We start from the raw sequence: 72,089 nt of genomic DNA, 5'->3' as shown, positions 1-72,089 counted from the left end.
GCAATCAGGTATTCAAGCAAGACAAAAAACAAAGTTACAGCAATCAGATGTTCAAGCAAGCAAGATTAGGACATGGGTACAAATCTGATTGCCTCAGGGCTCAAGGCACAAGGCTGGGGGCATTCTGGGGGCAGTTAGAGTTAAGCATTCCCAGCAATTAAGAGTTCTAGACCGGCTGGGCCCTAATAAGCTTGTCCTGGGTTTGCTCACAGGACCTGCTTATCTCAAGTTCACGTGGTAAAGTGGGGCCTGACTTCAAAGTCTGGCACTTCATTTTCCCCTTTTCTCTTTGGTAACTTGGGAGCCAATCATGGCTCCATTCTGTCTATTTCAATGGCTTGCATGTCTAGGGGATGATATAGAGATTAGGCATGGGCCAACAGGGCCCAAAGTAGTAACCAAAAACAACTCTGGTCCCTTGGTTTTAAAGGGGGGCTAATGGGTGAAGATCATCCATCTTCTGTAGCTTCTTCAGGCTGACAAAGGGATGTTGACCTTACCTAGCCAGGAACCTATAACCTTAGTCTACTTTACCAAGGGACTACAGGATTACTTCAAACTTGAAATTAACTTTCAGCTATACAGACTTACCATTAGCTGTATAGTGTTTAGTATCCAAATGTCAGCAACAAAATAATACATAGAATGGTAAACTTCTCAGCTGTGCTCTAAGGGTCGGGTGGCTGAGCCCTGTCCCTGGCTTCTTTTTGCTCAAGGCTAGCACTCTGCCACTTGAGCCACAGCACCACTTCTGGCTGTTTTCTATATATGTGGTATTGGGGAATCAAACCTAGGGCTTCCTGTATTAGAGGCAAGCACACTTGCCACTAGGCCATATCCCCAGCCCCACCAATGCCTTCTTGCATGGGACTTTATAGGACTCCTGTTAGTTGCCAAAATAAGGGGGTCACTCCACTTTGGAGTGAGCTGCCAAAATAGCATCAACATTAGCCTGGGTAGCAAGGAAAGAAGGCAAAAAAGAAAATTATAACAATATTCAGTCTAACTTTCTAACTTTCTTTTCTTGAGGCGAAGGCGAAGTGGCTGAGTAGGGTGCTTGGAGACCTCCCATGTTCCACCACGGTAGTCGTCGTCCAGGGCAAAGGGGTTAGCTGGCCTGGCGTGGGAGCAATGGACCCAAGTGGCGATGCCGTCTACCTTGAGGGCAGTGGGAGTAGTCAGTAGCACCACGTAGGGTCCCTTCCACCGTGGTTGTAAGGATTTGGGGTTATGCCTCCAGACAAACATCCAGTCCCCTGGTCTGAATAAATGGGGGATAGGGACAGAAGCGGAATCATATAATGCCTTAAGTTGGGGCCACATATTGTGCACGAGCTGCCAATAATCGAGTTTACACAAAAATTCAGCATCATCCAAATCAGCAAGCAATTCAGTCTGAAGGCTAGGGATAATGGGCAGGGGGTACCTGTACATTATTCCAAAAGGAGTAAAGTCAAGTTGATAGGGAGACTTTCTTACTTTAAGCAGAGCAAAAGAAGGAGTGACACCCAGTCTGTGCCAGTCTCTAAGGCCAATTTAGTTAAGGTCTCTTTTAGAGTCTGATTCATTCTCTCTACCTGTCTTGAACTCTGGGGTCTATAAGCACAATGCAATTTCTAATCCGTCCCCAGTGCAGCAGCTATTCCCTGACTTACTTTTGAGATGAAGGCCAGTCCGTTGTCTGACCCAATGGTGGATGGGAAGCCATACCTGGGTAGGATTTCTTCCAGGATCTTCTTAGCCACTACATTCGTGGTCTCATGCTTTTTTATTTTTTGGCCAGTCCTGGGCCTTGAACTCAGGGCCTGAGCACTGTCCCTGGCTTCTTTTTGCTCAAGGCTAGCACTCTGCCACTTGAGCCACAGCACCACTTCTGGCCGTTTTCTGTATATGTGGTGCTGGGGAATCAAACCCAGGGCCTCATGTATACAAGGCAAGCCCTCTTGCCACTAGGCCATATCCCCAGCCCCGCGGTCTCATGCTTTGTTGGATAGGCTTCAACCCATCCTGAAAAGGTGTCTACAAAAACTAGCAAATATTTGTATCCAAATTTTCCAAGTTTTAATTTCTGTGAAATCTATTTCCCAATACACGCCTGGACTATCCTATCCCCACGGAGGCGAGCTCCTTTAATAACTTGTTGATTGGGGGCATTGGTGAGATGACAGGCCTTGCAATTTTTTAACAATATTTTCAGTAAGTTGATCTTGTCTAATTTTCACTTTGGAGTGTCAGAGCAAGTCCTGCATTCTTCGGGTTCCCATGCGAGAAGCTCGGTGGATTCTCTTAAGGGTTCCCTTACCCAGCCCTTGTGGCAAGATAAGTTTCCCTTCACCAGTTTTCCACCAGTCATTGTTTCCTTCTCTGTCCGGGGGTTTGTGGGCCATGGGAATTTTCTTTATCCACTCCAAGTCTTCTTGGGAATACTGGGGCACAGGAGGCAAAGCTCGTGGCCCTGGGTCTACTAGAGTCAATACTTCTGCTCTGGGCTGGATGGCTGCTTCCTTGGCTGCCTGGTTGGCCAGGTTATTCCCTCTAGTCACCGAATCAACTCCCTTTTGCTGACCCGGACAGTGCATAATGGCAATCTTTGCTGGTTCCCATAGGGCCCGGATGAGGCTTAAAATCTCCTGCTTGTTTCTAATGGCCTTTCCTTCGGCTGTCAGTAGCCCCCTCTCTTGGTATTCATGTCAGGTAGGCCTAAGGCAGGGGCTTCCAGAAGGCTTTTCTTGATTGTCTCAAAGGCTTTTTTCAACTGCTCAGTCCAATGAAACTCTGGGAGGTTTTTGGTGGCTTCATATAGAGGCTTGGCCATCTCAGCGAACCCAGGTATCCACAGCCAGCAAAAGCCTGCTGTTCCCAGCAACTCTGACTTGTCTGGCTGACTTAGGCACAGGGATTTTCAGCACAGTCTCTTTTCGTGCATCTGACAGTTAACGCTTGCCCTCTTTTAATATGAAGCCCAGATAGGTGACTTCAGGCTTACAAATTTGTGCCTTTTAACATTCTAGTTTGTAAAAGCTTTTTCCTGACTGGCTGGGGAACTGATCTCTGATGACCTAAAAAAATGCCTACATTACCTTTGCAGGCCTTTACCAGATCTCAATAAGGACACAGTCTCAGGTCTACAAGCTTTCTTTCCTGAACAGATGTATCAGCTTAAAATTCTCACTGCCAGTCAAGAGCTTTGAGTAGATGCGGGGGTTGGGTTTTTAAACTCTCCTCTCATTTGACAAACTTACCCTTACTACCCACTATCACAGATGACTGGCAAGTTCCTGCCCAATAGACAGACATGGGCATTGGAAAGGCATGCTTACAAACTATTCTTCTAGGACTTCCCTGCTTTGATTAACTGTTGACAGGCCAAACAGGAGTGACTCTAGGATCTGACACCATCTCTGCCATCCAAGCAGTGGCTTTCTGCCTCTGGATGCTCCATCACTTTTGTCCCAGGAGGAGTGACTTTTCACTGGACTTGGACTCAGGGCCTGAATGCTGTCCCTCAGCTCTCCAGCTCAAGACTAGCACCCTACCACTTTGAGTCTCAAAGGACTCACGACTCTGTTCCCAGCACTTCTGCTGGCCAACTAGAGATGAAGACTCTCACAGGGACCTTTCTCTGCCTGGGCTGGCTTCGAACTGCAGATTTCAGATCAGTGAGTCTTACAAGAGGCCGCTTTACTCCAATTAAAAGCAACAAGGTGGTCCACACAGAAGTTTTTAAGCATGCTCTTACCTGGAACTTATTAAGGGCCAGTATTAGATCTTGACAAACTTGTAGGACTCACCTGTGCTTCTCTGTGGGCCTGCTGGAAACTGTTACAAAAAGCCTACAAAGAAACTGGAATGGCAATTAAATATTTTGGTAGCCATAATTCTCCTTTTCTCACTTTACAATAATCATTTAGGACCTCCGCTGCGTCAGTGGGTAGGACGAGGCCCGAGTTGCAGCTCGCTTGAATAAAGTCTTGCCTTGCTTTTGCATTTCGGAACGTCTGAGTCTCGGTGGCCTTCTTGGTGGTCATTTTGCGACTTGGCATAACACTTTTCTGCTGGAGAAAGCTGGACCGGGGTTCCCTGGAGTAATACTCAGCCCACCCACAGTACTTGACTCGGGTCTTTAGCCCAATCTACTAGAGCATTTTACATGTTAATTGACCCTTAAAGTACCTTCAGTTGGGAGAAGGGTGGTTACCTAAGGCTGATCTCTTCACCCACCAGGTGGCCTGATATCTTCGGCCAATTTTAGCCAGGAGCACCTCAATTTCAATTTGTTAATTTTAGTTGTCAGTACAATGTCCTCAGCTGCCTGCACACTCCCAACTGCCTCATTGCAGAAGGGGACACAGCACAAAGCAGGCTCTGATTTCCCCTCTAGAGACACAAGACTGAGCACAGAGACTCAAGACTAAGACAAACACAAAATTCAGAAAAACATGTAACACAAAACAGGACAGACACACAGAGACTTACTTCCAGAAGATTTCTAAGTAACTGCAAAAAAAGATTTTCTTTCTTTCTCACCTCTTTCTCGCTTTCTCACTCTCTTGCTCTTGCTTGCTCTCTTTCGCTCTCTCACCCTCTTTTTCTCTCTTTTTCTTTCTTTCCTTTTGGATGGCATGTCGAGCATTGACAAACTGGCTGTCAAAGCGGTGGAAAGACTACAGGGCCCTGCAAATTCCCAGGGGGTGCGCTTTTTCCTACCCCAGCCTTTTTGTCCACAAACAAGTGGAAAGGCTTGTGGATATTCTCCTGGCCCTTCGGTAACGTCCACATCCCTTTTCTGTTACTTCCTCTTTCATTCTTTGGCCTCCTCTCACAGAGCTCAAGGAGAACGGGACATCATAGTAGGATATCCTCCTCCTCTGGTGGGCGAGGCAGAATGGCCTATTTAGGAAGCAGTGGCTGTGATTTCAAGGCCAAAACTGTGGTTGAAGTATTTTTCGTTTTCGGGACCGAGGACCACCTGTACCCAGTGCCCGAGGGTGGGCCATGTAAGCCGGCAGAAAGTAGTCAGCTTTCCTGGGAAGACACAATCACCAGATAATGTAGCTCTTTTTCTTTTTGAAGTCTTTAAAGTCTTTTTAGACCAGGCCTAGGGGAAGTTCCTCAGCGGATACCTCTTGTCCCATCTCTTCCTGTAAAATACATCCAATCACAATAATAGCAAGCAAAAGCAGAATTGAGAACAGAGACAGACAACCCTAGACAGAACGAGCAACAAGATCAACATACATGTCCTCCACTATGAGGACCTTCAGAAGGGGGTCAGGTGTCCTTGACCACCCCTGCCTTAGGAGAGCTCCTGTGTCCAGCTTCTCTGTCTCAGGCTCATAGACAGTGCACTTTTCCACTACAGAAACAGAAACAGAGACAAACTCAAATTGGTCCACCAAGCTTAGACACACACAGCCACACCTCCAAGGTTTCTTTTCTTCACCTCAGCATCTTCTCTCCTCCCCCCCCCCCCCAATAAAAGAAGGTGGTTGGGGCTGGGGATATAGCCTAGTGGCAAGAGTGCCTGCCTCGGATACAGGAGGCCCTAGGTTCGATTCCCCAGCACCACATATACAGAAAACGGCCAGAAGCGGCGCTGTGGCTCAAGTGGCAGAGTGCTAGCCTTGAGCGGGAAGAAGCCAGGGACAGTGCTCAGGCCCTGAGTCCAAGGCCCAGGACTGGCAAAAAAAAAAAAAAAAAAAGAAGGTGGTTAAGGACTCTTCCTGGTCAGGGAACCAATGTTATGGGGTCCGAGGGAGGGGATTCCCCGTCCTTCCAAGAGTCCACCACTTAGAGACATTATCAAGCAAAAAGCTGGATTTATTGGGGAAGCAAAAAGCAAACTGACCGGCCAGGGACTCAGCACAGACTCGGGAGCTGAAACTGCAACAGCGAAAAGTGGGCTGACCAGCCAGGGACACAGTGTCAGCTACCGAGTCTGCAGTGACACTGTGACCCCGAGCAGCCCTCAAATTGGGGTTTATAAAGGTAAAAGTGTAGCACAGATGTAGGGGGTTGATGCAGGGGGTAGAGCAAGCAACAAACAAGTTAAGCAAGCCAATTACAGAAGCAGAATTTGGGGTCAGGTTGACCTAATCTATTCCCCACCCCCAACATTTCCTACCATGTTTCCCTAATCAAGATGGCATCAGGGGCTGGGAATATGGCCTAGTGGCAAGAGTGCTTGCCTTGTATACATGAAGCCCTGGCACCACATATATAGAAAATGGCCAGAAGTGGCGCTGTGGCTCAAGTGGCAGAGTGCTAGCCTTGAGCAAAAAGAAGCCAGGGACAGTGCTCAGGCCCTGAGTCCAAGCCCAGGACTGGCAAAAAAACAAAAACAAAACAAAACAAAATAAAAAAAAAAAACCAAAAAAAGATGGCATCAGCTCTGCTCCCTACAACAGCAGGAAAGAGGTCCTGAGTTCAATCAAACTGCTAATCAGTAAGAAGAAGCCAGGAACAGTGCTCAGGCCCTGAGTTCAAGCCCCAGAACTGGAAAAAAAAAAGGAGATGAATTTAATATGGCTAAAATTTAATTTTATTTCATAAATTAGATCAGTGTGTATTAATATTTTGTTAAAAGCAACATTTTAAGATCGTTGGCATTGTTATTCTGAACTTAAACATGTATTTTATATATCAAATAATATAAATCTTTTACTATGAAAAATAATTTTACTTTGAAAAATAGCACCCATTGGAATATTAACACAATTAAGACAAGTCTTCCTAGAGTATACCTTAGTACAGAAAACATTGATGACATATTTGTTGAAGGTTAGTTCATCGAAAAAGTGAGTGAAGGGGGAAAATAAGAGGAAAACCTATTTTTTATTTTATTACTAAATAGTTGTACAAAGAAATTGTAATTCCCTAAATCAGGTTAGGGATACAATCCTTTTTGATCAATGTCACCTCTTCCATCTTTCCCACCCATTTGCTTCCTCCCAACTCTACCCTCAAGTTACATAGTTCAAGTTTTACATTCCTCCTTCCATTCCTGTGCCTCATATTTTAAGCATGTTTTATGTATCCATTCACTAAATGCACAATAGGGTCAAGCTTATTCCTTTTAGTGTGTAGGTGCTGGTCCTGGGGCTTGAACTTGGGGCTGAACTCAAGGCTTGGGTGCTGTCTCTGAGCTTTATTGGTTAAGGCTAGCACTCTACAACTTGAGCCATACCTCCACTTCTGACTTTCTGGTGATTAACCGGAGGAAAGAATCTCTTGAATATGTCTGCCTGGACTGCCTTTGGATCATGATCCTCAAATCTGAGCCTCTTGGGTAGCTAAAATTATAGACATTAGTCACTTGTGCCTGGTCCAAGTTCCTTTGAGTTTTGATTACTCACTGAAGTTTTAAACTTTTTTTCCACATGGATTATAATTTTATCTATATTACTATTTCTACTCCATTAATATGGAGATAGCATGGAAGATATTGCAGAGTATTCTGAGTGCAGAATCCTCCTGGATTTTAAAACAGGAGAAGCAAATGGGGAAGGCTACTGAGAATGAAAGTTGAATATATGATCAAAGTACATTATATACATGTATGAAAATGTCACAAGAAGCTACAAAATGTCACTGCTTGGTACAATTAATAGACACTAATAAATTTTTATAAGAATGAATTTAGATATCCCAGTGTTAGTGGCTCACACCTGAAATTCTAGCTACTGAGGAAGCTGAGATCTGAGGATTAAGATTCAAAGCCAGGACTGGAAGAAAAATTTCTGAGACTCGTATCTCCAATTAACCATCTAAAAACTGGAAGTGGCACTGGCTCAAAGTGATAGAGGTATAGCCTTGAGCAAAAAAGCTCAGGGGTAGTGCCTAGGCCCTGAGTTCAAGCTCCATGACCAAAATTAGGCTCTATAGATTTGAATCCAAGCTCTTCTACCCTTCCATCCTCCCTCCCTCCCTTCCTCCCTTCCTTCCTCCCTTTGTCCCTCCGTCCCTCCCTGTCTTCTTCCTTCTGTTCCTCCCTCCCTCCCTTTCTTTTTCTTTCTTTTGAACCCTAGCCCATTTTGCCTTGGTACTTTTGAAGTAGGGTCTTGGTTTTTGCTAGGACTGGCCTGGACTGAATATTCTATTTATACTTCCCTTGTATCTGGTATGACAAGAGTATATTACCTTGCCTACCCTTGGTGTTTCATGGAGATTTTGCCTTGATTATAGGTGTGGGCCACTATACCTAGCTGAAAGAAGGAAGTTACTTTTTTCTTTGTCAATATTGAGGTTTTGAACTCAGGACCTCATATGTGTTAAGCAAGCACTTTATCACTCAAGCTCTGCCCCGAATCCTTTGTTTGTTTGTTTGTTTTGTTTTGTTTTTTGTTTTTTTGAGACAAGGTCTTACTAATTTTTTCCCAGGCTGGTCTCAAATTGTGATTTTTCCCATCTCTGCCTTCCAAGTAACTGGGTTTACAGGTGTGTACTACCACACCCAATGTAATATAATTTACTTGTAAACTAGTAAGACTTCACTTGAAATATTTTATGTAGAAAACTTAAAAGAGAAGGTAGTTTAATGACAGAAAAATACAGACTGGCAGTAAGTAAATTTTGCTCAGAATGCTAAGACAAAGAAAAATGCTAAATGGAATGACTTGTCTGAATATTAATTGAATACGAAATAAGTATTACTTGAATGAACTATTAACTGCTTCAGTATATTAAAATAGCCCATGTGATCCCAGGAGAAATAACAATCAATAATGCAGATCCGATAGCTCTAACCTAATTCAGAAACAACAACTTCCATGTACTGCAGAAGCAATGATTATGCCACTGTGAATATTCAGTTAAGTAATAAAACAAAGACATATTTTAATATTGTTTACCAACTCTCCCAGTTTTATCTACTTATAGATATTTTTCACCAATTTATGAGTACATTGTTTTTCTATAGTAGAGATTACATTGCAGTTTTATCTTTGAAATTTCTTTTGGAATTGTAAGCAAAACAGCAGATTTTGCCATAATACCTGACATCATTTTTGTGAACGTCTGAGGGGATTTCCAGGAAATACACATTTAGTTAGACTGAAAATTCATTATATTGCCTATGAGTACAGAAGAAATTAACTACATAGAAATTTCTTGGTAGAGTTTCCACATCTTGAGAGGTACAAAGCTGAAAAGATATATATTTATCTGGCATATATAATTTCAATAGCTGGATTAACAAGTAATATTATAATATAATAAGTAATAATATACACTGACTGTGCATTATATTGCTATCAATATGTGTACATTGTTTATTCTAATAGTATGGAATGTGTTCTTATAAAGAAATAAAGCAAGTAAATAAAAATCTTTTACTCATATCTACCCAATGTTTTAGATGATTAGGCCATTTAAATTTGAAAAACATTATAAAATGAGAAAATTTCTCTCTCTGAATATATATATATATACATATACATATATATGTATATACATATATATACATTTCCCTTTGAGTGGTACTAGAATTTGAACTTAGGACCTTATGCTTACTGGGCAAACATAAACCAATGCCACTATCTTCTTTTTAACTTTAGCTACTTTTTTTTAGAGTCTTGTATTTTTGTCTAGGTCTGGCCTCAGCTTATAGTTGTTTTACCCATGCCTCCTATGGAACTGTGGTTACATATATGCACCATCATATCCACTTTTTTGTTGTTTGGGTTTTTTTTGTTTTGTTTTGTTTTGTCTGGCCAGTCCTGGGCCTTGGACTCAGGGCCTGAGCACTGCCCCTGGCTTCTTTTTGCTCAAGGCTAGCACTCTGCCACTTTAGCCACAGTGCCACTTCTGGCCATTTTCTACATATGTGGTGCTGGGGAATTGAACTCAAGACTTCATGTATATGAGGCAAGCACTCTTGCCACTAGGCCATATCCCCAGCCCATGTCTAGTTTTTTGAGATGGGTCCTTGACAACTTTTGCCTAGGGATAGGCTCAAGCCATGATCCTTCAGACCTTCACCACCTAAGTAGCTGAAATTATAGGCATGAGCCATCATGTTTGGCTGACCTAATATTCTGAATTTATATTTGACAACAACTAGATAAAAATTCAGTATAGCTGAGTCCTCATGGCTTAGGACTGTATTTCTCAGGAGGCTGAGATCTGAAGATCATGGTCCCAAGCTAACCAGGGCAGGAAACTCCATGAGACACTGATCTCCAATTAAGCACTAAAAAAGCTAGGAGTGGAACTGTGGCTTGAGTGACTGAGTGCTAGATTAGAGCAAATCAGCTCAAGAACAGTACCCAGGCCCTGAGTTCAAGCTCCAGGACTGGCATAAAATAAATAATCAGTGTAGTAAAATTTTTATACTTTGGGTGCATTACTTTAAAAATATTTTGCATTTCATTATTAAAAAGTAAAAATCTATTTTAACCATTTTAAGTGCACAATTCAGTAGCATTCAGTCATGCAATAGTCACCAGTATCCATTTTCAAATCTTTTCATTATGTCTAATAGAAATATTGTGCCCATTAAACCAACTTCCCCTTCTCTCCTGTCTCTAGCTCCACAGCCTCTATCATACTCCCTCTGGCTTTGCCTTTATAGTTATTTCATGTAAGTAGAATCATATAATACTTGTGTCTTTTGTGTCTGGCATATTTCATTTAACATCATGCTTACTAGGTTCATGGAAGTAACCTGTATCAGAATTTCTGTGTTTTTAAGGCTGAATAATATTCCTGTTACGGGGTTAGAAATGTTACGGGGTTCGAGGGAGGGGATTCCCCATTCTTCCAAGAGTCCACCACTCAGAGACAGTCTCAAGCAAAAAGATGGATTTACTGGGGAAGCATAAAGCGAACTGACCAGCCAGGGACACAGTGCAGACTTGGGAGCTGACACCGTGACCCTGAGCAGTCCTCAAATTGGGTAAATTTATAAAGGTAAAAGCGTGGCACAGATGTAGGGGCTTGACACAGGGGGTAGAGCACACAATAAGTTCACAAATGTAGGAGGTTGACACAGGGGGTAGAGAAAGTAACAAAGAAGTTAAGCAAGCCATTTACAGAAGCAGAATTTTGGGGTCATGTTGACCTTAATAATCAAGATGGAGTCAGCTCTATTCTCCCCAACATTTCCTACCATGTTTCCCTAATCAAGATGGAGTCAGCTCTACAACAATTTCACTGTAAGAATATACTGTATTTTACCAATCAAGATGAGGGACATTTGAGTTTTTTCTACTCAAACACTTGAGGCCTTTTTGTACTGTCACAAATAATGTATTTGTGAACATAGATGTACATCTATCTACCGGTGTCTCTGCTTCCTCTTCTATGTGAAATTAAACCATCTGGCAATTTTATATTGAGATAGGGCCTTGTAAACTTGTTTTTATCTGGGCTGCCCTGGAACCATGGTCCTCCTGATCTCAGCTTTGTAAATAGCTGGGGTATTGGATACATACCACTAAGACAAGCTATTGGTTGAGGTGGGATCTTACCAGCTTCCCCCCTTCCCTCCACCAGGTATGTCTGAAATCATTATCCTCATAATCTCAGCCTCTCATGCAGATGGAATAATAAGTACATTCCATTGTTCTGAGCTATTGGTTGAGATGGGTTCTGGTGAATTTTTCTGCCTGGGATCATTTTAAACCAAAACCTAATCTCTACCTCCCAGGTAGCGAGGAATACAGGTGTGAGCCACTACTGCTGATATTTTTTTTTTTTTTTTTTTTTTGGCCAGTCCTGGGCCTTGGACTCAGGGCCTGAGCACTGTCCCTGGCTTCTTCCCGCTCAAGGCTAGCACTCTGCCTCTTGAGCCACAGCGCCGCTTCTGGCCGTTTTCTGTATTATGTGGTGCTGGGGAATCGAACCTAGAGCCTCGTGTATCTGAGGCAGGCACTCTTGCCACTAGGCTATATCCCCAGCCCTACTGCTGATATTTTTAATGTGCATATTGGCCATTTAGATAGAGTTTTCAGTGAAATGTTTAAGTCCTTTACCAGTTTTTGGATTTTTATTGTTGTTGAGTTGTAGGAGTATTTCACATATTCTGGATAGTTAATCCCTCACTGGACATATGAACTGCAGATGTTGTTTCCCATTTTGAGAACTGTATTTTCTCTCTCCACAGTGTCCAGGTATATTACTTTTTATCCAAATAGCATATATGTTATAATTTATGTCTAAAATTATTTTGTGTGTTAAATCTTCAGTATAAGATGCCTCCATAGAATTAGGAAACAACATTTTAGAAAGTAATGTGATTCTTTTAGGCCATAGGAATTGATTACACTAAAGAGGTACTGAAGGAGACAGTGAGTGTATGAATTGAAAGAGTTAATACAGCTTTCTCAAGTACCCTCCACAGTCTGGGGGGGGGGGTTATCCAGATTAAATCTCACCTGATGTGTAGATGTTTTTGTTTTTCTATAGTTGATTTCTTTTCCTTTCAACTAAGAAACAAAGTAGAAGGGCAAACTGCTAATAGTGAAGGATCACAAAATCTAGGTAACATCCTGGATCCTAGTGTTAACAAAAGCAGCTCCCTGGCAGACTTCTGGCTCAGCCATTTTCCAGGTTGACTTTTGCTTTAGTGTGGTTCCTGGGAGTTCAAAGTCTCCTCAGAGAACTCAAAGAACTCTCCTCAAAGAACTCCTCAGAGCTGCCAAGCACTGGTGGCTCAAGCCTGTAATCTAAGTTACTCAGGATGCTGAGATCTGAGGATTGTGGTTCAAAGCCAACCTGGACAGGAAAGTCCATGACTTTTATCTCTAATGAACCACCAGAAAACTGGAAGTGGAGTGGTTCAAAGTGGTAGAGTGCTAATACTGGCCAAAATAGCTCAGGAACAGTGTCCAGAACCTAAGTTCAAGCACCACCACCACCAAAAATCCTCAGAACTAAGACAAAAGACCCAACACTTTATGATGGTGGGAATGTAATTATAGTGTATGTAAGAATCACCAGGATAGCCTAAAAGCAGGTTTGATGCCTTGTTCCTACACGATGAAGGATAAAGTCTGGTGAGAGTGCCAAGAATTTGACTTTGTATCAAGAATTCTTTACACTAGTGATCCATGCAACACAGTTTAAGAACTATTGCTCAATCCTTGGCCTGTCATCTACCCAAGCATGCTTTCACTTTATAAGATTTTCTCCCCACAATATATTAAGACCATATAGCATTATACCTACGTGATGAGAATAAGCATACTTTTCAATAGTATGACAGACATATAATCAACTGTGTAAATTGATCAACATAGTCATTTTCTGTTTGTTGTGTGGGTGACAGTGTAAAATTACTACTTCTTAGCCAAAATAGAAACAAAGATGAGTCAAGAGTAACCACCTCTACACTGAACATCTCAGATTGTTACCCACAGTAGGCAGATTTTTGCCCTTTGTTCCCTCCCACCCCCACCTTACTGGAAGCTTCTGAGCTTGTGAAGAAAAATTTAGGACAAGTACTATATCCAGCTCCCACTTCTTCTAGCTCATTTTCCTACTTGATAGCCTTCTGGCATCCCAACTTGGATGCTTTTGCAACAGTGAAATAGCTTGATGATAATTTCTCAATTTTAGTGTGAAAGCTGGTAAATTCAGAATTTTAAGTGTTTTCCACATCACTTTATCTATGGAAAAGCATAAATCAGAAATTGAAGTTCTAGAGAAGAGAAAGTGCTTCATTGCATTTAATTAAATACACAAAGGCATTTAAAAATACTGTCTAAGTGCCACTTTCATCTTAACAGAAGGATTAATATCTAACCCTATTTGGTATTTTACACACACACACACACACACACACACAACACACACACACGATTATTATTCAGCCGTAAAGAAGAATAAAATCTTGTTACTTTCAGGGAGATAGGTGGAATTGTAGGTCATTGTTCTAAAGGGATAAACTAGACTAAGAGGGAGACAAATATCAAATATTTTCTATCATATGTGGAAAAACAAGGCATGAAAGTAGAAAGGGTACTATTAAGGGACACCAGGGGAAAATAACTTGTTTCTTTTTTTAAAAAAAGAAATCTAGTCTGGGTGCTGGTGGCTCACACCTATAATCCTAGCTACTAAGGAGGGTGAGCTCTGAGGATCATGGTTCAAAGCCAGCCCAGGCAAGGAAAGTCTGTGAGACTCTTATTTCCAATTAACCACCTGAGAAGTGGAAGTGGAGCTGTTGCTCAAAGTGGTAGAGTGTTAGCCTTGAGCAGAAGAGCTCAGGCCTGAGTTCAAGCTTCATGACCAGAAAAAATTTCTGGGCACAATATTTGTATAGTATAGTGTTTTTTTTTTAACTGATTACACAAATCTATTTGTTTTCAAAAGGGCAACATAGATCTTAATAAACTTTAAAATCACATAGTCATGTATTTTTAATATCTTCTGCTATTAATTTAAGTTGGCATTGATCTCATACAGCCTGTGTGAGAAAGCATAAGAGATTTTGCCTCTTCTAAATATTGGATTATTTTAGCTGAGGATATGGCCTAGTGGCAAGAGTGCCTGTCTCATATACATGAGGCCCTGGGTTTGATTCCCCAGCACCACATATACAGAAAATGGCCAGAAGTGGTGCTGTGGCTCAAGTGGTAGAGTGCTAGCCTTGAGCAAAAAGAAGCCACGGACAGTGCTCAGGCCCTGAGTCCAAGACCCAGGACTGGCCAAAAAAAAAAAAAATCTAAATATTAGATTATTTTAATGATATTAAATCATTTATATGTTAAGCATATTTGGCTGTTATTGTGAAATGTTGAATATTGAAATTGAGGTATAGAGGGTTCTCTTTTATGTATTACCAGAAACAACTGATAGTCCTTATTAGAGATAAGACTGATGGCAGATTCCTAGACTTGTTTCTTTGTGTCTTTCGCAGAATCCTGTTTCTATAAGAAGTCATTTCTAGAAGCAATTTTTACAAAACCTAATTTTGATAAATGAATTCATTAATAATTTAGCTTTCTATAAAGTGTTTAGGTAAAATATTAAAAATTAACAGCAGAAAATGTTTCTAAGACTTTTGTGTATTTTGTAGTCAGTTGTGTTTTGAAAATAAGATGAAATAAATTTTTAAAAATGGATCGTCTTAGACCCTGTCTCCATAATAAGAGTTGTGTTGATATTAATTGCCTTGCATTGATTGTGGCCTGATCTGTCTTTCAAGTTCTGCCCCTTTGGCACGGTTTCTTTCAATGTACTGGGTCCCCTGAGCATTCTGTATTTTAGGAGCTGGCTTTTCTTTCAAGTTAGAAGTCTGTGAGTCTTTGTAGCAGCTGCTGGATTCTGAAGACCTCTGGCCAACTGTGCTTTATTTCTGTATGCTGGCTGCCTGGCACCTTGGGCTTGCCTTCACCTACTGTGCCCTTGTCTCACTCCAGTCCTGATAAACTCTTCATTGCATTCTGTCTCTACCTTGGAGGAAGTGAAGGCAGCAAGGCAATCTATTCTTTCCCATCCTCCTCCCATGTCCACCCCACTTTCTTGTGTGTTTGGTTTGGCTCATACGTTAGTTCTTTACATCACCGGTTCCCATTCCTGTAATATAGCCCTCCTTGCTTTTCCTAATACCAATTTGGTTCACAGTAAATTTGTGTCATCATGAAGTCAATCTTAGCAACTTGAACATGAGTCTTTAACAAAGTATGACTTTATTTTTTTCATAAACAACAGATGGCGGATTTCCCCCCCCCCCCTTGACTGTGGGCTTGGCTTTCTCTCCAGGGCAAAGCCTTTCTTGCTGTGTTCAACTCTCTTCTTAATTTACTCTTGATTGCTCTTCAGTCAGGGGTGTAGAATTTCCAGAATCCTCCCATCTCCACTGTGACTGTTGGCTTTCTGCTCTGTTTCTTTGCCAACCAGAATCACCTCCTGGCCCTTGCTCCTCCTTGGCTACTCTTTGAGCCCCTCAATTACCAAAAGTAACAGTGGGAGTCTGACAGCTTCTGACTACATGTCCAGTTGCTGATTACAGCTATCTCCAGATCTTTATGCTCCATAAAGAAGAGTCAGAGATAAGGTCATCAATACCCAGCAAGGACTTCAGCAATAAACATAAAGAACAACATTGAAGCCAGGCACTGATGGCTCATGCCTGTAATCCTAGCTACTCAGGAGACTAGGATCTGAGGATCACAGTTCAAAGCCAGGCAAGAAAGTCTGTGAGACTCTGATCTTCAATTAACTCCTCCTAAAGCTGGAAGTGGACCTGTGGCTCAAGTGGTAGAGTGTTAGCCTGGAGCAAAAAAAACCTCAGGGTCAGTGCCCAGGCCCTGTGTTCAAGCCCCAGGACTGGTATAAATAAAATGACATTTGTATAAATTGCCAAGTGATTTTTTTCAAAGACTCAACACTGTTTTAGGAAGCTGGTAACAATCTATATGAATAAGCATGTAGTTTATTTTATCTTAAACCTCATGTAAGTTTAAAACACAAAAGTTATCTGCTTTCTCCTGTAACATTTAAAATTCAAAACTAAAATTTGAGAGGATTGGGCTGGGAATATGGCCTAGTGGCAAGAGTGCTTGCCTCATATATATGAAGCCCTGAGTTCGATTCCCCAGCACCACATATGTAGAAAATGGCCAGAAGTGGCGCTGTGGCTCAAGTGGCAGAGTGCTAGCCTTGAGCAAAAAGAAGCCAGGGGCAGTGCTCAGGCCCTGAGTCCAAGGACCAGGACTGGCAAAAATAAAAAAATAAAATTGAGAGGATTGCTTTTCCAAGTTCACAGTTAGTAAAGATCACATTTATAAGTGATCCTGTGCAGGAGGTGTCCAGCATAATGGCAGTCTTGATGTGGAGTGACTCCTCAAATCTTGCTCTAAAAGAAGTCTGGGTAGCCAGGTAATGAAATTCCCTCAGTAGTGTTTATTAAATCAAGTTTATTTATTATCTTGTTTATTAGAAACCATGAGAGCCAGTAAAAATGCAACGAAGCCTTCTATCCAAGAGACCTCAGTGTTAGGAGTGTGCAGCCGCGTATGCTGAATGTGGCCAGCGATCATGTGACCTTAGTTGCTACGTCCTCATGTGATGTTTTGTGCTGCAGATGCTAAAAGTCAAAAAGGTTGTTTTTCAGCTAAGGTTCGCAGCTAAGGTTTTTTTTTTTTTTTTTTTTTTTTTTTGGCCAGTTCTGGGCCTTGGACTCAGGGCCTGAGCTCTGTCCCTGGCTTCCTTTTGCTCAAGGCTAGCACTCTGCCACCTGAGCCACAGCGCCACTTCTGGCCGTTTTCTGTATATGTGGTGCTGGGGAATCGAACCCAGGGCCTCATGTATACGAGGCAAGCTCTCTTGCCACTAGGCCATATCCCCAGCCCCGCAGCTAAGGTTTTTGATATTCATTAAGAGTTGCTAATGAGATGCATTTGTGTGGGCTTTAGAAGAAAGACATACAGTAGGGGTTGCTTTCTATTTTATCCTGACAAAAATAGTGGCAGTATTCCAGGATCTACTCTCTAGTGGATGCGTGGAGGCAAATATAGGGAAAGTAGTTTTCACTTGCCGAGATCACTAAGTGGCAGAAGTAGGAACTTCATTTTTTTTTTTAAATTGTTTTTTGGCTTTGCTTCTGAATCCATGTCTCACTATGTAGCCCAACCTGGGCCTTGAACTTGATTCTTCTGTTTCAGGGTTCTGAGGACTGGGATTGTAGGTGTACATGAGAGTACTGGCTAGTAGCTTATTCGTTCTAATGTTCTCTCCTCCATGTACTCCTGCCCTTTAGTATGCTGGTGAACAAGAGAAAAAGCCTGAACGGATAGGAAGACAAGTTGGTTCTGAGCTCTGAGTTCTGAGCTCAAACCTCAAGAGGCCTTCTGTGTTTCCATTCACCTTCTGACATCAACATAAGGTGAATATTCCTCCAGAATCCTGTAGGTGCCAAGAGGTGGAGGAGAGATCTGTGGAGCAGAGCTCCCTCAGTGGAATTGCTCCTGATAAGCCCAACCTAGATCAGCTGATGGCAAGCTCACAAGCTTAGTATGGACTTCTTAATTTGAGTTGGTTTTTAAGCATCATTGTTATAGCCATAGCTTATTGACACAACAGTAATGGTGGTTGATTACATAACTCAGTCATTCCAGCAATGGTCCTTTCTTTGTGTTTCTTTTTCTTTACTTTTTTTTTTTTAGGCAGTGGAGATAACAGCAGCCTTTTGATTCCCTTCATTTGTGGTCGTGACAAATGTAATCACTCCCCTGGAAAATGAGTTTGTAGTATTCAGGAAGATTGTATAGAGCTTGTGGTTCCAGTGTTCCAGATATTTTTAAAGTGTTTAATTCCCTCTTGCTTAAAATACAGTGATTAGGATGACTACTATAAAAACAAAAATAAGAAAAATAGAAGTGGTGGTGAGGATAGAGAGAAATTGGAAACTTTGTGTGCTACGTTGCAAGTGCATTAGTAAAGTAAAATTGCTTCGTTGCTGTGGAAACTATATGGCATTTCATCAGAAAATGGGTGTCGATGGCTTGTGCTTGTACTCCTAGCTACTTGAGAGGCTGAGATCGGGAGGACTGTAGTGCTAGGTCAGACTGAGCAAAAACTTTGCAACCCCCCTTTCAACCAATAGCTGGACCCAACGGTACATGCTTATCATCCCAGCAAGTGAGTTAGGAAGATTGCATTTCTTGGCCAGCCCAGGCCAAAAAAAAAAAAAGTGCCAGAGACACCATGTCAATGGAAGAAGCTGGGCATGGTGGCATGTGCTTGCCATCCCAGGCATTATGGAAAGATAATGCAGAAGGATCATCAGCTAGGTGCATACCTGGGCATGAAATGAGATCCTATCTCAAAAACAACCAACATATTATTTTGTCTGTGAAGTAAGTGGGAGATTTCTTTACAGGGACAACAAACTAAGCAATCACCTACCTAGCTGGTTGATTGAAGCCAGTGATTGATAAGTTACATATGAATGGAACTTGACATGTGGCTAATACATTCTATATTTTTTATCCTGGGAAATTGTATCTGCTTTCAATGCTTAATAAATAATAGTATACATATACATTATTTACTAAAAGTAAGCAAACAAAACAGTGTAAGGGCTGGAGAAAAGTGGTAGAGCAGTTGCTTAGTAAGCACACCTTGAGTTCAATCCCCAACACTTTCGCCCACAAAAAGTGCAAAAAAGGGATAGAAATGTGGCTTAGTGATATAATACCTGCCTAGCAAACATAAGGACCTAAGTTCAAACCCTAGTACTGCCAAAAATCTATCAAAATAAATGAATGAATAAATAAATGGAAATATAATGCCATCCAGCAGTTCTACCCATGTGTTTCACACCAAAAAGAATTAAAAGAATGTGGGGCTGGGGATATAGCCTAGTGGCAAGAGTGCCTGCCTCGTATACACGAGGCCCTAGGTTCGATTCCCCAGCACCACATATACAGAAAACGGCCAGAAGCGGCGCTGTGGCTCAAGTGGCAGAGTGCTAGCCTTGAGCGGGAAGAAGCCAGGGACAGTGCTCAGGCCCTGAGTCCAAGGCCCAGGACTGGCCAAAAAAAAAAAAAAAAAAAAAAGAATGTGAAGAGATATTTGTATATTCATGTTTATATAGCACTATACATAATAGCCAAGGGCTAGTAGCAACCCTTGTCCATTAACAGATAATGGGTGAAAAAAATATTGTATGTACTTACAGGAATAGTATTCAGTCTTAAGAGAAAAGGAATTCTGACAGATGCTACAACATGAATGAACCCTGAGGACATTATATTAAATGAAATAAACCAGTCACAAAAGGACAAAGGATGTATGATTCCACTTATACGAGTTACCCAGAGCAATTAAATTCATAAAGAGAGAAAACAGAATGGTGGTTTCCAAAGCCTGGGGCCAGGAAAGAGGGGTAATTGTGGATAATGGAAATAGAGTGTTAGTCTGGAAAAATGAAGTGTACTGAACATGGATGGTGTTGGTTCTATAACAATGTAAATGTGGGGCTTGGGAATATGGCCTAGTGGCAAGAGTGCTTGCCTTGTATACATGAAATCCTGAGTTCGATTCCTCAGCACCACATATATAGAAAATGGCCAGAAGTGGCACTGTGGCTCAAGTGGCAGAGTGCTAGCCTTGAGTAAAAAGAAGCCAGGGACAGTGCTCAGGCCCTGAGTCCAAGGCCCAGGACTGGCAAAACAAACAAATAAAAAAAATGTAAGTGTGCCTAGTTTACACATAAAAACAGCTAAGATAACTTTCTGTTACATGTATTTTGGTATAATTTAAGAATATTTCAATGGGAAGTTTTAGTTTGTGTTACAGAACCTGAACAATTCACCAGATGATATGAGAACAAGGACCACTGAATGGAGGGAAGGACATCCCAAACTGGGCCTCAGAATTGGATCTCATGAATGACATTCCACTCATCATCTATCAGAAAACACCTAGTTGAGATTGTAATGGGCTTCTTTTGGGATCACAAAAGGGTGTTTTTCCTAATCGGGGTAAAGAATAGAAATGAGGGAGTTCAAGTCTTTGGGTCTCTCAAATCAACAGAGTTGTTTTCCTTGGTAAGTCCTTTGTCAACTGATAGCTCCTATTAACTGGTAATATCAAGTAATTAATAGGCATGACTAATACCCTGTATAAATACTGCAAATGTTCCTTGTATGATGGTTTTGTGGCATGTCAGCTTACCAGGTTAAACTATATCTCTCAGAATTCCCTTTCTACTATGGTATTGGGTAGGAATAATTCTCTCCAGAGAGCAAGCACGTGCTCTACCACTTGAACCATGCTCCCAGCCTATTAACCTATGAACAGCAAGCTTCAATCTGTGCCCTTGGCATTCTAGCCTGTTTGTGATCTTCCCTTCCTAACTGTTTGCCCTGTAAACTTTGGACTTATATGGCCAGTGCAATAACTGGGAACATACACACAGGATATAGACATATCTCCAACTGTTCCCACTCCATTTGGTTGAATCCTGAAAGATGATCAGGAAACAGTTAACAATCCTTTCCTGAGTTGCTTCCTGACTTGCTAGAATTCCCCAGATAGCTACAGGCTGTTTGATGATAAAGGCATCTCTCCCAGAATAGACTGGTGTCCAGGACTAGAGACTGAGACTTTAACACTTTCCTTTCTCATTGCACCTCCAAGGGCTGGAGGCTCTGCAGCCTTAGGCCTTCAGAAGCAGGGTGTCTTTTACCAAGGCTCCCTCTTTGCCTAGCCTTCACTATTTCTTTTTACTCAAATCTTTAATGGTATGCCAGGCAGCTTTTCTTCACTGTGACAAATACCTGAAAGAATCAACTTAAAGGAAAAAATATGTTGATTTTGTTTTACATTTTCAGAGATTTCAGGCTATGGTCATTTGGCTCTCTTGCTTTTATGTGGGTATAGAACATTGGGGTGGTGAGAGCATGATGTGTGGGGATATTAATCTTCTCATTGTGGCCAGGAAGGAGAGGTAAGTCAGGAAAGAGGATAAAAGGAAGAGGGAGAGAAAGAAGAATGGCTGGGGTCCCTAAATCCCTTTCGCAGTCACTTAACTTTCTTGTACTAGATCCCACCTTTAAAGAATCCATTGAAGTCCTGCTTTGTGCTCAGTAGTATCACAGGCTAGTGACACTGAGCCCTAGCAGTATTTTTCACAAGTGCTTTTGATTCTTCCATCAAATTTAATTTATAGCAAAATCTCCAGAATCTGAGGACTCAGCAGTTCTGATAGGCACTCTGTGGGCTACTCAGGCTTTAACTAGAAAGAAGAGAAAATGGTATCTGAAAGAAAAGGCCTCTCACTCCATTTGAAGGACTTCACCAATGAGGATGGTGGGTGATTTCTCCAGTAATCACCAAAGAGGCGAAATCATTGATGGTGTATAATTTTCTAAATATTTGATATTTATTTCTCACAAATCAAGAACTTTAGTGGGGCTTCTCGTCACAGCAGGTTCCTCCTCTATGCTTCATTCATTCATTCATTCACTCATTCCCTCCCCCACCCCCCTTTCATTCACGAAGGTTGCAAGGCCTAGTTAGAAGCTATGGAGAGCGCTGTCCCCGCCGCCGGCTTCCTGTACTGGGTGGGCGCGAGCACGGTGGCCTTCGTGGTCCTGCGCGTCTCGTGCTCCCTCCTCACGGCCTTCCGGATGTGGAGTGTGGGTAACGAGGCCGGGGTCGGCCCGTGGCTCGGTGCCTGGGCAGTGGTCACAGGTAGTACTGATGGAATCGGCAAATCATACGCAGAAGAGTTAGTACAGCGTGGAATGAAGACTGTCTTAATCAGCAGATCACAGGATAAACTGAATCAAGTTTCCAGTGAGATAAAAGAGAAATTCAAAGTGGAAACAAGGACCTTTGCGGTTGATTTCACTTCAGAAGATATTTATGATAAAATTAAAACAGGCCTGGAAGGTCTTTAAGTTGGTGTTCTAGTGAACAATGTGGGAACGTCATATGAGTATCCTGAATACTTTTTGGATATTCCTGACTTGGACAGTACTATCAAGAAACTGATAAATATCAATATTCTTTCTGTTTGTAAGGTGACACGACTGGTACTGCCTGGCATGGTAGAAAGATCTAAAGGGGTGATTCTGAATATCTCCTCTGCCAGTGGCATGCTCCCGGTTCCACTGTTGACCATCTACTCTGCAACCAAGGCTTTTGTAGATTTCTTCTCTGAGTGCCTCCATGAGGAGTATAAGAGCAAGGGCATCTTTGTGCAGAGTGTCCTGCCATACTTCATAGCTACTAAAGTGGCTAAAATCCGAAAGCCAACCTTGGATAAGCCTTATCCAAAGACGTCTGTGAAGTCTGCAGTTCAAACAGTAGGCTTGCAGTCCGAAACCACTGGGTACCCGATCCATGCTCATGAAAGCCCATGAGGGCTCAGGAATAAACTCAATCGTGCCTCCTTGGCTGTATTTTAAAATAACCATGTATGGGGCTGGGGATATGGCCTAGTGGCAAGAGAGCTTGCCTCGTATACATGAGGCCCTGGGTTCGATTCCCCAGCACCACATATACAGAAAACGGCCAGAAGTGGCGCTGTGGCTCAAGTGGCAGAGTGCTAGCCTTGAGCAAAAGGAAGCCAGGGACAGTGCTCAGGCCCTGAGTCCAAGGCCCAGGACTGGCCAAAAAAAAAATAATAATAATAAAATAAAATAACCATGTATGTCAACAAGACCATAAGAGCACGCTATCTGAAGAAAGCAAAGACAAACTGGGAGTGGTTAACTCTGAGTCACCTGGCCAGGTGTTTTGGCCTTTCTTTATTCACTGCAAGGCACCTGCCTGTCCCCAGAATCTGAAATAGTTACTAACATGGCTCTCTTTCATCATGTTTAGGAGGAAAACAGAAGATGCTTTTTAGAGTTCCTGATACATACTCTGGCGAGTAATTTCTAAGTTTAATGTAAATGCTCATGTCAAAGGGATATAAAACTAATATTACCAAGAACGTAATAAGAAGGAACAGTAGGGCTGGGGATATGGCCTAGTGGCAAGAGTGCTTGACTTCTAAACACATGAAGCTTTCGGTTCGATTCCCCAGCACCACATATATGGAAAACGGCCAGAAGGGGCGCTGTGGCTCAGGTGGCAGAGTGCTAGCCTTGAGCGCAAAGAAGCCAGGGAAGGTGCTCAGGCCCTGAGTCCAAGGCCCAGGACTGGCCAAAAAAAAAAAAGAAAAGAAAAGCCTTCTGGAAGCCCCTGCCTTAAAAAAAAAAAAAAAAAAAAAAAAAAAAAAAGAAGGAACAGTAGAGTCAAACGTGAAACTCAACAGTTTCACCTGCTCAATGCCAGTGTTGATTATTCTAGTATTTTCTGTGAGACACCATAAAACATGTAATGGGTAGCTATTCTTTTTGTTTTTAATACTTTTGGGGGGTGGGGATTAACTGATTTTCTTACAGGGTGGACATGTTACAATTTCCACCAATCTTTAGGATGTTTTCTAAATGTATGTCCCAGTCTGTACATTTTATATGGGAGTACTTTTTCTTAAAAGTAACTAATGGGGCTGGGGATATAGCCTAGTGGCAAGAGTGCCTGCCTCGGATACACGAGGCCCTAGGTTCGATTCCCCAGCACCACATATACAGAAAACGGCCAGAAGCGGCGCTGTGGCTCAAGTGGCAGAGTGCTAGCCTTGAGCGGGAAGAAGCCAGGGACAGTGCTCAGGCCCTGAGTCCAAGGCCCAGGACTGGCCAAAAAAAAAAAAAAACAAACAAAAGTAACTAATGACATAGAAATAATTGTGAAATTAGTTATTTCTGGCACATGAAGCTAAAATGTTAATTTCCCCTCAGTTTGAAGGCATGTAATACTGAAAGCTATGTGGGATGATAAAGGGGAAAATGTACAGTAAGGCAGAAACGTCCTGTGAGACCACTGGGACCTACCCAGGCAAGTAGCCTTTTCATTTCTGCACAGGGCCAGTATTGCTCACTCTTCTGCGATAGTAAATACTACTAAGGAAAATGTCATTGTACTTTAAAGAGTATTCCACAGGTACTTGGAACATTGGCTATATAATAAGAGATGGTAAAACAAACCAAAAAAAAGAACTTTAGTGGATGAACTACATAACTGGAAAGGAATATCTACAGGAAACATTAATTAGGGTCAAAGCACAAATACAAAGTAACTTGATGGGTGTATTGCTCATGAATAAAGGGAAAGAATGACTAGGGTTCAGATTTCATACATAGCTCTCAAACAAGATTGGGCTTGTTATGAACTGAGGCCTGAGTTCATACAGATTTACATTTTATCAACACAGTAAAGCAAAAGCCTCTCTTAAAGAACTATTGCTCTTATATGAAGATTTTAAGGAATTTTGAGTAGAGAGTGATGAAATAACTTTTGCTATAGGAGATGCGTAGGTGATTGACTTTTCATTTTCTTTTATGATAAAACAAGTTAAAAATCTACACCTATGTTGTACTTTCTATTGACATGAAAAGGATTTTCACACGTATGCTTGTATCTAGGTTAGATGCTGCGAAGGCAAACTCTCTCAAGCTCTGCCATTTATTAGGAGTCTGCGGGTTACTGTTATTAGTGGCTCATGCCTGTAATCCTAGCTACTCAGGAGGCTGAGATTTGAGGATCATAGTTCAAAGCCAGTCCAGGCAGGAAGGTCCTCGAGACTCTTATCTCCACCTAAGCACCCAAAAAGTCAGGAAGTAGAGCTATAGCTCAAGTGGTAGAGTGGTAGTCTTGAGCAAATAATTTCAGGAATAGCCCTTAGGCCCTGAGTTCAAGCCCAGAACTGACACACGCATGCACGCGCACGCACACACATACACACACTCAATTATGCAGTCAGTTCTGATGGCTTAGTCCTGTAATCCTAATTATTCAGGATGCTGGGATCTGAGAATTGCAGTTCAGAGCCAGCCCAAGAAAGTCCATGAGATTCTTAGCTCCAATAAGCCAGAAAAAAGCTGAAAGTGGAGCTATGGTTCAGGAGGTAGAATGTTAGTCTTAAGCAGAAAAACTAAGGTACAGTGCCCAGCCTGAGTTCAAAACCTGGCACCAGGACAAAATAAAATAAAATTAAGTTATGCAAATATTTAAATTTTGTGATATAGACATATATGTGCTTTTAGAGCATTGAGTAATAAGATCTAGTGGTAGACATAATAACTACCATTATTTTGAAGTTGTAATGGATGCTTGATACTTGATATATTTGCTAAGTAGTATTTCCCTTAGTATGAGATCTAAGGGATGCATTTTCATGGCCCTTATGTTAGTTTTCTAAATAAAACAGTTATTTGCCTTTTTTCCCATCTCTTTGTTTTTCTCTTCTCTTATTAATTTCTTTTAAAAAAAAAGCATATTGTAGTTCTCTCAAGTCTTTGCCAGTAATTCAAATATTATACTAAATATCTAGTAAATATTTAGTCACCACTAAATATTTGGTAGTGACTGTTTCTTATAAATCATTTGCTCTCTATTATTATTGTTGGTAGGGGTGGGGGTGGTCATGGGGCTTGAACTCAGGGCTTGGGCACTGTCCCTGAGCTTTTTCGCTCAAGGCAAGTGCTCTACCACTTTGAGTCACAGCGTCATTCCCAGTTTTCTGGTTAATTAGAGATAAAAGTCTCATGGAGTTTCCTACCTGGGCTGGCTTTGAACTAGGATCCTCAGATTTCAGCCTTCTGAGTAGGTAGGATTTCAGGTGTGACCCACCAGCGCCTAGGCTTCTAATATTTTTTATAGTCCTCAATTTTTTCTTAGATTGACAAACCCTCTTTTTACCTCATTTTTGTCCTATCTCTTACTTTCTTTTTGTTTTTATTTATTTTTCTTAGTGATGAACATTGGAGAAATTTTCTCTTTTGTTCTTTGGATTGAGTTTTCTTCTGGTTTGAACTTTCTAGCTGATTTTTTTTTTTTTTGCTTTCTTTCTCTCTCCTTCCTCTTTTGATATTTATTTTTTCATCTTTTCATTTAAAATGTACAAGATTATGTTTCCTGATTGTTCATACTATTTTTTTCATGTTTGGCTCTATCTCTGCATGTATTCTATTCTCTAACAGAGAAAAAGTGGGTTTTTAAAAAACCCTCTTTCTACTATAAGACTACCTCTTCCCTTGAGTTGTAACCTTGAGAGTGGGTTCTGTTTTCCATTTCCCCTGTTGAATGCATGTCTGTATGTGGGCTATCTTTGTTCTTCATGGAGTTGGTATTTGAGAGCTGAGTCAGTTACTCTTTTGTTCAGCTTCAGAATCTTCTGTTTCTTTTCCTATTATTTTTAAATTTTTAACTAATTGTGCCAAAGATGTTTATTTTTCTTTTCTTTTCTTTTTTTTTTAGGTATTTGCATTTTGAGGTTTGTAGCATGAGTTTAAATATATTTCCTTGTGTGATGGCTGCTAGTAATTTGGGGGTCATTCTGTCAAGTGAAGTAGTATAGAATTCTTGCAAGACATTCCCAGAAGTCTGTGTTTGTTTTGTTTTGTAATAAAAGTTGTTTCCATGAAAAATGAATTGTTTGTGAGGTATTAGCACAGTATTTGGTGTAAAGAATAGATATGTAGCAATTGGTAGAAGAAATTTAATTTAAATACAATTGATAACTAGAGCAGCATCTTACACATATGATAAAATATGAGAAAATATAAAAATATACACCATATTCAGCTTTTTACACAAAGGTATGTCTATATATCTAATACAGTACTTTAAAATGTTAATAGTTTTATTCTAATGAAAAGTACATGATAAGTCAAACATCCAATGCAAGTATCATGCTTAGGACATTAATTGAAGGTTCATTCAAAGCAAGTATCACACTTATTGAATATTCAATCTTAGTTTATTTCCTAAGTTACAGTCTTCTAGGTGAGTTAGGAAAATCAGGAGTAAATAGTCACATGTAGGAGACATGTGAATATCTGCATAGTAAACTCTTGATTATCCACATGGATATTTTCTAAATTTTATTTTATCAGTGCCTTACAGATGATATCCAGAAAGGGAAAAAAAGGAATAATCTACTCTGTATTCAAATTAGTAGATTTTTTTTCTATTAGTGAAACTTAGACCAGATGGTGATTCCTAAGAAAACCCTCTCATGTAGGAAATTCTATAAAGGCACCATCTCTTTCCATACTCATTTCTGGTTAGAAATCTGTGCTGCCCAATGAAGAGAGAATATCAGGAGATATGTTACATCTGTAAGGGAATACCACAATGGAAACCCTTTTGTACAATTAATATATGCTAATAAAAATAAGTCATTAGAGATTTAAAAGAATCTGTGCTTTCCCTTCTGTGACCCTTCTGGAAGAATGACACGTTTACCTTTATTAAAAGGAAAGTGGAAGAAGTAAGAAAGACTTGTTCACAGAACCAAATGTATGTCTTTGCATACATTTCATTAAAATTAAAATATGATTTAGGAGAGAGGCAAGCACTCATGGCTCATATATATATATATATATATGTAGGAGAGATAGGAATAAAGCTTTTTTCTGATTATAAATTCCTTTGAGGAAAGAATTCCATTTTCTCCATTTATTTACTCCCTATATCCCAATCCTCAGAACAGTCTCTGGCACATAGTAGCTATGTAAATATTCTTGGAAGTAATAACATATATACCTCATATGTGAGTTGAATAAACACTCTAGTCTGACTTATAGCCATTATTTATTTAGCTTGGAAGGTCTAAAATATTCTTCAATTTCATTACACTATTCAGGTAATTAGAAAATTTCCCTAATCATTATCTATTGTTACCAAAGAAATGATTGTTACAACTGTTCTTAGATGTCAGACTGTTTTACATTTCATATAGTTAAGAGTCAAGTGTATCATTCTTTTATATTCTACTAGTTAGACTAGATTCTAGAAGTTATTTAGAGAGAATATTGTGGGTTAGGTGACATTTCTTCCCCAGGCATTGATAGTATTCAAAATATGATTATTGGTAATCTCCCAGATTTGAATACCTATCATGACAATAATCTTTTTTCAAAAATGCAAATGATTCTTTGTTTTTCAATCGGGACATGTGTGTTAGAGAACGTGACCAGGTAAGCAGTAGAAAACAATCATGACTCATTCCTTTGGGTGTGTTCACCGTTTTTTGATTGATGGGTGGCTTGTGTAAGTCAAGGCAATTGCATTCTTCAAAATTAACAGGCATAGTGTACCTACATGTACCTAATGTACCTCCATTCATGCTTGGCAGCATTATTTAAGTAGGACCAGGTTATACCTAGTAAAATCTATGTAGGTGTTGAAAATACTTTGCACTTCTCAGTCTCTTTGTTTTTCTTATCATTCTATAGTGAATGCCGTGTGTTGTCTCTATGCATCTGTTGAGATCATTTCTATCCTTTAAAGTTCATGCCAAATATACTCATTTCTCATACAGTGTTTTCCATTATAGCACCACTTATGCCAGGTTTTTAAGTGGGAAAAAAAACCATAAATATATTTGAAGTAGAGAAAAACTGACAGAAAGCCAACCAGGTACAGGCAGACAAGAATGTAGTACTTCAATCAGGAGATATGTTATGGACAAATCAATGAGAATTTTGATGATACTACTTTAGAATTCAGCACCCCTTTCCTTTGTTACTATCTTCCATGTTCTATTATTTTCCACTCATTGGCAATTTGAGGGGTGATAATGAGTCTCTTTATATTATATCTCTTATATTAAAGAATCTGGAATTAAAGTCCTAGGTGAATTTCCTTTGGCGTAGGCCACATGGCTACTGTATATGTTTTTGTTACACTGTGTAATGTATATATGTCTACCTGATCTAGGGAAGGGAAAGAAAAACAGGGTGTAAGATATCACAAGAAATGTACACACTGCCCTATTATGTAACTGTACCCCTTTTGCACAACACCTTATCAAAAAAATCTGTTTAATTAATAAATAAATTATAAAAAAAGAATCTGGAATTGTTTCTGTTTCTTGCAAACAAATCCCATACAAGAATCTGTAATAATTATCTATTGCCACAAAACAAAGTACCTACTCAAAATTTGTGGCTTAAAAAGCAACTAATATTTTGTATCTCAGTTTCTCTAGGCCAATCACTATCTTAGAGATTCTTGCTTAGACTCCTTTGTGTGGTTGCAGCCAAGATATAAGCTAAGGTTGGGTGCAATCATGGGAAGGCTCAAGTTCGGCTGGAGAGCACTTTCAAGATAGTTCATTGGAAAAATCCTTGTATAGGTCTCTCCACATGGTTGCCTGAGACTCCCAACAACGTAGGAGCTGATGGGCCTAGAGGAATAGTTTGCACTCTCAACAGCAAGGAAGAGTGTTTACTTCTGCCACTATTTAGAGGGAGCAAAATTAGGATGCTGTCTCTGGAACTTCTGATTTCAATCATCTCTGCTCAATGAATCTGAAATTCTCTGCCACTGTTGCTACTGCTACAATATGCTAAAGCCCCTTTCAAGATACAGTAATCTGGCTGCAGACTAAAGTAAGTGTTTAGCATTAGGCAAATATCAGGGAAAATGCTTATGTTTTATTTCTGTTCCAGGTCACATAAAATTATATCTAGATTTTTAAAAAGCCAAAACAAAACAAATGAAAACAAGTTAGTTTCTAGTCATTGGGGGAAACAGGGAAATGTTCATAGTGTTTGAACATCTGCATTACAGAAAGGTATACCTTGTTGAATGCTATGTAGTTTTGAATTCCTATAGATATTCTGGTGGTTGTGGTGGTGGTGGTGGTGGTGTGTGTGTGTGTGTGTGTGTGTGTGTGTGTGTGTGTGTGTGTGTGCTGGTCCTAGGGCTTGAACTCAGGTCCTGAGCACTATCCCTAAGCTTTTGTATTCAAGGTTAATGCTTCACACCTACATGGCATTGCTTCTGGCTTTTTGGTGGTTAATTGGAGATAAGAGTCACATTGACTTTCCTGCCTGGCCTGGCTCCTCAGATCTCAGCCTCTTGGTAGCAAGGATTACAGGTGTGAGCCACTGGTGCCCAGCTTTGTTTGGTGGCAAGGTCTTATTATGTAGCCCAGGCCAGCTTTGAACTCATGATTCTCCTTCCTCATCTGCCCATGCTCTGGAATTACAATGGGGTGCCACCATAACTATCTTTTGTATTTCTTGACTCAACATAAGCTGTTGCTTGGACACATTTTGATTCTTCTGGATCTTACTTTGGGATTTGTTAAAAAAAAATTAGTCTATGGTTAGTTATTTCCCACTCTGAGATAAGACTCTTTCAAGTGTTTAGTCCAATACCTCATGGATTGAGAGGTTCTGCAGTCTGATTGGTGGGCTTTATCCAGGGCTTGGGTGGACTCAAGACACTGTTCCCTGTGAAGATTTCGCATTGTTCTTTCCTTGACCTAGAGTATTTTCCTCACACATATAGGATGATTGTTACTCAGCTGCAGATAAAAGGAGTCTGCAAATCTCTGGAGCCTTGCTCGGCAAAACTCCCTTCATTTTGTATCCTTTCATGTGAATTCTGTCACTTTTGGTCTCCCAGGACTCTCAGATCCATCTTCTTAACTTGGGGAGTCCTCCGGGCTCAACCTGGGGGTTCCCTGTGTACTACAGCCTGGAATCCTCTCAAGCTGCTGGGCCACGGCCATCACACAGCTTGCTTTCTGTCCTCTGGAATCTCTGTCTTTCTTCGCCTGGTATCTAGTGTCAAACTGATTTATCAAATTCTTGTGTCCTCCCCCCACATCCCCTTCATCTCAGGTTGTTACAGTGGGTAGGCTAAATCTGGTCTCTGTTACTCCATGCTGGACTCTTGTTTTTTGTTTATGTTTTTCATCATGGCCCATATCATCCTGTAGGAAAGCATTCAAACCTAACATGATATTATTTCCCAGGTGACACCCTAACTGAATTTTTGATAAGCCATTCTATTGTTTTATAAGGCTGAGTGCTTCTGAGCAATGGGGTACAGGGAAATGTCGGTGACTGCCACAGGCACCAATTCATCACCTACTTATTTGGCTGTACATTTAGTTCCTTGGGCAGCAGTTGAATGAACAAGGCATATGCCTTGTTCATGAACAAGTCTATGTATGGTTGTGCTGCAGAAATGTGACAGGAAAGACAAACCAAATCTCGAAAATGTCTCTCTTCCACCTGGACAAGTGCTGCTTCTCTGTAATGGAAGGCTTTTGATGTACTCAAACAGGTACCGGACACGAGCTTATGGGACTCCATCATGGCTAACTTCTACTGTTGGCAGATTGGTCCCTCAGCAATGGAAACAGCCAGGTTATCCTTAGTGAAGGATCATGGCAGCCTGTTCACGGGCCATTGAGTAAGCAAGAGGTGCTGGGGAACGAGTCTGAGTGATATCCCCAGAAAAGTTTTATTTGTCCAGCATATTCTTGAGAGTCTTATCTGTGGTGGTTGATCTTTGGTTCAGTATTTGCCATGGAAACAAAATACTTTTACCTTTGAGCCAATTCTTAGAGTTTATGCATCTAGTGCTATGTATAAGAAACCACTCAAACTTAATGGCTTAAGAGAATACTTATTGTGCACATGAATTTGCTATTTAGGAGGTCTCTGGGGCAGGACACATCTCTTCTGTACTTGATGTCACTTTGGATGATAAAAGCTGGGGCTGCATTCTTTTGAAGGCTTCCTTACTCACATATATTCCTGTCTAACAGGTCTTCAGCTGGGACAGAGGCGAGAACATCTGTATGGCTTTTCAATGTTACTATTTGGCTTCCTTTCACATAGTCACTTGGTTCCAAGGGTAAGTCTCCTCTAAGGAGAAGAAAAAAACACCTATATTGCCTTCTGTGGATTGGCCTTAGAAATCATAGGACATTATCTCTGTCACTAAGAAAAAAATACAGATCTGATCTCTCAATGGATGATTGCCAATGTTACATTGTAAGAGAGACATAAAAATGGGAGATGTGGATGTGGCTGTATCTGGAAAATACAGGCTGCCCTACCATCTTATTGGTCTTCTCCAAATGTTCTCATCTCTACTTTTCCATTCTTACTTTTTTACAAGACATGGCCCATCTAACTAAATGTGTAGCTTTTCCCTGTGTGTTGGTGCTCATCAGTATTTTAGGCATTTGTATTTCCAAATAAAAGGGATAAACACATATATCACTTGCTCAAAGTTCTGTTCTCTGAGATAATTTGTCTGCCTCATTGTCCCTTAGAGCCTCCGTAGGTAGAACTGTAATATTGAAGAAGTCCACTTATAGAAAGTGCTTGTATATTATGTAGAATGATCAGAAAACCTTGTATTGAGGGTTTTTTTTTAATTCTCCAGTCATCAGTGACTATTTGTCAGATGAGAGAGGACACGGCTGAGCATCAGAAATAGGCATATTAAGAAGAAAAGGCCACATGTTTATGTAACATGCTGGTATCATCAGAACCTGCTTAAACTTAATGATCTTTCTTGTAGGTACAGTGTAGCTGCACACAACTTTAGGAATCACTGGATGAAGTAGCACCTGAGCTTGTAATGGCTGTATACTCATTTCAGATTTGGTGGTTAGATAGCATGATAGACTACAGAACGGTTCCCAAATATGTCTACACTTGAATCTGCAGACTCCAGAGAGGTCACATTATATGGTGAAAGGATTGCCTATGTAATGAAGTTAAGGAACCTAAGAAGGGAGGATTGCCCTGAATTATCTGGACAGACATGTAATAACATTTCTAATTAGGAAGACCCAGGAGGAGGAGTCAGAATCTGAGGAAAAAGCAATGTGAAGATGGAAATAGCACCTTGAATGGTGCAGTTTGAAGAAGCCAGAAGCCAAGGCCTATAGTTCCTAGAAACTAAAAAGTACAAGACAATAGATTATCTCCTCATATCTTCCCAAATAAACGCATCCTCCGGCACCATATTCATCATAACTTAGTAAAACTGGTTTTAGACTTTTGGCATTCAGCATAATGAGGGATCCTCTAGTGACTGGGCTGCCATTCTGGAAGTTTCTAACTCAGTTACTCTAGTCTCTGCCTTCACTGTCACAGTATCTTCTCTGTGTGTACTTCTCCTCCTCTGCTGTGTACCAACTCTTCATCAGTTTTCTCTTGTGAAGACATTTGTGACTTCATTCTTAAATGAAGGCCTACCTAAATAATACAGGATTGTTAGCCCATTTGAAGATCTTTAGCTTAATTACACACAGGAGACCACTTTTCTATGTAAGATACTATTTCCAGCTTAAGAGTTAAAAGTCATTTCTGGGGCTGGGAATATGGCCTAGTGGCAAGAGTGCTTGCTTTATATACATGAAGCCCTGGGTTTGATTCCTCAGCACCACATATATATAGAAAAGGCCAGAAGTGGTGCTGTGACTCAAATGGCAGAATGCTAGCCTTGAGCAAAAAGAAGCCAGTGGCAGTGCTCAGGCCCTGAGTTCAAGGCCCAGGACTGGCAAAAAAAAAAAAAAAAAAAAGTCATTTCTTTCAGTGACCATTCACAGTCATGAAATACATGGTAATTGTTAGGTTTCAAAAATAGGTAGCCGATAAAGGAGAATGCCACCTGGTATTCAGGCAGGGGAGAAAAGTTTATTACCCAACTGCTGGCCTGTGGCCTCGGTGATGCATGGCGGGAGAGAAGGGGCCACCCCCACACCTTCTTGCCCTTATCTAGGGCAGGGTGGGTGTGGCCAGGTGGATTAGGATGTGACCTCAGGGAAGGGGGAGGTCTCCCTGCTGGGGAGGCCCCAGCAGGCCTCCTGGTCTGCTGGTTACCCAGGAAACTGGGTGGAGATGTAACCAGGTTGGGCGTATCTGCATGGCGCCCTCCCAGGGTGGACCTTACAGTAACTGGTTACAGCAACAATCAATACAAGTAAGTATGCATATAAAGCCTCTAGTAGCCCATAGCAGCCGGTCAACAGCTGTTTCTCAGAAGCTGGGCGTGGCTTTCTAATGAAACCCTGAGAGGTTGGGCCCTGATTCTTTTTTTTTTTTTTTTCTAGTCCTGGGGCTTAAACTCAGGGCTTGGGCACTGTCAGGAGCTTCTACCATGAGAGCCACAGCACCACTTCCGGCTTTCTTTTTTTTATGTGGTACTAAGGAATCGAACCCAGGGTTTTATGAATGCTAGGCAAGCATTCTACCACTAAGCCATATTCCCAGCTCGGGCCCTGCTTCTTGAATGCACTCTTTCAGATCAGTCAGAGACATTTCAAACTTTACTAGACATATTATCAAGAGGGACATTCCCAGGAACCTCTTTGTTCCTTCCAAAGTAGGCCAGGCTGCCTCGAGGGTCACTTCGTAAATGTATGAGAATTGTACACTGCAATGCAGCATATGTTGTTGTTAAGTCTTAAGAGGTGTGGCAAGCCTTGTACCTGTTTTTTGGTAGGAAGGGAGGCAAGGTGTAGTATCTTTTAGAGGTGATAGTCTGACACGTCTTCCAGACTCTCAGAAACTTCCCTCAAATAATACATCTCTGAATATATCTGCCTGTGTGTGTTTCAGTAAAACATTCCAATCCTATTAATCACTTGTTATCTACTCTTTCAAGCCTGTTCTTTTCACATATATACACAGATGTTCTGCACTTATTTAGCTCTTACCCAGCTGCTCTCCATCTTCTCTTCCCACTGTAAAATACACAATGATAGATTAATCAATTCTGACATCTACACTTTCAACTCCCACCCACAGAGTCCCCTATGAATTGAAAGACAGATTCTGGAATGAGAATACACAATATGTTGATAGCAGGCATCTTGTTCCAAGTTCATTTAAGCCAGATGCAAAACAAAAATTGTTTTTCAATGTGATGGGCGTGGCTTGCCTCTTTTTTTCTGTGTGTAGATTGCAGAATTTGCAGGTGGGTCTCCACTACTAGATTCTTTTATTTTTGTGCCAGATGTGCTCACCAGTACAAGTGGCACACATTAGCTGTGTGTATGTTTGCATGAGTAAAGTTCTTCATTAAAAGGATCAGAACCCTGAAAGCAGAATCCTTTCTTCATTTTAGAAGTAGGACTAGGTGATAAGGTAGTTATCCCTCAACAGTTACTTTCTGGGAGAACTGCATATTTTTATACCTATTCTGTTTTTAGCTTTTGTTTCAGAGCCTAGGTATTTACAAATCTAATCTTACATGAATTTAGATCCTTCTGAATGCTTAGTTCTTTCAAAACAATTGAAAAGTAAAAGAACATTAAAAAAAGTTCCACTATAGGAAAATATGTCCAGTTTAGATAAAATTGAAGCACATGTCTGTCTATTTCACAGAAGAATGGACATGAGCACTCAATGGAAATGTAGGCAGTTTTCCATTGTTTGAAAAAATAATGGAGATAAAACACTTGTGAGGAGGAATGGCTTGATTCAGCTCATGATTTCAAGGTTTCAGTCCATGGTTAGTTGACACAGTTGCCTTGGGCCTGTGGTAGTACAGTATATCAGGGCAGGAACACATGGAGGTTGAGGGTCCTAATGTTCCTTTGAAGGGCACACTTCCTATGACCTAACTGCCTTCTGTAAGGCTCCACCTCTCAAAGGTTCCACCACTCCCAACAATGCTAAGATCTGGTGACTACGCCTGTAACACATGGGGCTTTCAGGGACATTTTAAAATCCAAGATACTCTGCAGCTTGGACCTTTTAGGACATAGGGGAAAAGATTTCGGTTTGTAGATAGCACAGCTGATGTCCATAAGGACTTCATGGAGCTGGGGCTTTCTTGACTTCTCTAGGGAATCAGAGAATTGATACAACTTTTTTTGCTAAGTAATGCAATCTTCAAATCAGAGCAAGAGCTGTGTTGGTGGCTCACACAGGTAATTCTAGCTACTTTGGAGGATGAGATCTGAGAATCATGGTACAAAACCAGCCAGGGCAGGAAAATCCATGAGACTCTTACCTTCAATTAACTACCAGAGAACAAGAAGTGGAACTGTGGGTCAAAGTGGTAACATAATAGACATGAGCAAAAAAGCTCAGGGACAGCATTGGAACCTTGAGTTCAAGTCCCATGAATGATCCCCCCAAAAAATCAGAGAAAGAATTGTATAATGCAATAGCACCCAGTTGTAAAGATGAATGTCGTACTGTTACATGTGTCAACATAGATAAACCTTGAAGACATAATAAGTGGAAGTGTCTAACTATGAAGACAATATATTATGTGATTTCAGTTATGTGAAACATTCAGGGTAGGTAAACCCCATGGAGACAAAAAGTAAACTGATGGTTGCCACAGTTAAAGGAGGGATATGAGGATAGTTATGAGGTCTCTTTTAGGGGTGATGAAAATACATAGTGCTAATGGTTGTACAATATGCTGGGGAAAAAGTGGATTTACACTGTAAAAGGGGGAATGATGTGATATGTGAACTATTTCAATGTAGCTGTTAAGATTTTTTAAACATCAAAGCAAAAAAGTAAAGTTACCTAATGAAACATTTCTCAAACCTTTAAAAAGATGTAGCATTTCCTAAAACTTTCATAAGTCAGACATCGGTCATAAAAATATAGTTTCTTATGTTCACTTAATTGATGTACAACCTAAGAAAAATCAAAGGAAAGATGATAACAACAAAATCAAAGATTTGTACTTATTTGAATGATGAAAACAGAGACAAACATCTGACACTAAAAAGTTAGGAAGAAGTAATTAGCTCTGCTTCATTATAAGCTGAATTATAAAAAGCTTTGGTGAATATTAAGAATAGTGATCCTCACAGGGAAGCAAAGGCTCCTTTGTGTGGTAACTGCTACTGTGATTTAAATGTAGCCAGTGTTCCTCAAGAAACCAGGTGTTAAATGCTTGGTTACATGGAGGTCCTATTAGGATGTGCTGTGAAGGTTTAGAAGATGAGGAGACAAAAATAATTCAATAATTATATAAACAAGGGTTCATTTTCCATCTTCCTTTGTTTTAGCAGTATTGGGGTTTGAACGTGGATCCTCACACTTGCTAAGCCAGGTGCACTCTCCTGCTTGAGCTACATCTCCAGCCCTTTTTTAGTGTTATTTTTCAAGGCAGGCTCTCACTTTTTGCTTAGGTGGGCCTGGGCTTTGATTCTGGGCTTCCCTTTGTTGCTGGGATGATAGGCACTCACCATGTGTCATTGTACTTCTCTTGTAGCTGGGATAACAAGTGTGAACCAAAGTGCCCAACAGTTGGGGGGCACGCAAACTTCTTTCTGCCCAGATGGACTTCAAACCATTATTCCTACATCTCTTTATCTCCAAAGCACAGTTAGGATTACTAGCTAGAGCCACTTGTATTCAGCTCAGACTTCCAAGATTCTTTTTGAGAAAATTTGATGATATATATACACATATAATTTGTCCTTTTTTTTTGGCCAGTCCTGAGCCTTGGACTCAGGGCCTGAGCACTGTCCCTGGCTTCTCTTTGCTCAAGGCTCACACTCTGCCACTTGAGCCACAGCGCCACTTCTGGGCTTTCCTATATACGTGGTGCTGGGGAATCAAACCCAGGGCTTCTTGTATAGGAGTCAAGCACTCTTGCCACCAGGCCATATTCCCAGCCCTAATTCTTTCTTTTGATGAGAGATCATTGGTGACTTTCACTGGAAAATTAAGATTAGTGTGACTGCTGTAAGAAATTGCCGCAAAGTTTGTGTCTTTAAGCAATGGAAATTTAGTCCCTTACTATTCTGGTGGGACAAGACCGGCATTAGTATCACTGGGAGTCAAGACTGCACTCCTTCTAGGGGTCCAGCAAAACTGGTTGTTCCTGAAAGCATTTGAAAAACTAGTGAGAATGGAAGGTTGGTAGAGTTGTATGAATGGGATGGGGTATATGGATCCTGAAACAGGGCTGGAGAAACTTCTTTTTTCACACAAGACCAAATGTATATTTACTGAAAACAACACATGGAGAGGATGGGAAGCTAGAATTTGCTTTGTTAAAGCTACAGTTCAGAAAAAAAAAATTGCTACGAAAGACCCACCTGGTGTGCTCAAGGCAGATTATAAAGCACATTGAGCAGCAAAGAATTGCTTGTCTGTGGAGATCAGTTTGTGCCTAGGAATATAGCTGGGTTGGCTCAATGGTACCCAAAGCAAACCACAGTCTGGCTTTACTACGAAGTCTCTGTCTGTGTCTCTTGGTTTCTGTTTCTTTCTCTGTCCCTCTGTCTCTGTCTGTCTGTCTCTCAGACATACACACACGTACAGTTTAAATGGAAATTTTTATAGATTGAATAATGCCCCAAAATATGTTCTTATTCTAATTCTAGAACTTTTAAATGAAAAAAATCTTTGAAGATGGTTTAAGTTAAAGATCTTGAAATGAGATTATTCTGGGTGAGTTCTAAGTGCAGTGACATGTGTCTCCCAATGAGGGAGGTATTGGGAGACCAAAGAAGAGAAGGCAATGCAACCATGAAGTCGGAGATGAGAATGATGCAGGCTGTTGAGTACAATCTTCTCTGGACCCTCAGAGAGAGAGAGAGAGAGAGAGAGAGAGAGAGAGAGAGAGAGAGAGAGAGAGAGAGAGAGAGAGAGTATACAGGTGTACCAATGCTTTGGTTTCATAAAAGGAAACTATTTTTTGGATTTTTGGCCTTAAAACTATGAAAGAATAAATGTTTTATAGGTTTGAACCATCAAGTTGTGGTGATTTATTATGGCAGCAACAGGAAACAAATATAAATATAAATAAACAATATAAATTTAACAAATATAAATATATGGTATAGTGATAACTTAGATATCAGAACTTAGTGCAATAGTCACAAATAGATGCACTGATCATCTCATCACTAAAGAATGTACTGCACTGGAGAGCAATATGGCAGTTCTTTCCCCTGGCACTGCAATGACATGTTGTTCCATCAGTTGAGAGGACAGATGAAGTAGCTGGCTGTGTTTAGGGCCAGGCTATAGGAAAACACTTCACTTTAAACACTATAGCTTCCTCCACAGGTATATTTGGGGCCCAAGTCCCACCTGGGGGATTGAGGATCCACAACTCTCTTCTCACTTACAAAAGGCATTGGCTCAATGAGTGGAATGATGGGTCAAATTGCTGTTGTGATGATCAATATAGTCCTTATTAGGCTAGGGATATGGCCTAGTGGCTAGAGCGCTTGCCTCGTATACTTGAAGACCTGGGTTCGATTCCCCGGGTTCGATTCCCCAGCACCACATATACAGAAAATGGCCAGAAGTGGCGCTGTGGCTCAAGTGGCAGAGTGCTAGCCTTGAGCAAAAAGAAGCCAGGGACAGTGCTCAGGCCCTGAGTCCAAGGCCCAAGACTGGCAAAAAATAAAATAAAAAAAAATATATATAGCCCTTATTTTTAATCTCCCAAGTCAGTAAAGTTGAAGTTTTAGAAGCTAAGTAACAATAGCTATCTGTCTATACACTCACTGTGTGCTATATGGTTTTCTAACTGTTAAATTAGCTTACTGAAGACTCTAAACTGGTGCAGAGAGGTTACAGAGTTTGATAAAGATGAGAGTTGCAGTGCTGGAATGTGAATCCACACCAACTGCTATGGTATGGATATAGTCTATCATCCTGAAAAGATCATGTTCTCATGGTGACAATATGAGGAGGTGCTTTGGCGCCTTTAAGAGGTAAGGTCTAGCTGGGCATTGCTGTACATGCCTATAATCCCAGCACTAAGGAGCTCTAAGGTGGGAGGATCACATGGCTGGGGCCAGCCTGGGCTATATAGGGAGGCTTTAACTAGAAAAAAAATGGCAAAGACAGTCTAGTAGGAAGTAAAGCTCTTTAGGGGAGTGTTCAGAGGGTAGTTCTTATGTGAGTGCGGATTTCTCATGAGAGGGTTGCAAAAGGAGCAAGGCTGGCTTTACTCAGTTCTCTCTGCTTCCTGGCTCATGATGTGTCTACTTGCTCCAAGACGTATTCTACTATTATCATCTACCATTCAGGAAGTGAGATAGCCAAGGGACTGCCCATCATAGAGCCTATACCATCCCATTTGAAACTTGAAGGTTCAGAACTATGAGCTAAATGAATCTTTTGTCTCTATAAAGGTAGATGCCTTGTGCATTTTGTGGTAGCAATACAAAGCTGATACACTGATTGACATAAAAATCTTTGCTCTCAACGGATACATGCACTCCTAACCAACACATTATATTCTTGTAATAAGTTAGTTAGAGATGATACTATTTTGCCATGACTATGAAGCATGTTCACATTTTCTGTAAGTAGTACCAACTGCTACTTTATTGTTCCTATTACTTCAATAAAGAGCATAAATGCTTTTATAATCAGAAAAAAACAATAAAGTCAATTTGCTTTTTTTAGAAAAAAGTAATTTTCAAAATTGCTATGTACACCTATTTCTTACATACATACATTACATACATATATATGCATACAGGTATAGACAGCCAAAATTAGGTGGATATATTTAAGAGTTTCAGTTATTTTATAATTGAAGTTGATAGTATTTTAGAGTAGGAGAAGGAGTTCATATGACTTTCTAGAACATGGACAAATAATTGTAGAACACTGATTTTTGCTTCCTCACACTTGTCCCTTCTGACACTAGTATCAACTATAACAGCTTATTTTGTCCTTAACTTTTGTTACCAGTGTAGAAGCCCTGGAATTTCTTGATAACCCTGGAATTTCTTGGTAACTGTAATTTAGTAGCAAAGTATCAAATTTAAAAACAAAGACGACTTGTGTAAATCCAATAGGACCCTTTTGGTTATACCTTTTCATTTTGAAATACAAGGGTTTAAACTCAAAGTCTCATGCCTGCTAGGTAGGCCATACCTGTTGTCCTCCTCCCACCAAAAAATACCTGGTCTGGTGTTAACTGGAAAAATTGGGATGCTAGGTGATGAATACAATATAATCTGATTGTAATAATGAAAAATTTTATATTCCACCATTTTGTTTCTATGCACACCGATCATGGATACAATTAGATTGTTTAAGAATATATTTTGTTGTTATTGTAAAGGTGATAAGACATGAGATTATGGTTACCTACGACAGGTAATGAGTACATTTCTTTTTGAACAATGTCACCCCTATGTCCTCACTCTCTCACAGTTGATTTTTTCTTAATACTTCAAGAAGTGCTATGATGAGCAGCACATACTTTTGGAATTAGAAATACTGTGCATCTCCCCAACTTCATGCAATGACAATGTATTTTTGTTTTACAGAAAGCAGAAATTAAAATATTCTTCATTGTAAAATGATAGTTATTTCTGAATCCCAGCTTTTCTAGCCTTTTGTTCTGTAAGGCTTTCTGGGGCAGGGGGCTACCTAATTAAAATGTGGGTCCCAATTTCAACATTTTTTGAGTCCCTTAACACTGCTTTCCTACTTCCTATATCATGAAAACTTTTCTACTTTCTATTCAGCTAGAAATGAAAAGACATTCTTAGAAAGACTTTTTTTGTAATGTTGTTTGCCTGAAGATATTCGGCTGTTTTTCTAAACATTTGCTTTCATAATTCAGTCTGATGTGCTTAGATTAATACACACCTTATTCCCAGGTTTTTATTCTGGTAACCTCCGTGACCATCAAAACTAATGTATTATGAGCTCTCTTTACTTAGTTTTACTCTTATTTCTTTCAACTGCTTATGCTAATTTGTCTTTCATACAATGCATTTGAAACAATTTCCTTTCTATCCATAGAACATTTTGTTAGGTTCAGTGAAATTGCTGCAATTTTCTATAATCTTACTAGAAAAGCATTAGACATAACGTAGAGCCGCCATAAAGCTTTGTCTCTACCAGTTAAATAACCAGACTGTAGCCCACTTGATGGGCTCCTGCAGGACTCCTGAGGGACTAAGAGGCATTACTGCACAGTTGACAACCACTCAATGACTCAGAGAGGCGGGGTGGGGAGTGAATCCGCATTGGCTGCCAATTTGGTCACCACGAAGGCAGGGGAGTTTCAAGAATGACTTTGTAGTTTTAAAATCACCTGCGTCATTACTGTATGCCCCATTTGGCTCAGTGATTGTTTAAAAAACAGAAGTTCCTTTGGCTGCCTTTTTTTTTTTTTTGGCCAGTCCTGGGCCTTGAACTCAGGGCCTGAGCACTGTCCCTGGCTTCCTTTTGCTCAAGGCTAGCACTCTACCACTTTAGCCACAGCACCACTTCTGGCTTTTTCTGTTTATGTGGTGCTGAGGAATGGAACCTAGGGCTTCATGCATGCTAGGCAAGCACTGCTAAACCACATTGCCAGCCATTGCTGCCTTTTTATGCAGACAACTGGGCAGCCTACAGTGGTACTTGCTTTCTTTCCATAGCCTCTTTTCTTAAGGGCTTCTCCTCTTTGATGTACCAAGATGCTGGCTCTGTTCTTCAGAGTCTGATTGTCCTATACCCTTGGTAGGTTTATTTTCCCCACTCCCACATACCTTGGCTTTGGAAGGAGAGATGGAGTGGCCAGATTCCCACTAGCTTCCAGGCCAGGTGTCTTCATCTCCAGGCCCTAAGTGTGGGTTATTGGCTACTTCTAACTCCACCCTCCTGACAAGTGCCCTAAACCAGTGGCTCTCAGAGCATGGCTCCTACACTTGCAGCGGAGCTTCACCTAGGAAGTTGTAAATCCAAATTCTCACGTCCTACTTTTGACCTTTGAGTCAGAAGCATGGGACAAGGGTCCATTTGTCTGTGTCTCTGAAGCCCCGATTCTGACAACTACTGCCCTAGTCTGGATGAAAATGCAATTCCGAAATGCCTGGCATAATACTTTCAGGGAGAGTTAGAGGGTTAGTTCTGGTGCTAAAAAAGAAAAAGACTACCTTCTTTTAATAGGTTTTTTTTTTTTTTGCCAGTCCTGGGGCTTGAACTCATGGCCTGAGCACTGTTCCTGGCTCCTTTTTGCTCAAGGCTAGCACTCTACCACTTGAGCCACAGAGCCACTTCTGTCTTTTTCTGCTTATATGGTGCTGAAGAATCGAACCCAGGGCTTCATGGAATGCTAGGCAAGCATTCTACCACTAAGCCACATTCCCACTTCAATGTGGGTAATTTTGTCACACTGTTTAGGTTACAGAACTTGTGGCATGAGGCTGAGGTTGGGATTTGAGGCAAACTTAGGTCTTGGCCAAACTTCTCCCTTGTGCTCTGCTGTCCCCTTGCTCTTTTTTTACAGGATGTTATGGGTTGGATTATGTTTCTCAAAATAGCATATGGCGAGCCAGGCATGGGGCTGCCTGCCTGTAATACTAGTATTCAAGAGGGAGAGCCAGGAGGATCCCCAGTTCAAGGCGTCCTGGACTACACAAGGAAGATCCCATCTCAAAGCTAAAACCCAAATCCACCAATTAACCAAGTAACCTGCCAACAGCATATGTCAAAGTCCAAATCTTTACTTCCTCAGCATGTGTCCTTATTTGGAAATGGGATTCTCTGCACGAAGAGAGGTCATACTGCAACAGGGGGAAACACCAGGCACAGTAGGGCTCTTGGGAGGATGGAGGTAGAGGAGTGATTATTCTACAAGTCATGAAACACCAAGGATTGTTGTCCTAATCACTGAGTACTAGGAGAGAGGCAGGGAGGATATTTTCCCTCAGTGCTCTCAGAAGGAACTGATCCTGCTGACACTGATTTCAGACTTCCAGCCTCCAGAACCGTGAGAAAGTTCTCCTGTTCCCAGCCATCCAGTTTATGATGCTTGTTATAGAAGCTCTGGGAAACAAATAGAAGGTGTTTCACCTGATCAAGCCCCCTTGCTGATTCTCATGCCCAACAGTCCCTACCTCAGGCTCTGATTCTTGGGAATCCGATCCAAAACAAGAGCAATTTTCCTCATTTCTCAAGGGCATTTCTATCGTTTTTACAAAACATTCTGTTCCTTTGCATTTCCCGCCTTTCATCTGCACTATCTTCTTGCTGAACTAGTTAGTGTTTTAACCACTTTGTTAAACTAGCTGAATGCAGTGGGAGATACTCGGGTTTCTCTTGATGGTTTATTTTCATGTATGTATTTTTATTCTCACTACCTCTAAGTGCACTTAGTTATATCATTCTCATTCCTCTCTGGTGGCATTTCAGATTCCATAGCTTTTCCAGTCACATGTGGTTAATAGTGAGGTCTCATCAAGGAGTATGAATTAGGCCCTCAAGATTGCATCTCATTCAATGCTGCCTGTCTCCCATCACAGGGATGTCCCACGATTCTGCAGGAAGCCAGTGCAGACAACTGTGAAGTCTTATCCTCTGCCTTCTCCCATATTTTCTTTGCTGCCTCCGGCACACCAAGGAGTAAGGAAGAAGAGACTGGAATTGCTCAGCCTCAGAACACTTGGTATGTTGGGCTGCTTATTGTTTTGTGGGGTGTGTGGTTGTGGTGGGGGTAGATTGATTAAAGACATTTAGCAGCATCCTTGGCTTTTATCCTTAGATAGTAGCAGTTCAGCTGTTACTGCCCCCACCAACCTTGCTTTCCAATCTAACAACCAGAATTGTCTCCAGATATCTCGGATGTGTCTGAGGATAGGCAGTTTCTTACTATACTGGTCCTGATGTCAGCTGTCCTGTCAGTGTCCATTGTCAAAGCATATGTAATTTCTAATAGGCCTACGACTATATGACTAGTTTTTATCCATCTCTTGGCATGTCCTGAATATGAGTGTGAGGCCGTCATTGTTTGGAATCTACAAATGTTTCTAACCCATGATCCATCAATTGGAATTGCAGCTAAAATGCTTAAGAAATCAGGACATATCATTTACCATGTTATTAGTATTCCTCTCTCCTGGAATCTTTGTCATATACAATTCAAGAGCCACAACACCTGGCTCTAGGTTGCCCTTACCTCTCCATTTAGGGGCTAGTGGGGAAAGTCACACAGGTGGACAGATAGTTTCCATGGCAACTTCACTGGTAGCCTCGGATGTGTTCTTCCCTGGCCTGCTAACTCTCATACTCCCCTCAATGATTGTTTCAGGCCTCTGCTTTCCTCAGACCTCCAACTTCTTCCTTACAAAATAGTCCTGGATATATGGTAATATATACTACGGTATATAACGCTGTGCTGGGGACTCAAAGACCTATGAGACCAGCTCCTTCTGTTAATATTAGATTGCACATCTTGGGTAAGACTGACATCTAAACAGATAATTACACATAAGATGAAGAGTGATGGCACGGATTCATGCATAAGACATTATTAGAACACAGGGGAATACCTACCTAGCTCTTTTTTTTTTTTTTTACAAGCTGTATTCTCAGGGGAATACCTACCTAGCTCTTTTTTTTTACAAGCTGTATTCTTTTAATTAGTAAAAGTAAATAATGCTTGCTTAAAAACAAAACAAGAGCATTATCACTGTATAGTTAAAACCTGATATACATAAACCCATTTACCTTCCAAAACCAAGGGTAATATCTTACTAAAATAATGGACCCAAGACTGTTCAAAATTATTTCTCCAAGCTTCACACACTTAAGAAATCATTATGACAGACAAAAAACAGTTCCATACCAAAACATGGGTTGCTGGAACAAATCCACTATGGATAGTCGCCACCTTGAAATTTACTGGTGTTAATTTTAGATAGGCAGGTTTGTCAAGTATTATAGGCACAAGTTAATTTTGGAATTCAGGTAAGAACTGAAATGTATCAGTGTCAAACATGAATAGGCAACCCAACTACTCCAAAATCTACTCCAAAAGAATTCTAGGATCCAGTGATAAGAATCAGATTGAGTTGGTAAGACTTCATTTCAGTCAGTGTCTGAAATAGTTTCACAAAGTGAGGAAATTTTTCTTAACAGATTCTCTCTTAACTCTGCTGTAGTGTCTTACATCTCATAGCCAGGGAAAGATCACCAGTCTTACCGAATGTCTGTCCTTCTTTAGTACCCAGATCTCGCTCTAGGACTTCTTTATGTAACTTAGGAGTTCCTCCTTTTCCATCTGGTAGCCACTTTTTTTCCACTGTTCATGTAGTTACTGTAGCAGAGCACCGATTTCCTTCACGGAAGAAATGCCCACTTTCCTAATGTCGTGTCCACTCACGGGGAAGGGGGGCACGGACCACTGCTCCATCTCCTTGAGGAGACCATGTTCACCCTGGTCCTTCAGCAGCTCACACACTCGGGCACTTGCATCCGGCTCTCTGGAATCTATAATGAAGTCTTGACAGGGTTTCAATGGTCCTGAACTATCTGTTGCTTTAACTAATCTTTCCTATTTTTAACTATAAATGAGCCAAGGTTTTTCTCTTCTTTTGAAATCTTCAACCTCAAATCCAATTTTGTGACATCATCTTGTACTTTGAGCAGAGGCCAAGATAGTCATAGGCTTTGCTGAGCAACCTTCAACGTTTTTACTGACTTTATTAAATTCTTCTAGACTTGCAGTTGTAGGCAAACATATATGAGGTGCTACATCAAGATCGTAGATCAGGTGAATTAAGTGGTTGATGTGGTTACCCACAAGAATTTTTTTTCAATTCTACCCAAATCCTCTCTCCTGATATTCCAGCTAAGCCTTTTGCATTTTCAGCAATTGCTTCCAAAGTCTCAGGGTCATGGTCACCAGGTTTGTCCACAATTCTGCCATAAAACCTGAAGTATCTTAAAATCCGAAGATAATCTTCTTCTATTATCTGATGTGCGTGTCCAACAAATCTAACTTTCTTATTTTTTAAATCTTCATAGCCATTAAAGTAATCGAATAAAGTACCATCAAAACCTAGAAACATGGAGTTTATAGTGAGGTCTCTGTGTTCGGCATCTTTCTGCCAGTCAGTGGTGAATTCTACCTCAGCGTGTCTGCCATCAGTTGTGACATCGATCCTTAGTGTGGTAATTTCAAAATTTTCTTCATGAAGCCTGGCTGTGATTGTCCCATGCTTCTCCCCCTTGTTGTTGATCATCCGAATGCCAGCTGACTGAAACATCTCCTTCATTTGGGTAGGGGTGGCGGTGGTAGCAAAATCTACGAGGTTTCGCCCCATTCAGCAAAGCCCTCACAGCTCCTCCTGCTATTCTCAACTCATGATTCTCTTTCACAAATAATTCTGTCAGACCCTTTCAGTCCTTCTGTGAAAAGGGACTGGACTTCTGGAGACTGCACCTTCATGGCAAACAGACAGCGCTTCAGAAGACGCAGCCTCCTCCCTCCTCCGGCGCTCAGCCCCGGCCTGGTCCAGGGACACAGGGGCCTCAGCATCTGGAGGTCACCACAGGCCTCCACCAGGTGGGCGCCCATCACCGACTGAACTTCACTGCGGCGGGGGGAGGGGGGGAGAGGATGCAATTGAACCCATCAACCGCCAGCGATGTTCAGCTGTGGCTCAAGTGGCGGAGCAGGCCCCGAGTTCAAACCCCACGATTCGCACCGAAAAAGGAAAGAAGAAAAGCGCATCAGGCCCCCTCCCTGGGGACAGGGTCTCAGGTGCTGGGGGCGGAGGGGGGGCACCTCACCTCTGACCCCACGCACGAGGCCCCTGAGGCGACCGCGGCCCTCAAGACCCCCCCCCCCCCCGGATGTCAATGGGGTACAGGTGCTGGGGAGAGGGGGCGCCCCGCTCCCGGTCACGTGGGCCAGGGAGATCCGACTCCGTCCCGCCGACCTCCCCTCCCTGAGGAACCCGCCCGTGACCCCAGCCCTGAGATGAACCCGCCCGGCGCCCCGGGGACCCCGCCCCCCCCCTCCATTTCCTCCGTGAGAAGAACTCTCGGGCCGAGCGCCAAGGGGGCGCCGCCCGGATGCGGGGAGGACGCGGCCTCCACGCCGCCGGGGTTCCCCAGTCCTGCCCCGAGGCCTCTCGCCGCACCCCGCCTCCCGGATCCGCCCCCCCCCCGCGCCCCGCCCCAGAACCCGCTCGGCCCGTGCGTGGGGAATCAGGATCCGGGCCGCGTCCCCTACCTAGCTCTTGGTGGGAAGAAGTTAGGAAATGCTTCCCAGTTCTTTCTTGAGTTGTTTCAGAGGGTTTTTAAGGTGAATAATTTTGGGTAGGATTTTATGTTGTTATTATAATGATATGAGCAGATTTCAGGTTAGTGTGTGTGTTTTATGTATGTGTATATATATTTTCTTTACTCTAAATCCTGAAAAAAATCAATGAAAAAAACAATGGTTTTCGTAGCTTGCTCTATGGCTTTCATATGAATGGTTTATGATTTTTTACTCCATTTAGCAGCTCACTATCTTGACTGAGTTATATGTGCATGAGACCATTTGCCCTTTCCTCCAACTTCTTCTTTTTAATTACAAGTATTAAGAAATTAATTAAATTACACATGTCATAGAACCATTCAATTATCATGCTGCATTTACCACATTAATCTTAACCATGACCCTACACAACCTGAAGTTACTCATTTTGTTTCTACAAAAGATTGATTTGGAGGTCACTTGTAAAGTCTCATAATAAATACATTTGGAAGAATCAACAAGCTACCTGTTCAATAGAATCTAACTGGTTGTCCTGTGGTTAATTCACTACCTTCATCGGATTCTTTTTTTTTAACTTAAAATTTATTTATTTATTTATTGACAGTCCTGGGCTGTGGACTCAGGGCCTGAGCTCTGTCCCTGGCTTCTTTTTGCTCAAGGCTAGCACGCTGCCACTTGAGACACAGTGCCACTTCTGGCCATTTTCTATACATGTGGTGCTGAGGAATCAAACCCAGGGCTTCAGTGTATACAAGGCAAGCACTCTTGCCACTAGGCCATATACCCAGCCCCCTTCATTTGATTCTTAAGTCTAGGTTTGTCTCCCAAATTTTATTTATTTGTTTATCTTGCAAGTCCTAGGGCTTGAACTCAGGGCTGGAGCACTGTCCCTGGCTTTTTTTTTTTTTTTTTTTTTGCCTGTCCTGGGCCTTGGACTCAGGGCCTGAGCACTGTCCCTGGCTTCTTCCTGCTCAAGGCTAGCACTCTGCCACTTGAGCCACAGCGCCACTTCTGGCCGTTTTCTGTATATGTGGTGCTGGGGAATCGAACCTAGGGCCTCGTGTATCCGAGGCAGGCACTCTTGCCACTAGGCCATATCCCCAGCCCCCTGGCTTCTTTTTGTTCAAGGCTAGTACTCTGAGTTCAAGCCCCAGGACTGCCCCCCCCCCCAAAAAAAAACCAGAAGTGGAGCTGTGGTTCATGTGGTAGAGTTGGGTAAAAAGAATCCCAGGGACAGTGCCTAGGGACTGAGTTCAAGTCCCAGGGCAGGGACACACATATACACAGATAAAATAGAACCCCTTCTACTTTTAGGTCTTTTGTGTTGTTTTTAGTCTCCATATTCAAGGAAAACAGACGTGATTATTGTATGACCCTTCTGATAGACTACTTCAGGTGCTTTCTTCCTCTCTACACAGATGCTGACTGATTTCAGGTATAAGCTAATAACCCTTTCCCTCTGTGCTGCCCATATATACACATCACCTCAAGTCCTAGAGTCCTTGTTAACACCGATAAGAAACACACCTCTGGATTCCTATCCATCTAAAGGTAGCCTGGAAGTGTGGCGGACTTAATGCCTAGGAGGTAAACTTTTGCCTAACAAAGACTAGGAGTTAGTGAGTAAATTCTGTTTCCTTTTCCTCCCCAATGATGAGGTACAATTGATATGATTTCTTGGGTGAAAAGTCTGGTGTCTGAGCAGTCAATAGTGGCCAGCAGACCCAAGCCTATCACCATGCACCAAGATCAACTCAAAATGGATCAAGGACCTCAATATCAGACCTGAATCCTTGAAACTACTGAAGGACAGAGTAGGAAAGACGCTAGAACTTATAGGCACAGGAAGGAACTGAATATGTCCCAGGGGCACAACAAATAGGGGAGAGACTTGACAAATGGGACTACTACAAAATAAAAAGTTTCTGCACAGCTAAGGACATAGCCACCAAAACAGAAAGACAGCCAACCATATGGGAAAGGATCTTTACCAGCACAGCAACAGACAAAGGCCTAATATCTGTCATCTACAGAGAACTCAAAAAACTAAGCCCCTCCAAGCCCAGTAAACCAATTAGGAAATGGGCAAAGGAGCTAAAGAGAGACTTCACAAGAGAAGAGATAAAAATGGCAAAGAAACATATGAGGAAATGCTCAACATCCCTGCTAGTAAAGGAAATGCAAATAAAAACAACCCTGAGATACCACCTCACCTCAGTTAGAATGGCCTATACTCTGAACTCAGGCAACAACAAATGCTGGAGGGGGTGCGGGGAAAGAGGAACCCTTCTCCATTGTTGGTGGGAGTGCAAATTAGTACAACCACTTTGGAGAACAGTATGGAGGTTTCTCAAAAAGCTCAACATAGACCTACCCTATGACCCAGCCATACCACTCCTAGGCATCTGTCCTGAACAGCAGGTCCCAAGATATCAAAAAGACATTTGCACTTCCATGTTTATCGCTGCACAATTCACAATAGCCAAAATATGGAATCAACCCAGATGCCCTCCACAGATGAATGAATCCAAAAAATATGGTACCTATACACAATGGAATACTACATAGCGATTAGGAATGGTGAAATATTGTTATTCGCAGGGAAATGGTCAGAACTTGAACAAATAATGTTGAGCGAGACAAGCCTAGAACACAGAAAACAAAGGGGCATGATCTCCCAGATATATGACTGTTAAGATGGGGTGACGGAGAGACAGTAGAGACCAGGTCTGTGAAACCAAAAACTTCTTGTCAAATGGTATTTCCCACAGGATTGGGTCAGCGAGCCTACATTATGTAACTAAAACCAAACAACTACTCAACACATAAAGGTCAAAAATTGACCTTTCAGTGGAATACAATAGCCCAAAAGCTATGTATGTACGTTCATATAAGACTATTGTCGACATATTGTCTAATGTCGACATTACATTTAAAGCCCTAGGCGAATTTTCTTGGGCTTGGCCATGTGGCTACTGTATATGTTCTTGGTACATTGTGTATTGTATATATGTCTACCTGACCTAGGGAAGGGAAAGAAAAACAGGGTGTAAGATATCACAAGAAATGTACACACTGCCCTACTATATAACTGTACCCTTTTTGTACAACACCTTGTCAAAAAATTTTTGTTTAATTAATAAATAAATTACACAAAAAAAGTGGTCAGCAGAGCTTAGCTCCATCATGTTCCTCCTTGCCCCACTCCCAGTTCCCTTGCTTCTGCTTCCTGAGGTTACATCCTCATGAAAAAGCATCACATAGCCTTCTGCCTTAGGGCTCTGTTTTCTGAGGTACCAAAGAGGAGGCAACGTGCATATTTAACTAAGATACAGTTGAATGAGTGGGTTCTGAGGTCAGAGAAAACAAGGCTTCAATCCTAGTAAGTTAGTTGCTTAATCTCTTCATGTCTGTTTTATAGCCTGTAAAAAGTGGAATAAGTGTACTTCAGGGAATTGTTTATGAGTACTGAGATTTACCAGACAACAATTAACAATTACTATTATTATTAGGGCGCAAAGTAGCCTCCAGTCAAGATATGACAGTGGTACCTTACTCTTAACCTTTTCAAAGTGCCTTACTATATCCCATTCAGCCTTCAGTAACCTGTAGACTAGGTAAATGGACCTCAATTCTCTATTTAGCACCTGCCTTGGTTTAAGTGTGGGCAACATAATTAGAAGGGAGGCAAGGTTAAGGACAAGAGTCACTGGCTGTCCATGCAGCCCCTCTGGCAGCTACAGGGGAAGGAAGATGGAGTTTGAGACCTTCAGTTTGGTCCTGGCCCCTGGTTCTTGTTGATTTCTACTGCTCACCATCCTTGGGGGCTCCTATCTCTTCAGAAGATCTTTCATGGTGTTCCCAAAGGGCTACCCACAGAAGGGAAGTTAATGAGGACAGTGTAGCATGCTTTCAGAATTCCTTCAAAGGGAGGAATTTCCAGTTCTACTTCTCTGCTCAAAATTGGAGTACTTCCTTTAGGAAATGAAATCACTTTAAAAGGAGATCATGGAATGCTTTTGGCTTTAAATCTCCATCGAGGCCAAACAGCAAGAACTCATGGAAAATCATAAAGGGGAATTCCAACATTGTTGACTTGTTAGGTTTTTGGCATGTTCTTGCTTTTGGAATTACCCCTGATGTGAGCCTTTAGGTTATATTGTACTTGCAGAATTCTGTCATAGCTCATGTTTGGCTTCCAATTAATGTTCTCCTCAGATGAAGCATTCAGTACGATATAAAAGAAAACAAACATGTGACCAGACTATGATGCACTAGAACTGAAAGAAGACTTAAAAGATGTTATTAAAATATATAGGGTTTCTCCAGTAGCTTTTCCAAGATAACAGAATATCATTTGCAAAGTAGTGGCTGAAGATACACTGATGAGCTTGAGCTCTTTTTTGTTTAATGTTGAATAATTCTACATACTTCAAGGCCAAATTTTCTTCACTTAGCTTAATTGTCAGCTAGATGAATGGAAAATAGCATTTTACTAATTCCAATTTATTTTGCTTTGATACAGTCAGAATTCATGCAGTAGGGAAAAAAAGGAGGTCAGGCTATGTAATGTGACAATTTTTTTATTTTTATTATTCATATTTTGCTATAATTGCTAACATTCAGCTAACAGTTCAACTAAGTTACAAATAAAATACACAGATGACATTTTTTCCTCATAAAAGAAAAATATGAAGCCTAACATAATTACAAAAAATTTAAAAAGATACTTACACAATGTTTATATTTTCTGTAAAGAAATGCAATATATGATGAAAACCTTCATAAGTATGTTTAAGTTGATTCTATTTTAGCAAAACTTTCTTAAATCTGATTGCTTAGTTTTGAATTACTCTTCTCCAAGGCCAATCAGCTCATACAATTTTCAATAAGATTGTTTTTTCCTAAAGTCATTAGGGAGTCTAAGGTTTTTTGTTTATTTTCATATGTAACAAGTGCTTTCTGTCTAGCATGGTCGTCAGTTATCTAGTGGTTCACAGATCTGTTACTAATAAAATAAGTTCATGATTAGACTAAATTTTATTTTATTTTGTTTTTGCTGGTGTTGGGGCTTGAGCTCAGGGCCTGAGCGCTGGCCCTAAGCCTCTTTATGCTCAAGGCTAGAGCTCTACACTTGAGCCACAGCACGACTTCCAGCTTTTTCTGAGTAGTTTATTGGAGATGAGTCTCATGGACTTTCCTGTCCAGGCTGGTTTCAAACCACAATGCTCAGATCTCAGCCTCCTGAGTAGCTGGGTGACAGGTATGAGCCACGGAGCCACTGATACCTGGCTAGAGTAGATTTTGCAAAACTCATTATACTACCTGCCACAAATGCTCGAGGAATCCTTTTTCTGGAAAGGAAAACTATTCAAGAAAATGGCGTTTGCTGTCTCAGAAGCTTCATTTTTTTTTTTTCTTTTCTGGACCCTGGACCCATAGTTTGAGTTAGGACTTCCAAAGCAGACAAAATAGGCAACCATCTTTATGAAGTTCAGGGTGTGTATATACACCTTAGGATAATATATATATATATATATATATTTGTATAATATATATTTATATATATTAGGTACAATTGTGTGTGTTTTCCTTTCCTTTTTTTTTTTGTTGTTGTTATGGTGCTGGTATTAGGGCTTGAACTCAGGGCCTGGGTACTGTCCCTGAATTTTTTTGCTCAAGAATGGCACTCTACCACTTGAGCCATAGCTAAGTTTCAAGCTTTTTGGTGATAAATTGGAGAAAAGATTCTCCTGGATTTGTCTGCCTGGGCTGACTTTGAATAATAATTCTCAGATCTCAGCCACTTGAGTAGCTAGGATTATAGATGGGAGACACCAGTACCTGGTTCCTACTGGGTTTTTGAAAGTAATTAAGATGAGGCAATTTTTGAGAGCTGCTTTTGTATTTGAAAGATTGGACAAGCATAAAAAATGGGAAGTGATTACATATTTATTTACTGCCTTGCTTCTCTTTAAAAGGGCGATAATGATACTGACTTACTTTCCAAGGTTGATGAGAGGAACATCTAATTACTGTTGGTAAAACACTTTGAAATCACTCACTACTATCTGAAAATACTAGATAATAACTTCCTGATGCTGTGGAGGGAATTAATTAGGAAATGTTTGTGTGGAACTTTGATCTTCTAATGAAAGGTGTTTCTCCTACTGCTGTTTTTGTTTTAACTATTATTTTGTGCTATCATTTCTCGGTTAAGTGTCAATTTGGTTGGCTTTTAACTGTTACCAGACAGAATTTTGATAATTTTCCCTTGAGAGAGTTTTATGGATTACATATTGTAAAGCATTTTGGCCAATGACATGCAATAAAACTGACCTTTGTTTATTTTGTATCATTCTTCACAGGTTCCTTTTCTGTTTTCAAAATACCACACTTAGTGATGCATTTAGAATTTTCTAACTTTTCCTGTAGTTCTGTAAACATTATTTTGCACCAATCACATCAGTTTTCTTGATTAAGAAGCTTTAAAAATTAATCATTGCTTAAAAAACGTATTGAGCTTATTGAGACCTAGGATTTGCTCATAAATGAAAGTTGTTACTTCCATATTACAAATTTAGATTCATAGATAATACAGGTTTTATCTTCCTTTAGTCCCTCAGTTCTCTTGGTGTCAAAAAGGGACTGACTGCCTTTGGAGTATCTCTCTCTCTCTCTCTCTCTCTCTCTCTATATATATATATATATATATATATATACAGAGTATATATATATATCTGTAGAGTACATATAGATAGATGTATATATATATATGAGATTGGATGAAATGGAATTTGATTTTCATTTCATTATAATGGATTATAATTGTTCCAAATCATGTTGCAGTTTGTAATTCACTGTAACAATCCTATCATTCCAGGAAATAAGAGATTTCAGAAGGGGAAGAATTCATTCATAGAATGAAGTTCACGTATCAGCTATGGGTTGGGACCAATGCTCAACTGTTCTGCTGCAGAAATGTCCTTTCTGGAGACCAGACGCTACAGTTTTCATTGCTGATGCCCATGGATTGGTGTGGCACCACCATTGCTGCCCCTGACTGCTGCCCCCACCTCCCACCACCCAGCTCCAGAATACACGAAATCTATGGAGACTGCTCAAGTGGCTGTGTCCCACCACAAGGCCGCTGCGAAATCCAGAGCCTGACATTGCAGCTCATTCCTACAGTGGGAAACTAGGTCTGCTTCATCAGTGGGGCTAGGATGAGGTGGTGGTGCTTTTCAAGCCTTGGAAGTTTAGATGCCAGGTGGCCAAAAAAGAGTAATCAGTGTCTAACCATGACATGAATAGAACTAGATTCTGTAAATATGTACATTTGACCTGTTACACTTTCTCCTAGGAAAAATATTTATTTATAAATATATATTTATATAAATGTCCCATTATTCTAGTGTACTATATATACTGTACATATATTCTATTCATATATATAGTTTGTTTTATATTTTTGGTGTCAGTTCTGGAGCTTGAGCTCAGAGCCTGGACACTGTCCCTAACCTTTTGTGCTCAAGACTAGCACTCTACCACTTGAGCCATAGCTGGACTTCTGGCTTTTTTTGGTAGCTAATTGGAGGAAAGAATCAGATGGATAAACTTACTTACAAGACCCAAAGTACAGAATCAAAAACAGCGACAAGAGTAAAAAACAAAAAAGAAAAATAGCAAAACAAAATCACTTGTTTCCATTTGTCGGAGTTCATTTTGATAAACAGCATTTGATATGACCATATGCACATAGCTATTGAGCTTTTGTGATCCTCTCCTAAGAATATTTTTGATTTCTGTACTTTTTGTCTTGCATGTAAGTTTATTTGATTTGGGGAGAGTAAGGGGGAAGCACGGGAATGGTGGGACGAAGGTTGAACTAATTTGATATTGATATTCATGAGACACTATGTTGGAAATGAACTATACAATTTGTGGGAGAAAGAGGGCAAGAGGAAAAAAAATAGGAGAAAATGAAGGAAGAGATGACACTGTTCAAAAAGACATGTACTCTTTGCCTGACTATGTAACTGTAACCCCTCTGTATATTACCTTTACAATAACAATAAATAAATAAAAAACAATTTTTGGTTAAGGTCCACCGTTGTTTCTCCAAGTTTTTGGGTTTTTTTGGGGCTATATGTCATCAAAATTTCACTCTGATGCACAATTGCTGAGTTAAAATTTTGGAAGTTAAATTTAGTCAGGAACATTGGAATATAGTTAGAACCTTTGTATGTAGTATTTGAAGTATTACTTTTAAGATCCTTAATAGAAATAATAAATGTTGGAGATTATTGTATACCAAAAGATTAAAAAATAAAAGAATCTGGTTGACTTTCCTGCCTACGCTGCTTTAAACTTTAATCCTCAGATCTCAGCCTCCTGAATAGCTAGGATTACAGGTGTGTCCCACCAGAGCCCAGCTTGCTAGATGGCTTTCGTGTTAAGATTGTATTACTTTTTTCTGCTTGAAAAAAATGTACTTAGAATTTTTAAAAAATCCAGTATTAAACTCAGTGTTCTTTAATGAATGTCCCAAGATTTTCTCCATGTATCTTCTATGAGATATTTCTGTCTAATATAGCACTTAAAATCATCTTTAGTGTATATTTGGAAGATGATTATCAGAAAAGTGAGGAGGGAAAATAGGTATTATCCAGATTCATGTTTGTTGGCTTGTTTGTTCCTTCAGTTCAGATCTGCCTAATCTGTGGCAGCATTTTAACCAGCTCCAGATTAGCTGATTGCATCACTGTGGTTTTGGCTCCCACTAGCTTTTGCTCTAAATCTAATGATTGATTTTATGGTCCTCAACATCCCTGATGATGAAAGCTTTTCTTTTCTTTTCTTCCCCCTCCCATCCTCCTCCCCCCTCCCCGCTTCCACCCTGAGTACGGTTTCTGGTTCTACCAAAACCATGACAATATGCTGGTGACTTTTCCAAACCCATAATGCTATTTGTAAAGTTTACCAACGATATTCCATGAGGAATTTCATCAAATTTCAGTTTACAAAGTTTTATTTGAAACAGACTTTGATTTTTTTCAACGTCAAGACACCTAATATTTAAAAATAAGTGCACTGGACAAAGTAGACATGTAGGCCCCTGTCAGTAAGATTTCTTTCCTCTACTCTGGATATTTGCTGCTCAGCTTCTTTGATTTGGGATGAAAGTTTGGTTGTATTTTCATCTAGTGCTGAGGGGTAAAGAAAGTGTTGACTTGGTTCCTAATGGTTTTTCATTAGTATTTCACAATTCATCTTTACCCAGGAGTATTTGTTAGGTGATTTGTCCACAGAAGGTCTTTTGAACTCTCCGCCCCACCCCCCGTCCTCTTTCATCTCTCTCTGTCCTTTGTTTTTGTTTTTAAATTTTTATTATAAAGGTGATATACAGAGGGGCAGAGGGGTGACAGTTACATAAGTAAGATAATGAGAACATTTATTTTGACTAGTGTTCCCTCCCACCTTTGATGCTTATCAAAATGAACTTCAAGAAATGGAAACAAGAATGTTTTTGATACTGTTGGCAGTTACTTCTTTTATTTTTCTCCCCCCTCCCCACCTTTTTGGTTTATTCCCTGTTGTCTTGAAATCAGGGGGGTCCTGTCCCTGAGCTTTTCTGCTCAAGGGTAGAGTTCTACCACTTGAGCCACAACTCCACAACTCCACTTCTCCCCCCCCCCCCACCTTTTTTTTTTTTTAAATTGGAGGTAAGGCCTCACAGACTTTCCTGTTTGGGATGATTGCTGTTGGGGGTCATGGGGCTTGAACTCAGGGCCTGGGCCCTGTTCCTGAGCAGTTTTCCTCAAGGCCAGTGCTCTACCACTTTGAGCCACAGTGCCACTTGCAGTTTTTTGATGGTTAATTAGAGATAAAAGTCTTATGGGCTTTTCTGCCCATGCTGGCTTTGAACTGAGATCCTCTAATCTCAGTCTCCTCGATAGCTAGGATTATAGGTGTGAGCCACTGGTGCCCAGCCTTCTAATATTATTTTTATAGCACCCCCACACTGTTTTTATAAACAGTGGAATTAAACTCTCTGCTTGAATCCTGTGCCTACTACCTCAGCGTGATCTAGGGGAAACGATTAAAGCTTTGTGCATCTCAGTTCCTTACCTATATTACAGGAGTGATAATATTGCCTCCGTCACAATGTTAATATAAGGACTAAGTGCGAAAAGCTAGCATAGTGCCTGGGTGTAGGGAGCACTCACCAGGTACTAGCTGTTGTTAATATAGTGAGTGGAGACTCACTCAAAGTCTCTTGCTTTTTAGAAAGTTAACATAGGTTAAGAAGCCAGTTTAGAACTAGCAATTGGCATTCTAGCTTGTAATCTTACTCCATTTCCCCCCTTTTTTTGAGTAATTTTGAGCAACCCCCCACCCCCATCATACCCTCTAGTAGCTATAGGTTGGTGGAGGTACTCCTCTACCAACTCTGTCACGTGAATCTTTGCTTCCCATTGCATTGTCCTAACAGCACTAATTTTCTTGTCTTGGAGAGAATAAGGCATGAGAGAATGCTTCAGATTCTAAAGATTTCTGGAAGTGTACCTGTGCAGATAATAGGGTCAAGGTTGGAGAGGGAGGAATGACCTTTGCCTGGCTATGGACTCAAATACCAACTCTATTCAAATCGGATCAACTCAACATGTTTATTGAACACCTGCTATTTCCTAGGTCTGTCCTAGGCACCTGAGACATAGCAAGAGTTTCAAAACAATAATACAGGGGCTGGGTAGTGGCAAGAGTGCTTGCCTCCCATACATGAAGCCCTGGGTTCAATTCCCCAGCACCACATATATAGAAATGGCCAGAAGTGGCACTGTGGCTCAGGTGGCAGAGTGCTGGCCTTGAGCAAAAAGAAGCCAGGGACAGTGCTCAGGCCCTGAGTCCAAGGCCCAGGACTGGCAAAAAACAAACAAAAAACAATAATACAAACAAAAACAAAACTCTGGCATTGGTGGCTCATGCCTGTAATCCTAGCTACTCAGAGGGCTGAGATCTGGGGATCATGGTTCAAAGCCACCCTGGACAGGGAAGTCCATGAAACTCTTATCTCCAATTAACCACCAAAAAGCTGGAAGCGAAGCTATGGCTCAAGTAGCAGAGTGCTAGGCTTGAACATAAAAGCTCGGGGACAGTGCCCAGGACCTGAGTTCATGTCCCAGGATCAGCACAAAAAGAAAAGAAAAGAGGGTGTGGGGCTGGGGATATGGCCTAATGGCAAGAGTGCCTGCCTCGTATACATGAGGCCCTGGGTTCGATTCCCCAGCACCACATATACAGAAAACGGCCAGAAGTGGCGCTGTGCCTTAAGTGGCAGAGTCCTAGCCTTGAGCAAAAAGAAGCCAGGGACAGTGCTCAGGCCCTGAGTCCAAGCCCCAGGACTGGCCAAAAAAAAAAAAAAAAAAAAAAAAAAAAGAAAAGAGGGTGTGGTGGGGGGTTCAAACTAAAATAAAACAAAACCCTATAAGCAATCCCTCTGCAATGTTTTGTAGTCATTCCCCAACAAAATAAATGGGAAAATAAGTAAATAGATGGAAAAAATAAATTAATTTTCCTCTAATCACCAAGTGATGAAAGACACTCCACCCTTGTTTTTCTTGGTACTCAATTGTACACAATTCATATGATTAAGTGCCTAGTTAAGGAACTTTAAGTACTTGACAAAATAAGTTGGAGTTATTATAGGCCACTGAGTGAACCTGAGCTTGAAAATGTTTGACTTGTAGATCAATAACTCAAGAAAAAAAAAATGGTTCTGGAAAAGTTTCTGTATGCGATCTCTGAGGATACTGTGGCCTGAGACCATCATGGGCACATAAGAGACATGCTACTTTTTTGTGTGCTGATACTTGTGCTTGAACTCCGGGCCTGGGCTTTGTCCCTTACCTATTTGGCTCAAGGCTGATGCTCTATCACTTGTGCCAAGCTCCACTTCCAGCTTTATGGTTGTCAGTGGGAGGTGCGAGTCTCGCAGTTTTCTGTCCATGATGGCTTCAAACAGCAGTCTTCAGATCTCAGCGTTCTGAGTAGCTAGGATTACAGGCGGGAACTGCTACACAGGGCTATGGTGGTTGATTTGGTCTAGGAGGAGTTAGCAGGATATCTGAAGTGGCAAATACATCATGTTCAAATGGGGGCCATTTACCTATGATGAATATATGTATAAACAATATCTTAAAAGATATATGAAACAGGCTATTGGTTACTGCTACACGTATTTAATTTTGGAGTAAATGCATGCTGTCTCAGTCCCAGACAGAGTTCTGTTTTTAATGAGAATATGTTCTAATGGCATCCAGCTATTAGTTCAATAAGCATCTGTTACCTCCTATATGTGAGGCCCCAAGTGAGAATACATATTCTGCCTTTGTCTATAAATACATATATACACACACACAGGAACACATGGATCTAGAGTGCAAACAAAATTGGCGATAGCTATTTAAGTATAGTGAACTTATTAGACAAGTAGCACGTATCATTTGAGTTGCTCATTTGCTCGGCATTTCCGTATTAGGTTACCTGCCTCACGGTTATTTAAGCCTTCTTGCTTGGGGTTTGGCTCCACATCTAGCCTCGGAGCTTTTCTGGGTCGGGCTGTATTCTAGCAGGCGTCCTTGGCCCCTCCTCCACTTGGTAGAATTAGCCGGGCAGCACGCAGGTGCAGACGTGGAGCCGTGGGAGGGCTGCCTTTCTCTCAAAGCAACCGCCCGTTGCACAGTTTTTGAAGCGAGTGTGTCGACAGGAGAGGACGCAGATGAAAAGTCTTTAGAGGCAGGAACAAGGCGTTACAAGGCAGCCAGGCCCTCCTGAGCTGGAATGCGCGGGGATCTTGTTAAAGAATCCACTGGTAATCAACAGGTCTGGGGCTGGGCTTGAGATTCTGCAAGCAACCGGTTCCCACGTGCTTCCCAAGCTGCCCGGCCGTGGGCCCCAGATGGCGGGTGCAAGATTGTGTATCTAGAGCCCGCGTCGGAGCTCAGAACGTCCTCGACACAAAGGAGTTGGGGTACTCCCTTCAACTCCGGGCCCCGGCAGTCCTCCCCTAGACTAGGTGGCCGGGGCCAGGCCTGTGGCCTCGGAGCACGGTCTGCAGGACCGCGATGCAGTCCCGGTCGCTCCCTTCCCCGCCCGCCCCGCGCCGGGCTGCGGTCGGAGCCGGAGCGCCGCACGGCAGCTGCCGAGCGCGGTGGGACGTCCGGTGCGCCCCCCCCCCATCCCCCCGGGCAGACCGGTTTTTCCAGTCCCCGTTAGCCGGAGACACCAACTCAACCCCTTGGAGACAATGCGAGGCGGCAAGTGCCCTTCCCGCCTCCCCGCTCGGTGACCTTTTCTCCCTGACAGTGGGTGCCCAGGTCGCAGCGGGCGCGTCCCGGGCGCCGTCTCCAGCCGGCGTGCGCGCGTGCGCGGGGCGCCGCCGCTCCGCACACACACGCGCTCCGGTCGGAGGGAGACCGCGGAGCCCACGCCGACCGAGGAGCGAGGCGAGCGGGGAAAGCAGTCGGCCCCATTCGGCTGGAGCCGCGGCTCCGGTGACGTCGCGTTTGCCAGTTAGCGTGGCGGGCGTTTGTGGCTGTGTTAATTACAGTTCTTCCCGGAGTCGGAGGCGAGCACAGCCCTGGGTGGAACCGTCCCGAAGAGGAGCGCTCCAGCAGGAAGAAAACAGCTGCCAGGCTCCCCAGCTGGCAGGGATTCGACCGGGCAGCTCCAGGCCGGGGCGATGGGGGGGTTGGGGGGGTGGGGAGGGGGGAGGGAGGGGGTGTCCTGTTTCACCCCCATCCCCGCCCCTGACCGGGCCCTGCCTCGCTGCACCTGGCCACGCCGTTAGCCTGGCGCTTCCGCCTGCAGCTGCCAAGCGGCCCCCGTGCCAGGGCCGCGCCCAGGTGCCACCCGCGGAGGAGGCGCAGGGCAGTGGCTTCAACGCCGGGCAGGCCGGGCACGGGAGCGGGCAGGCGCGCACTTCCCCGTGCTCCGCGATCGCGGTTCCCGGGCGCTGGGTGGATGCAGGTGGCTCCCGCGGGGCTCGCCCGCACGGGCAGCGGGGTGGAAGGCCCTGGGCTTTACAGACACGGCCACCTGGCTCCCAGCCGGCCTGGGACCTTGGGCCGTCCTGGGCTCCATCGCTCTCCAACTTTCCCTTACCCGCGTGCTCTTGCCTTCCTCCGGACGCGATCCGCGGAGCAACTTGAAGAAGTGCTTTATAAACTTGCCATTGCAAGCTGGGCGCCAGGGGCTCACGCCTAGAAAATCCTAGCTACTCGGGAGGTTGGAATCTGGAAAGAGTGGTTCGAAGCCAGCCCAGGCAGGAAAGTCCACGAAAGCTTTGAGCAGACAAAAGCTAAGGGACAGCGCCCAGGCTCAGACTTGAAGCTCTAGTGCCGGCACAACTATGAAATTAAATTGCCAGTTTACAGTTGAGAAAGTTGAGTCCTCGAGGTGTTTCATGAATGTCCGTCCCTAAGCTCACACTGGGAGCCAGGCTTGGATTCAAGGTGATCTTTTCTGTATCGTAGCCCTAAGCTGCATGTAAATGATCATGCTGGTGCAAGACTTGGAAATAGTGGGGTTTTCCTCATCTGAGGGACATGAACAGCAAACTGATCTCAGCCAGGATGCTGTGCATTCTCCAGGAGTGGCAGAGCAGGTGATCATGGAAATCCACCAAAGGCCGCTGGATAGGGAATAGGAAGTAAGTGGGTCCAAGCACAACCAACCCCACTGGAGTGACCACGGACCACTTGGGAGAAGGGAGTGACACAGTCTGAGCATCCTTGAAGAACCTAGAAAATCCCCAAGGATTTCCCTAGAAAAGCCCTAAGGCAAGCCACGGGCTCTGGATGTTGGAGCAGGAAGCAACATAGGGCTCTCATTCTTGTCTTGTTTTGTTTTGCCAGCTCTGGGGCTTGAACTCAGGGCCTGAGCACTGTCCCTGACTTCTTTTTGCTCAAGGCTAGCACTCTACCACTTGAGTCACAGCGCCCCTTCCGGCTTTTCTGGATATGTGTTGCTGAGGAATCCAACCCAGGGTTTCATGTATAGGAAGTGAGAGTACGTTACCACTAGGCCAGAGTCCCAGCCCCATAGGGCTCTCATTCTAGACTTCTATCATCTACCTGCTCACTGTCACCACGATACTGAACTGGTCATTTTCCTACCATTTCAAAAACTACATCCCACCCTCCCACCCCCCCACCCCTGCCACCAGTGCTATTTGGGCCTCTTAAGAGTAAAATTCTTGGAATTGACTCAAAAACTGCAATCCAAAAAACCACGGTGTGCACTTGAAACTGCCATTTATGCACACTTAAGGGCTGGCACAGGCAGCTAAGATAATATATGGGAAGTGTTTTGGAATAAAAGCACTAGGTAATGATATTTTAAAAGATCCTGTGAATGTTTTGATTGTAATAACAATCTTCCTGTCACTAATAGGTGACTTCCATTCTGAATTGCATGTCCTTGTAAAGTCATTTTCAGAATGGTGTGGAAAGGGACAGGAAGAGAAAGGGAACAGGTAATCCTGGCTATAGCAGAATCTCTAGCTAGCTCAGGCAGCTCTCTACCACTTGAGCCACAGCTCTACTTCTGGCTTTTTTGGTGGTTAATTGGAGATAAGAGTCTGCCTGGGCTGGCTTCAAACTGTGCTCCTCAGATCTCAGCTTCCTGAGTGAGTAGTTCTTATTGCTGATGTAATAGATTGCCACCACAAATTTGGTTGTTTAAAATAATCAAAATCAGCATCTTTTACTGGCAAAGGTTAGAAATCAGACACCATGCTGTCTTAGTGAATGAAAATTGATGTTTTAGTCATCTGGGTTGAACTCTTTTCTGGAGGCTGTAGCCGTAAATCAGCTTCTTGTCTTTTCCAGCTTCCAGATGCTGCCAGCGGTGTCTCTTGGCCCTCATCGTCAGGGCCATCAATGACAAGTTAAATGCACCTTGCACTGCATCACGGCTGATTTTTCTCTTTGTTTCCTCTTTTCCTGTTTTTTCTTTTTGCCAGTCCTGGAGTTTGAACTCAGGGCCTGATCATTGTCCCTGAGCTTCTTTTTGCTCAAGGTTAGTGCTCTACCACTTGAGCTACAGCTCTACTTTTGGCTCTTTTGGTAGTTTAGTGGAGGTAAGAGTCTCACAGACTATCCTTCCCAAGCTGGCCTCAAACTGCAATTCTTAGATCTCAGCATTCTGAGTAGCTAGGATTACAGGCGTGAGCTATCAGCACCTGCCTACTCTCCCATCCCGTTTACTTTTAAGCATCATTGCTATTGCAACTGGACCCATCCAGATAGTCTAGGATAACCTCCCACTTTTAAGATCCCTTGATTAGCAAGTTTGAGTCCTTTTAATTTCCCTTTGCAGTGTAATGGAATGCATTCACAGGCTCCATTGAGTAAGGATAAGGACATCTTAGGGCTCTCATCTGTGTGCCACACGGCTCACTTGTTTTGGTAGCAAGCACAGCCTTTATCAATTCATAATCTTTTTTTTTTTTTTTTGGCCAGTCCTGGGCCTTGGACTCAGGGCCTGAGCACTGTCCCTGGCTTCCTTTTGCTCAAGGCTAGCACTCTGCCACTTGAGCCACAGCGCCCCTTCTGGCCGTTTTCCATATATGTGGTACTGGGGAATTGAACCCAGGGCTTCATGTATATGAGGCAAGCTCTCTTGCCACTAGGCCATATTCCCAGCCCTCAATTCATAATCTTATGCTTAGCATTTAGGAGAGAGGAGTGGTGGAGCAATGAGGTCCAGGTGATTATGGGAATCCACCAAAGGCAGCTGGATAGTGAACAGGAAATAAGTGGGTCCAAGCACCAACCACCCCACCCAGTGACCATGGACCACCTGGGGAGAAAGGGGAGGGGCCAGTCTGAGCATCCTTGAAGACCAAAGGTACACTAAGCCAGCACTTAGAGGTCATACAGACCTCAGCTCAGCCATTTATTACCTAAACTTTCTAACCCTCCATCTCTTCAGTTGTAAAATGAGTATAATAGCAGTACCCACCTAATGAATTATTATTTTGATTAAATAACATAATGCCAGGAAAACACTTAACACAGTGCGTGGCACGTAATAAATGCTCAGCGGAAGGTTTTGGACAGTATTCTAATTGTGTGCCATGAGAATTGTATGCCCATGTGGCGTTTGGGGAGTAGAGCCTGCTTACACATACAGTTGTGGAGTAAGTTAACTCACAGGAATACACAGGGACTCTCACTGAATGCTGATGAAAGAAAAAAGAGAAGCTATTTCCTCCGGGGCGGGGGGCAGAGATCAGGACTGGAGGGGGCAGGATCAATGCAGAAGAAGGGGATAAGTTGGATTTAGAGGTGTAGAGGAGCACATGGTAGGCATATGAGCAGACACATGGCATGTTACGAGGTGCAACGAATGAGCAGATTTACCATTGTAGAATAGAGGGTTTATGTAAGGTGTTCAGTTATTGATTGATTGATTGATTCACTCATTGCCTAGAATGAGTCGACTGGTGAGACTGCTAGACGGTAGAATTCATTTTGTTTCTCATGATCATTGGGGAGCCACGGGAGGCTGTAGAGCAGAGCTAGGTTCATGATGGAAGCAGTGTTTTCATTGGTCAGATAGCAATGCCTAGAGATCTGATGAGACTCATCCCAAGAAGTGGAAATGGGTGCAAGAGACACAAGAAATATAGAGCACAGGGCCTGAGTAATATTTTAGCTAAAGGGACAGGTAGGCAAGCAAGGATGAAAAGTACTTGGAAGGTTGGCCATGGCAGTTGGCAGTGATAGAAAACTGAGGCGAAGATGTGTTTCCTGTTTATGTAAGGTGTTGGCAGCCTATCCAGGTGGCCTGTGTCCAGTAAGCCATTGAGAATGTGGAAGTAGAATGATGGGGGGGAGGGGTCCCATGCTGTCATGGCTGGGTAATTAGATTTGAAAGTCACCAGCGGAGACGTGCTGGCTACAGTCCTTCACATGTTCCTCCAGCTTTTCCCGATCAAACCCATGTTAGTGGGTTTTGCCTGCCTCGTGGACTCGTAAGAACACCCTGCCTTTCCTGGAATCATGTTTCCGTTCCCACTCTTGTTATGGACTGCATTTGTCCTCCTATGATTCATATGTACAAGCCCTATGACTGGATTTAGAGAGAGGGTCTCTAAAGAAGTTATTACAAACCCTAGTCCAATATGCCTGCTCTCCTTATCAAAGAAGATTCGGGTAGACATCCACAGTGGAGCAACCAAGCAAAGACACAGATAGGAGAGGGTCATCTTGTAGCCAAGACTCCTCCACAAGTGTGAGGAAATAAGGTTCTGTGGTTGAACCCACATAGCCTAGGGTATTTGGTTGTGGCAGCGCTAGCAAACCGTTGTGCTCCTCCAGGCACCTGTGCCCAGGACAGATAAGGACATGCCAATTTATGCCATGGCTTCCATGTCATCGGGTGTGTTTCCCAGGGAATTCGTGGCGGTATTTCAGAGTTTTTAGAGGTGTGAATGGAAGAGTTGACAGAGCCCGCCTGACAGGAGGCTGCCCGCCGTGGAGATGCTGGTGTCCGGTGCAGAGCTAGTGGTGGAGGGAGCTGGTCAAAGACCTCTTTAACTGCTGGGCTGTCAGCTGTTAGAGGACTGTCCTGCCACCTGTTGCCAAGGCTGTTGTTGCCAGTGGCTTCCTCTCCCTCTGTGTGCCTCCTTCTGAAGCATGCTCTGAACTGAAAGAAATGTGTCCTTCAATCGAAAGACAGGAAAATGGCATTTTATTTTATTGTGCATGTTGTTCATACTTCTACTTTTTGTATTTGGTAATGATTCTGAATTTCCATCGGGCCCTGTTTATCAAGTTAGAAAATAAAATATCGTGAAAGTTGATGACGAAGTCAACACTTAAAAGCAGCCCTTAGAGGAAACAAGTAGATGTTTTCACACAATTAATTACTACAAGGGGAAAACAGAATCATTTGTGCTTAGAAATCCTGTTGGTTCAACTGAGCAGAATCCAAGTTCTGTGACAGTGTGCAGACTAGGGTTGTGTCCTCAGTGATTTCTGTGTGCATTACAAGTGACCTTTACGATGGGTTGAAGCAATTATCGTGAGGAAAATGCTGAGGAATGGTCCTCTGAGAAGATAGAGGTGAGTCTTGTTCCAAACAGCTTCTTGGAAAGGGCCACTTCAGGGTCTGACTAGGTTGCTCTCTAGCTCCCTCTTCTGGGAAGCTTTGGTACTACCCTGATTTTTTCTCTGTTGATGTACTTACTATATTGTGAAGTGATTTGTTTTTGTGCAAGTTCCTATCAATAGACTGGGAACTCCCAAAGAGTGTGTCTCATCTATTTTTGTCTCTCTACATAATCCTCTAAGCTAGCACAAGAAGAAGGAAAAGGAGAGGGAGATAGCATATTAAATAAATGTAGAAAAGGTAAGGAAGACCATGAATATATATTACTCTTGGAAATGACTCTGGTTATTATGTGCAAGGTTTCCTTTAGGATATAAGAAATGTGTGTGATGGGCTGGGAATATGGTTTAGTGGCAAGAGTGCTTGCCTCACATACATGAAGCCCTGGGTTCAATTTCTCAGCACCACATAAACAGAAAAAGCCAGAAATGGCGCTGTGGCTCAAGTGGTAGAGCGCTAGCCTTGAGCAAAAAGGAAGTCAGGGACAGTGCTCAGGCCCTGAGTCTAAGCCTCAGGACTGGCAAAAAAAGAAAAAAAAAGAAATGTGTGGACAGTCTATTTTAAATCTAGTATATATTAGTGATCAAGACATAATTATCACCATTCACTAGTGGCTTGTGCCTGCAGTCCTCAGAAGACTGAGATCTGAAAATTAAGATTCAAAGCCTGTGCAGAATAGTCTGTGAGACTCTATCTCTAATTAAACAGCAAAAAAAAAAATATATATATATCAAAAAGTTGGACAGGAGGTGTGGCTCATGTGGTAGAGTCCAACCATGAGCAAAACAGCAGAGCAAGAATACAAGACATGAATTATCAACTGACTAGCAAAGAGCTAGACACACAGGTATGAGCAATTCCGTGCATTTATTGTCTGAAGTCTCAGAAGCAGTGAGTGGCACAATTGGGATCTGAGGCAGGGCCCGGGCCCCACTCTAAAGCGTATTCTGGTTATGCAGCCAAGATAGAAGGGAGGTGGATGCTTCCTTCTGCTTTCCTACCATTCCCCAGGTTTTCTCCTCTCTGGAGACTGCAGCAGTCCCTGCCGGAAGTGGATGTGTCCCCGCCTCTTCTTCCTCCTGGGTGGGGGAGGCTGACTTGAGCAATTCTGTGACAGCTGTCCTGACTTCTGACCCCTTGTCACCATCCTCTTCCTGTGCCGGGCATTGTCCTTCAGATGGGCACCCGATCTGGTGAGGGGAAGCTGCTGGCTCCATAGGCCCCAGCTCCAGCTGGAAGAGGAAAGGGAAGAGTTCCGTCCATCTCTTTCCTGCTGGTTGTGACCTGGCTTGGTAGGCTTGGGTTCCATTGTTCTCCAGTACACTTCTCCACGGGAGGGGTGCCATTGTGCCAGTGGTTCAACCAAAGTGGCACACCATTAATTTCATACAATGGGACCCCCCCCCCATGTGAAAATGCCTTTATGGCCCACAGACATTTGGAAAAATGGACTTTTCTTTTTCAGCTTCGTGTTTTCATAAGGCCGAGAAGTCTACCTTTGCTCCTGTCTTTCTTTCTGTGCAGTGGCTGAGAGTTCCATCTCTCCTGGATGGTCTGAGTTCAAATCCTGCCTTTTACACTGTCCAGCCGGGTGCCATCAGGCAGAGGACTTCACCTTGGGCACATTTCTCTGTCTCCATTTCCTTAGCTGTAAGAGAGAGATGGCGGTAATATGATCTATCCCCTAGAAGGCTAAGTCAGTTCATGACCCAATGCCCCTAGAAGGATGGCTGGCACACTGTTAGTGCTTCATAAGTATCTACCACCTAGCATTTTTATCTTTGTGAATGGGCATGAGCAAGGATTTGAGATTCTCATTGTTCTGAATAGAGGGAAGGCTTTGGAGAGGAGAGATAAAGCATGCTGTCCTGATCCCCCCTTCATGTAAGGCTGGTGTCCCCACAGAGCTGAGAACCAGAAGCACCTCTCTGCACAGCCCTGCTCTGAACATTCTGAGATGCCCAGAAGCAATTGCAAAGGACAGAACACTGTATCACACGCTAGTGCGTTCCACGTCAGTCATCCCCAACACTCAACAATACACTGCAGAAGCACTTGTCATCTTTTCTAAATGGAGAGAAGGAACATTATTTCAGTAAAACTCCAGTCTCCCTGCAGCCACCCCCCCCCCCCATGGGGCATATACCATTGTCAAGGGCTTCTATCATGTCACTTTGGCTTTTTTTTGAAAATGAGATGATCACCTCTTGCTTTGCAGTAAGTTTTCTTTTCATGGCCATGTTATCCTTTAGCTCCAAAGAAGTAGGTGACGTTTATTTTCTTCTAAACAGCTTTCACCAGAAGGCTCAAGCCCAGGTGGGAGGAGAAGGCTGCTTCTCTGCGTCTCCCCTCTCCTAGACAGAGGCTGTGATCAAGGGGGTCTCCGCAGCCTGAGCTGCTTGGGAATGTGCAGGTGACAGTGGAGACAGCGTGGAGGGACAAGAATGCACATATGGGCCTCATTGGCACAGCATGACAAAGTAATTAAAAAATGTCTTAAAATGCAGAACCCCCCCCCCCCAAACTGTAAAGTATATCATGGGAGATGTCAAATTAGCATTTTCTGCCTCTTTTTAACAATGCCATAATCTCATTAATCTACAGGAGGAACTAAACGCATGGACTCCAACCAGTTGGCTGGACATATGTTGCACGTTGGACCGGCCATTTGGCTGGATCAGATTAAAGTGGAGAAATTGCTTTTTTGTTTTTTTGGGCACTGAATACAAATCTGGGCCTGCTTATTACTTTTTGAGATCCTTTCTCTTTTCTTTTTTTTTTTTTAAGTGATAGGTTTGTAAGTGCCAAAAATTCAGTACCAACTTGAGTCAAAAAAAAAAAAAGCAAAACGGCTAGATAGAAAGAATCTCCACAGAGGAAAGGGACAAAGAAGTGAAGATGGAGACTTTGAGAAGTCAGGCTTCAGATGTTTGGGCTGATGACACAACATGTCTGTTTCCCATTCCGGGGTTCTACACATTAGCAGGGTCATGTCTGCAGGATCTGCTGCACTTGGTGCTGAGTATTTTATTTTGGGTGGTGCCATAGATAGTCCCACTAATATTTCCTCAGCATTTGGCACATGTTCAAAGCATTGCTGTGGGATTCGAAGCAGATCCAGGACTATGCAGGGCAGGCAGGGCTGCAGAAGCTTCCCAGGGTAACAAGATAGAGCGTGTGATGTGCGGATACGCTGATGAAAACATCAGTGAGTGACGATGGCTGAACTGGTAAGAGAGAATGCTGTTCTCATTTGAGGAAGGGCAGAGAAAGCAGGGGGGAGAAAAAGCCAGAGTTGCCAGGAAAGCAGGGAGGAGGCTGCTAGAAGAAATCAGAGGTCCTCACGAAGGATCATCTGAAACAGCAGTCCCCATTCTGCATTGGTGGGCAAGGGCCTTGCCTGGAGCACCCTGATAGACTATGCAAGAAGCAAACCCTCGCTGTATTTCAGGCGTCTTTGAAACCAAAGGCTTCTGGTTTCTCATACTATGTATGTCCAGAACACAATGGGCATGGCAAGATGGGGACCGGGGCTCTCATATTCTAAGCTGTCCAGAACTGCACCCCAAGATTAGACACTCCTCTGAGCTCATTAGAAAGATGAGGAAGGTTGACAGGAGGAAGAGAAGATAAAACTATCTCCTGGATGTAACAACACGGCAGACATTCCTCTCTGACAAGCTGGAATACTTCCACAAGATCTTCTCGTTGACTTTTCCCCAGCAGTTTTACAAGAATCTCTGACAAGGTGGTAGATAGGGAGGAGAAATAAATTCATGGGAGTTTTAAGCACTGCAGTTCCAATAGCCTTGTGATATCTCTATATGCAATTTTAAACTTAAAGAAGTCTGCTAGTGTGTGTGTGTGTGTGTGTGTGTGTGTGTGTGTGTGTGTGTGTGTGCAATGATGAGGACAAGGAATGGGTGCTTCACTGTAGACAGGGTGCACTTTTGACCTATGCCCCAAATCCCAAGTTCATGTATGAGCAAGTCTCAGATTTAGGAAAGATAGTAGCCATTTAATTTCTCTAATACCTCTTTTTTTGTGTGTGTGAAAGTAGAATTGTCTGAATGGAAACAAGACCTCTGAGACTCTTGGCATAGGAAAGGTAAATTAGAAATCTATCCATGAATACTTTTCTGCATTTAATTAAATGACAATCTCTGGGGATTTAGCAATGTATAGAGTAATAAACCCATCCCACAGAATGGCTCCATTTGTGGACTTTAGGTCTGCATTTGTTCAAATCATAACAAAATCTAGTGGTATCTAAAAATGTTCAGAATGGATTCTCCGGGAAGTAATCTTCCTAGCATTTTGTTCTCAGTGTGGTGATTGCAAGTTAGGCCAATGCTAATGAAATGTGTTTTCCATGTTCTTGGGAAGCTGAAGTCCCCAGGAAATTTGGAGTTTTGCCTCTTATTGGGGGAGGGGCTGTCCCTCTGGTGAGTGGGATTTCTGGGGCAACTTCTAATTTGTGCTCAGTAGCTCACTAATAATGATGGGTGTTGGCAACATGAAATGAATAAATGAGATCTGTTCCTAGTCCTAGGGACTCTTTTAGGGATTTCCCCGGGAGCTCCCTAATTCTTTGCAAGGGCGGGGGGGGAGGTAATAATACAGCTTTTGGAGGA

General features: G+C 42.2%; 2 pseudogenes; one reads left to right on the top strand and one right to left on the bottom strand.

Annotated features, from left to right (window-relative positions):
• Positions 1 to 21,873: 21,873 nt before the first annotated feature.
• On the top strand, positions 21,874 to 23,308 carry LOC125367555 (annotated as a pseudogene).
• Positions 23,309 to 45,763: 22,455 nt separating this feature from the next.
• Positions 45,764 to 47,536, bottom strand: LOC125367486 (annotated as a pseudogene).
• Positions 47,537 to 72,089: the final 24,553 nt, after the last annotated feature.

The sequence above is a fragment of the Perognathus longimembris genome, chromosome 19 (assembly GCF_023159225.1).
Source record: "Perognathus longimembris pacificus isolate PPM17 chromosome 19, ASM2315922v1, whole genome shotgun sequence".
In the NCBI taxonomy this organism is placed as follows: Eukaryota; Metazoa; Chordata; class Mammalia; order Rodentia; family Heteromyidae; genus Perognathus; species Perognathus longimembris.
Note: the sequence above shows the minus strand (reverse complement) of the source record. Positions and strands in the feature narration are given on the sequence as shown.